This window comes from Choristoneura fumiferana, chromosome 17 (assembly GCF_025370935.1).
Source record: "Choristoneura fumiferana chromosome 17, NRCan_CFum_1, whole genome shotgun sequence".
Taxonomy (NCBI): Eukaryota; Metazoa; Arthropoda; class Insecta; order Lepidoptera; family Tortricidae; genus Choristoneura; species Choristoneura fumiferana.
The window spans coordinates 1,809,922-1,882,010 of record NC_133488.1 but is presented as its reverse complement, the minus strand read 5'-3'; the positions used below and the strand labels follow the sequence as shown (position 1 = coordinate 1,882,010).

General features: G+C 38.6%; 3 protein-coding genes across 5 annotated transcripts in view; all 3 read left to right on the top strand.

The window, feature by feature from the left end:
• LOC141437473 (unconventional myosin ID-like) overlaps positions 1–16,310 on the top strand; it is a 64,556-nt gene extending 48,246 nt beyond the window's left edge. The window contains exons 11-17 of the mRNA XM_074100875.1: positions 181–327; positions 1,836–2,062; positions 3,941–4,090; positions 5,120–5,415; positions 6,185–6,378; positions 8,339–8,484; positions 10,003–16,310. Of these exons, the coding sequence (XP_073956976.1) occupies positions 181–327; positions 1,836–2,062; positions 3,941–4,090; positions 5,120–5,415; positions 6,185–6,378; positions 8,339–8,484; positions 10,003–10,198 (1,356 nt within the window). The 3' untranslated portion in view covers positions 10,199–16,310. The remainder of the gene's footprint in view (positions 1–180; positions 328–1,835; positions 2,063–3,940; positions 4,091–5,119; positions 5,416–6,184; positions 6,379–8,338; positions 8,485–10,002) is intronic.
• A 2,529-nt stretch (positions 16,311–18,839) lies between these two features.
• Positions 18,840–26,996, top strand: LOC141436839 (uncharacterized). Of its 3 annotated transcripts, none has more exons than XM_074099916.1 (5): positions 18,840–19,845; positions 21,961–22,124; positions 23,374–23,552; positions 24,700–24,812; positions 26,129–26,996. In XM_074099916.1, the coding sequence occupies exons 1-5, from the start codon at positions 19,481–19,483 to the stop codon at positions 26,292–26,294; spliced, it is 987 nt and encodes a 328-aa protein (XP_073956017.1). In that variant the 5' UTR covers positions 18,840–19,480; the 3' UTR covers positions 26,295–26,996. The 3 variants fall into 3 exon arrangements, with proteins under 3 accessions (XP_073956017.1, XP_073956019.1, XP_073956018.1); XM_074099918.1 differs by having other exon boundaries at positions 19,732–19,849; XM_074099917.1 differs by lacking the exon at positions 18,840–19,845 and adding an exon at positions 20,735–21,187.
• An 11,544-nt stretch (positions 26,997–38,540) lies between these two features.
• LOC141436693 (uncharacterized) lies at positions 38,541–71,729 on the top strand. Its single transcript, XM_074099704.1, has 5 exons — positions 38,541–38,585; positions 55,158–55,272; positions 65,601–65,728; positions 66,949–67,070; positions 69,646–71,729. Exons 2-5 carry the CDS (start codon positions 55,159–55,161, stop codon positions 69,696–69,698), a joined length of 417 nt encoding a protein of 138 aa, XP_073955805.1. The 5' UTR covers positions 38,541–38,585; position 55,158; the 3' UTR covers positions 69,699–71,729.
• Positions 71,730–72,089: the final 360 nt, after the last annotated feature.

Below are 72,089 nucleotides of genomic sequence, written 5' to 3'. Positions count from 1 at the left end.
CTAATCTAACGGACTAAGGGGCTGTTTCGGTGTGATGCCGTCTCTATTTGTTTTGTTCGAATAGACGGAGACGGCATCACATTTAACCGTCGGTTAACACTAATCAGTGGATGGTGAAACAGCCCCTTATTGTTATACCTCCACTTACATGATATATTATGAATGTATGTTGTGTGGCAGACATCGAAGCGCCCCCCGTCGGCGGCGACGCTGTTCCGCAACTCGATGGCGGCGCTGGTGGCGGGGCTGCAGACCAAAGAGCCTTTCTACGTGCGCTGCGTCAAGCCCAACCCGCTGCAGGCGCCCAACACCTGGGACGACCAGCTGGTGAGACCACACCTTTAAACTGTCTTATTTAGAAGCAGTGGTGGCCTGTAGTGATGTAACGAATATTCGCATTCGCATATTTTTGCATATTCGCATTCGCATTCGCAAAATTTCTGCGAATGTTTTGCGAATATGAATATCAGAAAAGAATACATTTATTAGATAATAGATAGGTTAATAAAATCAAAATACATTTATATCTTATGTTTTTTTATAAAAAAAAAAACTTAATCTCGTAATCACATTATCAGTCTTCACTTAATCATTTGGTATAATTTATTTATTTACTTTGCGATGCGTTCGTATAAACTGGGTAATTCTCGGAACAAAGTACAACCGGAACGCACTTCGTTCGAACGAGACTGCCATAGACAATTTGGCGCAAAAACGAAAAACTGAATATTCGCATTCGAATTCTTATTCGCGAATGTTCAAATAATGACATTCGTTACATCACTAGTGGCCTGGTTTCACCTATCGCCTCTCACGCAGAGGACCGCGGGTTCAAACCCCAGCTCGCACCTCTGAGGTCGTCCACTGCTGGACTATCAATGGCTATATAATACGAAAAATATAACTTTATATAAGCTTCGGTCCCATGAATGCTTCTCAAGTTATCGGGTACCCGTGGCTCCCCTAAGATCCGTTCTTTATGGCGTTTTTGCTTGATTTTAACAATGTTCATTGTATTGTACAGTCGAGTTCATAAACTTGTGAGCAAATTTTTGATCAAAAATAAATCTTAACACGACTCTATTGTTAACGGCGTCGCAGCGTGTTCAGATATTTTGGAAAAAATTTTTGCTCCCAAGTTTATGAACTCAACTGTACTATGGGTATAGAACTATTCGTTTGCTTGTCGCACCAGTCCAGTATTATAATTACTTCACAGTTGGCCTAGTGTTTTGACCTATCGCCTCTCAAGCAGAGGGTCTTGGGTTCAAACCCCGGCTCGCACCTCTTGAGTTGCTTGAGACTTGAGTTTTTCGAAATTCATGTGCGGAATTACATTTGAAATTTACCATGAGCTTTGCGGTGAAGAAAAACATCGTGAGGAAACCTTCACAAACCTGCGAAGCAATTCAATGGTGCGTGTGAAGTTCCCAATCCGCACTGGGCCCGCGTGGGAACTGTGGCCCAAGCCCTCTTGTTCTGAGAGGAGGCCTGTGCCGAGCAGTGGGACGAATATAGGCTGGAATGATAATAATAAATAAATAAATAATAATAAATAGATATCACGGGACAATTCACACCAATTGACCTAGTCCCAAAGTAAGCTTAGCAAAGCTTGTGTTATGGGTACTAAGCAACGGATAAATATAATTATATAGATATAGATACATACATATTAAACACCCAAGACCCGAGATCAAACATTCGTATTTTTCATACAAATATCTGCCCCGACACGGGAATCGAACCCGGGACCTCAAGCTTCGTAGTCAGGTTCTGTAACCACTAGGCCATCTGGTCGTCTAAATGAGTTAGTGTTATTTGTTTCCGTTCAGGTTCGTCACCAAGTGGCGTACCTCGGGCTGGTAGAGAACGTGCGCGTGCGCCGCGCCGGGTTCGCGTCCCGCCAGCGCTACGACCGCTTCCTCAAGCGGTACAAGATGCTGTCCCAGTACACGTGGCCCAACTTCAGGGGGAACAACGACAAGGACGCCGTCATGGTGCTGCTCAAGGATCTACAGGTCAATGACGTGCAGTATGGACACACCAAGCTGTTTATTAGGTGAGTTTGATACCGTTGTCACGGGGTGGTGTCCGGGTGAAGAAGAAGGCAGGAATAGGGCAGACAGTGATATTTATTTAAGATAATAATAAAAGGGCACGTTTCCGTGCCCAGTTCTTTATTTATATAATTCAATGGCACCGAAGTCCAGCAGTATTACATTACATAGAACAATGAACTTAAGGAGCTTCACTAATACACTGCAATTATTTGTAGCTGGATAAGGATAAAACCTTCCTTCGTATAGGAGTAGTAAATTATAAGCTTGTTATGGAGTTTTAGGAAATTCATAGGATCTAAGACAAGGATAAAAGACAAGGTATCTGTTCAGCTCGGAGGCTCTGAATAGAATGGCTACTTGACGTAAATTGAACAGGTGTGGAATTAGAAAAGGAAATTTGAATTTAAATGTTATTTTTTCGAATATGTGCTAAACCAGACAGTACAAAGAGTTAGGAAGAAACGAGCTGTATGACACCTCGTTACACCGTAACGCCATCTAGTAGCGAATAGATTAACTAAGACGAAAGCGACAGCTGGCGCCTCGAAGCGAAATGAAACAGTAGCGATCAAACCGGTCTCGCACCTTAGTAATTAATTTACATTTGAAGTTTACCACGAGCTTTACTTAAGGAAAGCATTGTGAGGAAATTATCACAAACCTGTGAAGCAAATCAATGGTGTTTGCGAAGTTCCCAATCCGCATTGGGCTCGCGTGGGAGCTACAGCTGGAGCCCTCTCATTGTGAAAGGCTTGTGTCCAGCATTGGATGTTGTAGGCTGGGATGATGGTGAAAAATAAATCCTACTTATAATATTACAACTGCAAAAGTTTGTGTGTATGTGTGTGTGTATGTAAGTTTGTGCACATGCTAAAACGGCTGGACGGATTTAGATGAAATTTGGTATGTAGATAGCTGCACGTCTGGAATAACACAGAGGCTACTTTTTATCCCGATATTCCCACAGGATAGAGATAAAATCTCGAAACAACAATTGATAGGTTTAAATTTGACATTTTGGACAGTTGTTCTTAACACAACCCCAATGAAGACCACGATATAAATTTTGGGAATTCCACGGGGAATTTTATATAATCCCCGAATTTCAATTATACCAGATCGAATAGTTTACGCGTGCGAAGCCGCGGGCAAACTCTAGTTTTACATAAATTTGATTCAGTCCCAAACTAAGCAAACCTTGCGCTATGCTACTAGGCAACGGAGAAACATACTTATATATTAATACATACTTAATAGTTATTTATGTGGCTGGTGCATAATGAGAGGCATTAAAGTACGTAAACGACCCGTAGGCGAGTTTCATAATAAGATCACACGAGTGTTTTAATGCCTAATTATGTATAGTCGCATACATAACTTTATCTACATGCATATCATAAGTTTTCTATAATATGTTCAGATATGGCCTGTATTTTGACTTTGACTTTGACTTTGACTTTGACTTTGACTTGATTTGACTTTGACTTTGACTTTGAATAATAATTATTATCTACATGCATGTCATAAGTTTTCTACAATATGTACAGATATGCATTGTTAAAAAAAGTATTACCGATACTTTAGTGTAAACATTAAGATGCACCCGCAGATACCAGGTTTCTTAATAAAGGCCATTTCATAGTCGTTTCTGAACATATAATAGGGAAGTTATGATACGCATGTAGATAAACACATATTAAACATCCAAGACCCGAGAACAAACATTCGTATTATTCTTTCAAATATCAGCCCCGGCCGGGGATCGAACCCGGGGCCTCGAGCTTCATAGGCACTGTTCTAACCAGTTGGCTGTCCGGTTGTCAATGATGATGATGCTTATAATACAACAGTTTTATGTTTACGTATCCACTTTCCAGGAGTGCCAAAACCCTGCACAGTCTGGAGGCGGCGCGCGCGGCGCTGATCCCGTCCATAGTGGTGCTGCTGCAGAAGCTGTGGCGCGGCACGCTCGCGCGCATGCGCTACAAGAAGATGAAAGCCGCCGCCCTCATATACAACGCCTGGAAGTATGTATCGCGCATAACAGGGACGGGTTCACCATTAGACATTAGATGAGTATCGTGTATGAATTAGGCGCTAGTGTACTTCTTCTTCTCTTTTAAAATAAGGCTTTTCTGTCCTAATTAATAGGACAATTTCGCCAGTTTTAAAGTATACTCTCTTTGAGAGGGACGTTGTAAGGTGATTGTAGTTTTTGCAACTTGATAGTAATATTCTAGAAACCACGTGGAGACCACTTGTGCATTAAAAAATGTTAGACACGAGAGCAATATAGGATTTTGGGATCACTGTTCACTGTTAAGGTTAATCGCCGCATAAAACACTATCAAAATTATACTTCAACTAGCCAAAGAAACAGAAATAGCAAAATTAGATATTGTCTAAATCCATCATCTTCGAATGCTACAAATCGAATCATGTTGTAGTGTTCGGCGCTAGTGTAGTGAGAGGTCTCCGAAATTTCAAATGTCACTATTTTTGAGCTTAGGGTGAGCTAAGCGGGTTTAATTATGATTAGAATTTAGGGCAATAGAGAGTATATTTATATGTAGTATAGTAGGAATTATTTGATCTGCCCGATCTCATTAACAGCCAACCTTTCGAACGAAGCCATTGTATTCTATTATGTCCTCAAGTGCATAATCCTCAGTTTAAAATGAAATTAAAGATAAAATAGCTCATTGAAATAACGACTTTATTATTTACAATTGAGAGTTCATTTTAAATAAAACTCTGTTGGCAGATATTTTTTTTCAAAAACGAATGCGTCGTAGACAAGCAACCTCATGGAAAAGTATTATCTGCGAATGTGTATTTATTTTAAAATGCACTTTCTGCTCTAGACAATAAAGTCGTTATTTCAATGAACTATTTTATTTTATACTTTCGTTCATTTTTAACTGAGTATTATGCGGTTGAGGGCACAATAGAATACAATGGCTTTCTTCGAAAAGTTGGCTGTTAACGAGATCGGGACGCTTCAAATAATTCCTACTATATCTGTGTAGATACTAAGCTACTCAATCCCCCCACAGACGCTACGTATACCGGCGCTATATCGCCGCCATCCAAGCGGAGCTGCAACGCAACCGCAACGTGATCGTCCAGTGGCCGACACCCCCCCGCCGCGTCCACGCCCCCCTCATCCAGGCAGCATACCGCCGCTGGCGAGCGTTCCTCACCCTCAAGCCCATACCGAGGAACCAGTGGCCGCAGTTGAAGATGAAGATCTGCGCGGCCAGCGCGCTCAAAGGGAGGAGGAGGGACTGGGGCGCGGGGAGACAGTGGCTTGGAGATTATTTGGCTGATGACAAGTACAATGCTAAGGCTGGTGAGTATCCTAATGAACATTGGGAGGTCCACATTTAGAAAAATCGAAACGTTAAAGTTTTTTACTTGCTATTTGTATGAAAAAAAAACAACATAGGTCATTTCGAAGTTAATATCTCAAACATAGTGAAGACAAACTCGTTTTCGCGTAAAAAAACCGCATTGAAATTGGCCCATCCTTTCATAGGCGTGCAACGTTTGTGATCAAGAACGAACTCAAAAGTCACAGACGTAACATATTCCGGTGCCAGTAACACAACGTTTGTGACCAAGAAAGAACTAAAAAGTCACAGACATAGTAACACAATTCATTGCCAGTAACACGTTTGTGATCAAGAAAGAATTAAAAAGTCACAGACGTAGACGTAACACATTCCGGTACCAGTAACAAAACGTTTGTTATCAAGAAAGAACTAAAAAGTCACAGATGTAACACATTCCAGTGCCAGTAACACAACGTTTGTGATCAAGAATTCTTACTCCTATGCGCCGGCGACACGCATGTGTGTCAACAGAATTCGTACCTCCTAAAGGCTGGCATAGCGTAAGGGCTTAGCGGAACGTTGCCGGAGCCGAATGAGACGATCCAGTAAGCTCTTACGCTATGCCAACGCATATCCCACAGCAGTCACAAATACGTGTCACTGGCATACGAGTAAGAACTAAAAGTCACAGACGTTGTGTTACTGGGGCCGAATGTGTTAATATGTATTTAAGTAGGTATGTATCTACTTGAGTATCTTTCGTTGAAGCAACTTTCTCCCCCCCAGCTCTTTACCGCGCGACGATCAGCTCCCTCCAAAAGTCGCAGCAGGTCGGGCGGCCCCTGTTCTCGTGCCGCGTGTACAAGTTCAACCGTTACAACAAGATGGCGGAGCGCTGTCTGCTCGTCACGGACTCCGCGCTGTTCAAGCTTGACGCTAACAGCTTCAAGGTTTTGAAGAAACCTACTGCCATCACTGAGGTATGTGTCGGTATAAGACAGGTGGGCTAGTGCCGTATTAAATATAATTAGTTCGTCAGATTATCAGAAAATATTGAACATGGATTTTGTTAATTAAACAAAGACTAATGACGATATAGTTAAAGGTCCCGTGTGACGTCACACCTAACCTACGTACAACTAAAGGCTGGTTCACACGTATTAAGTTATGAAGTAGTTAATAAATTTTAACTCTGTTTTAAGTGATTTAGGGGCTGTTTCACCGCCCATTGATTAATTTTAACTGTCGGATAAATGTGATGCCGTCTCTGTTTGTTTTGTTTGAATAGACGGAGACAGCATTACATTTATCCGTCAGTTGAAATTTTTCAATGGGTGGTGAAACAGCCCCTTAATTTTAAGTAAGCGTTTACAGGTTCGCATAAGATAAGTTCTCTAGTTAGCCCGAGATGGACGTCCATCAGCGCATTCAAGTCACTAATTCAACTAATTTTTAACTAAATCGTGCCTGTCCAAACGTGTCAAGTGATAATTCGCGCCGACCCACTTTACCGAAAAATAGGCGAAATTCTAATTTACTGTTTCACTTGCACGCTTAATTATAACTTACTAGCTTTTGCCCGCGGCTTCGCCCGCGTGGAATTTGGTAATCGCGCGCTGTTCCCTCGGGAACTGTGCATTTTTCTCTCCCTAAACTATCTTTATGCCAAAAATCACGACGATCCGTCGCTCCGTTTCGCCGTGAAAGACGGACAAACATACAAACACACAAACACCCAAACACACACACTTTCGTATTTATAATATTAGTAAGGATTACTAAATTAATGGTTTACACGCTTTAACTCGCTTAAATTTAAGTAAAAATTTAGTTAACTACTTGATAACTTAATACGTGTAAACCAGCCTTTAAGGAGTGGCGTCACGGGCCCCAACTTCTAAACGTTGGCGCGTTTCATCTTTGTCATTTTTAGTTTGATTGACAAATGAAAATATACTTACGTGTCGAATATTTTCTGAGGGTTTGAATTATCAAGTCGTATATATTTTTTTAGTTCGTTAGTGTCCCACTGCCGGACAAAGGCCGGTGACGCGCTGCTGCGACACAAACTACTAACTTCTTACTCAGGAGTTAACCCAATGCACGCAAATGCACGCAATGCAAGTTTTCACAGAGTTAAAAAATTATCTTTTCTCCAACTTGCTCGGAAATGTTCTCATTAATGTTGGAAAAATCAACCGGGAAGTCCATCGTTATATGCGTTGATGCGATAGTAAATTAAAAAACAAGCCAGCCATGAGCGTGTCGGACACGCCCAAAATAGGGTTCCGTAGCCATTACGAAAAAATTAAGTAATATTTTTCTAAGGATTTCGTATTTTTAACCGACTTCAAAAAAGGAGGAGGTTCTATGTTCCAATGTTTGTATTTTTTTATGTATGTTCGCCGATTACTCAGTCAATTTTATTGTGGACCTTTTTTCATTTTTTTATTGTACCATTTTGTCGGCATAGTTAACATATATATCCGTGCAAAATTACAGCTTTCTAGCATTGATAGTCCCTGAGCAAAGCCGCGGACGGACGGACAGACAGACAGACATGGCGAAACTATAAGGGTTCCGTTTTTGCCATTTTGGCTCCGGAACCCTAAACACTGTAGTAATTGTTTGTTTTTTTTTTTATTTTTTTATTCGACTGGATGGCAAACGAGCAAGTGGGTCTCCTGATGGAAGAGATCACCACCGCCCATAAACATCTGCAACACCAGGGGTATTGCAGATGCGTTGCCAACCTAGAGGCCTAAGATGGGATACCTCAAGTGCCAGTAATTTCACCGGCTGTCTTACTCTCCACGCCGAAACACAACAGTGCAAGCACTGCTGCTTCACGGCAGGATTAGCGAGCAAGATGGTGGTAGCAATCCGGGCGGACCTTGCACAAGGTCCTACCACCTGCAAAATTGCTTGTTTGTGTTCCAGGTGGGCGCGGTCCGCATAATGAGCTCGGACGCGCAGCTCGTGGTGGTGAGCGTGCCGTCCGCCAAGAACGACCTCGTGGTCGGGCTCGTCTCCGCGCAGGACATGGTCGGGGAACTGGTCGGGGTGCTCGCCAACCGGCACCACATGTGAGTACAACATGCACTCGCTCGACGCTCGTTTCCAGCTTCAAATCTGACATAAACAGACAAAGCTGAAAATGTTGAACTTTATCGTTGGAAAAAACCTTCAATTTGGAAAAAACACTTCTTTTTTTTCATTCACTCAAATTGATTTTATTTGTACCACTGCCACGACTGCCACTAAAGTAGGTTAAGAAATCAGCTTCCAAGACCAAAATCATTTCTGCAATCAGCCATCTTTACGCTGCTGTTCGACGCGGCCACTTGACGCTGCTTTTTTGAGTCGCGCGTAATTCAAAATAGGGTCGCGTGGCCATATTTATCGCTGCAAGCGAGCGTCGAGCGACTAGCATGTGGCCACAACTTAAAGGTTAGAGCCTGTCCCGATGAGGCATTCTGCGTGCGAATGTTCCCGAGACACTGGAGCTACAATATCCCGTCCAGATGCTGAGGAGTTCCTCAAGCCGGGGTTATATTAGAGCCACGCCGCGTGTCGCAACGCGTGGGAGTGCAATCGGTTACATACATTTCGTATGAACGTGGTTACATTAGCACAGCCCCGCGTGTCGCCGAGCGAGCTGGCGCCACGCAGACCGCTCGATTCCGATCGGCGTGGGCTAGGTGGTGGGGGAAGTGACGCGTTGGCTCGCTCCGCGCTAGTATAATCACCACGTGGCTACGCGCATTCATACAAATTAATCAGCACGCGCGGCGACACGATACTGTAGTATAATCACAGCCCGTTGAGTCAGGCAGCGTTGCGACACGCGGCGTGGCTCTAATATAACCCCGGCTTTATTCGCGCTTGAAACGCGTGCAATGAGCGGGACTCTCGGCTCGCTTGTTATACCTACGCGCAAGCGCCGCGCGCGTTGAGATACTCGGACGCAGAACGCCTCATCTGCAACGTTAATGAAATCTACTATTAAATTTTAAGGAATTTCCATGGAAATTTGATAACATCCCGAAATATCAATAATGCCGGATCTAATGTTGCTCCCACATTGGCTGTTATAAATGTTACATAACGTTATAAAACACGTTATCGTGTTTAACACTTTATAACTTTTGTTACAACGTCTTGTTAGATGTTTTGAACGCTCACACACTGGTATAAAAATGTTATATAACACCATATAAGATTTGCATTTCGTCGTTGCTACTGCAATATTACCGCGTAACTAGCATTTTAGCAGTTAAATTTTCATTGTCAGAACAGTACAATGTTAGTACTGTTCTGACAGTCAAAATTATACCTTATGAAAAAAGCTAGTTACGCGGTATTGCAGTAGCAACGACGATTTGCAATTTGTTGTATAACATTTTTAAAGTTATATAACATGGTAAATAACAATGTATAACATTTGTTACAATTTGTTATACAATATTATAAAACAAATGTTTTATAACTTTATAGAACACTATATAACAGCCAATGTGGGAGCACCTTATAGGGTTTGGGCGTGCTTAGCCTCGGGTAAGTCCAGTTTTTGTATTGTATTGTAATCCCTGTTTCCTTCCCAGGCTGACCGGCGCCGAGTTGTCAGTTGAGGTGGAGAGCGGCGCGACGACGCGCTGTACGCTGGGGGGCAAGACGCGCGCGCTGCAGCTGCCCGCGCCCGCTCCCGCTCCCGCGCCCGCGCCCGCCGCCGGACACACCGCGCCCTTCACGCACGCACACAACGTCATCACATACCACCCCGCCTCCGCACGCGCGTAACTACATACTTGCAATTAGTCACACCATAAAGGGGAAAACATACTTAACGCGACGCCACGCCCAAGTCCGACGCATGTTTCTGTCTGCACCTGACCTTAATAAATATATGGGACAGATTAGTATTGATAAGTGTGTCGTGGCGTCGCGTTTTAAATAGTGTGCCGGCACCTGAATCCAGGGTTTATAAAATGAAATTGTTAAACCCACATGGAGGTTGACAGGTCTATACATTTTAGTACTTAACCCTGGGTTAGCAGTTAATTTGGAGCAGTTAACTTCAGTCCGCGCGATAGCTAGTACTAAACGAGAAGACTAGAATTCTGGTAGTATTTTTGGTCATAGTGATTTGTATAAAAATATGGTGTATAGCTATATTTCAGCGTCTCGGCACCGCCCACCCGTAGTACATGTTATATATGGAAAAACATGTTAAATATGAGGTGTCATAAGTTTATCCGAAAACTTTTAAATAACGGTAGGATAAGATCAAATGAAAGCCTCTGTTTCAGTTTTAAGAATACTTAAATGAGGTTGACAATGTTTTAGTAATTCAACAGATGTTCACAAGTATTTTGCGAGGTATTTTGGCCACAAGCCGTGGTGGCCTAGTGGTTAGACCTATGGACTCTCAAGTAGAGGATCGTGAGTTCAAATTCGACCTTGGACCTGTAAATGTTTCGAAAATGATGCGCGAATTTACATTAGAAATTTACTACGAACTTAACAGTGGAGGAAAATAAAATGTGTTAAGTTCCCAATCTGCACTGGGCTAAATTGGACTTGCTTTACCGCTAGACGAAACATTCCGGATTCCATTTGTGATACCTTGTGCACATGGACTTTAATTGTTGCCTAATAAAGTACATATTTCAATGAAACGTCAACAGGACCGGGCCGCCTGCTATTAATGACATTTTATTTAAGTTTGCATTGTTTTTGAAGCGGTGTTGAGCAAAATTCTAAAATTATGAAATCTGGTATATACAGTTGAGTTCACAAACTTGTGAGCATAAATTGGATCAATAATATCTGAACACGCTTCTGCGCCGTTGACAATAGAGTCGTATTCGGATGTTATTGATAAAATTTTAAATCTCATGTTTATGAACTCGACTGTACAAGAAATATTAGAGACAGTGACGTAGCAGCAGCCATAGTAATGTGAGTTTTGTGTCTTTATGACAGATGGATGCTTAGTAATAGTTAGGTACCGCTGGGGTCCCATTATTTAGGTACGGAACCCTAAAAAAGTGATTCGTATTCTAACTTGGTAAGGCCCAATTACAGTCAATGAACAGTCCTTTTAACGCCAAATCTTTATATTGCAAGTGGAAATCGATTTTAGCACGGAAAGAAAAAATAAGGGGAAATGTCGTACTCCGTAAGTCTTGTTTTGCTCCGAATTCATTGTGGCCAGAAATGTTCATATGCGTTCATGCACACTTTGGTATCTTGCCGATTATTGGTCGTGGCATCTTATTATGATTATTATTGGTCGTGGTACAGTCGATTTCATAAACTTGAGCAAAATTTGATCAAAAATATCTGAAAACGCTTCTACACCGCTAACAATAGAGTCGTCGTTTCGTGTCTAGATTCCTGTCCAGCGGTGGTGTAGGGGTTATAGCACGCAGCACGGATTGCTGAGGACCTGGGTTCGATTCCCAGCGCTGGTCTCTTTTTCTGGTTTTTCTGTGTATCCATGTCTCAGTTTGTATTTTCGATATGGTTTCACGGGATACCCGTAAAAGTAACAAATTTGGAGTTGAAATAAAAAATACAAAAATACTCCAAAAAACCAATCATAATAGAGTCGTGTTCAAATACTTATGATCAAAATTTGGCTCACAAGTTCATGAATTCGACTGTAGCATAGTTGGAACTTTACGACACCGGTATATCTTAGTCTATTGTACCGTTTAAAAGAAAATTACATGCGATGTATTGCCACCTAGCGTGGCGGAAAAATAATTGACAACTGTTTAAAAATTGTAGCCATCAACCGTTAAGGCCACATGCAAGTCGCTCGACGCTCGATTCTAGCGATAAATCTAGTCACGTGACATATAGCGATAAAGGTGAAAATGGCGAGTTTAAATTTCCCTGGAAAAAAACCTCTTCAATTTCGGAGACTTACACCAATTTATTTTATTTGTACCACTGCCACGACTGCCACTAAAGTAGGTTAAGAAATCAGCTTCCAAGACCAAAATCATTTCTGCAAGCAGCCATCTTGACGCTGCTGCTCGTCTCGGCCACTTGACGCTGCTTTTTGGAGTCGCGGGAAATACAAAATAGGGTCACGTGACCAGATTTATCGCTGGGAACGAGCGTCGAGCGACTAGCATGTGGCCGCACCCTAAAATATTGCACCAAATGATACTCGTATTGTTAATTCAAGTTTCACAACAATTACGTGACTAGGCTCAATTGATCTTATTTATGATGAACTAAAATAATTTCCTTGCTCACCCGTGACCTTACGATAGTCACCAGCTACCAGCTACCAGCTACTGGTAGCATGGTGTACGGTTGTGTCAATCTGAAGATGAGCTCTGGTTGAGTTCGAAACGCGTCAGTGTAGTGTGGTGGTGGTGATAGATGGGTTTGTGTGATTTGTGTGTGTTCTTACAGTGTGGAGGTGGAGGAACTGCATGAACACGCATATTTTGCATAAGCTTAGCTATCGTAAGGTCGCGGGTGAGCAAGGAAATTATTTTAGTTCATTGATATGGACCTCCGCAAAGTAACGCCTGATTCAATAAACTACTTATTTATGATTGTTGACACGCCATTTCCTCCTGTCTATTCTATTCCGTACTCTATACACAACGAATGAATTAAATTTATAGGCCTTACGAGGTTAAGCCAGACATAAAATGGTACTACTTGTCGTGCCTTTAGCGCATAGAGGATAACCAATAGAGTACAGATTTCAAGTAAATTGTTTAAAATTGTCTTCACCAAACTGCGGCTCTTACTGCATTCTGATTGGCCGGTCCAAAGGCAAATAATACACTAGAGTTAGGCCGGCAGATATCGTGACGGATACCGATAGTAAATATTTTAAAACTGACTTGTTTTTTACGGAAGAAGAAAATTTTTAAATGGAATCATTCTACGTAGGAAATAAAGGCCAATTTATTGTGTATTAGTGCTAGAATGATATGTGAAAAATCACCTATGTATCACAATTGAAAAGCCCGTATTGCGACTCTATTGGTTAGTAACTCTATAATTTAGCGTCATATAGTCATAGTGATACGAATTGTAAAGTAATTTATAAGTTTTTATTTAACTTATTCAAGTGATAATTAGCTAAGACCCTGTTTACATTATGCCAGTATTGCATTGCGGACCCGTGATGTAGCGGTACTGGCACGATTTTACTGGAATAGTGTAAACCGGCCATAAGTTTAATGCAAACAGTACAGGATAGTGGCGTGACTGCAAATAGCGTTCTGAAATACGTATCTTTATTCTTGCAGATATTTGTTTGGCTCGAACAGAAGTCGTTGATGACAATATTGTTTTGCAACTTTCAAAGTGCGGGTACGAGGGGTATCACAGGTGCGTTGCCAGCCCTTTGAAAGACTTGTATATAGGCTCGTTACAATTTTAGAAGAAAAATGGGCATTGATTTGAAATGGCATTTTAGGTTTTGACCAACGACTGAGACTGGTTTGTGGCAGTTTTAATTGCACAGCTACCGTCGCGTCAATATCCTGTACAGTCAGCCGTGTATTTTAAACGTAACGTTATGTATTTCCAGGTTGTAATTTTAAACATGTTATGTGATTTTTTTGATGATTTAAACGAACAGCCGTTATATTTTTTGATGTTTTTTTTATTTAATTAACGGATAATTTAATTATTTTTACTATAAGTCGCTGGTTAATTATTATAATTTATTATGTACTATTTTAATGTAAATATAACGTGCTCGCTGTTATAGACGAATACGCACAGTTTTTGGCTATACAATAATAGAAAAACGTCTTATTTTATAATTATGATCGATTAGTCTTGTCTGGCTGAAAAAACTTGTAAAGTTTTAGCCGTATGAAATGCCTTTTTAAGCAATGTTTGAATCAGAAAAGTGTGGGTACAAATTTTATACATAATTAAAAGTACATTTGTACAAAAAACATAGATGATATGCATAACTCGCGCAGCCAAACAAACCCCTCAAACCGATCGACACGGAATCAGCTTTCATCATCATCATCATCATCCTGCCGTGTCACCAAGTAACATAGTTTTAGTCTTAGTTTTAGGTGATACTTATGGAGCCAAAATAAACCTTTCTTTCTTTCTTTCATCATCATATCAGCCATAGGACGTCCATTATTGGACATAGGCCTCCCCAATAGACCTCCAGTTGCCTCGGTTGGAACGCTTTATTAAGATTGGTTTTTTGAGTCTTTTTCTATTTTTTATTTCAACTCCAAATTTGTTACTTTTACGGTCATCGCGTGAAATCCAACAAACTTTCAAAATACAAACTGAAACATGGATTCACAGAAAAAAAAAACCGAAAAAGAGACCAACTTTGGGAATCGAAGCCAGGTCCTCAGCATTCCATGCTCCTGGACGCCTGGTGCCTACCCAGGCACCCGCGTGGACCTGGGTTCGATTTTCAGCGCTGGTCTCTTTTTCTGTGCATCCATGTTTCAGTTTGTATTTTCGTTCTAGAAGCGCTTTATGTCCGTGCAATAAGAGCGAAGAAACGTTTTCTCGACGATACACGTCGTTTCGCGTTGGCCGAGCCGATCGACGTCTTTTCCTTATTGCCTGGATACAATTCCGCATCAATAATGAGAGTGTAACCTCTTAAAGGCTGTTTCGCCATCCATTGATTAGTGTTAACTGACGGTTAAATTTAATCAATGGATGGTGAAACAGCCCCTTAGTCTACTCGTGACAATGGCCGCTTCGATATGGCAAGGTAAATGATAATGATTATTATTAAAAGTTAAAAAACTTTTTTAGGGGGTTTGTTAAAACATGTCCCGAAACATATTTACTTATTATAATAACGAATGCTATTGGTCGCACGAGCCGATTAAATTGTGACCTGAGACTCATTGTTATTCGTGTGTACTAGACATGAATGATGTCGACTCCGAGAAGTGATCAATCGACTCCGCTTATCGACTCTTCGACTCCTTTATTGAATTCGGTTCTTGAGAGCAATCATTAATTTCTGCGACTTCATTCGGCTCTGTTCGATACCGAGGTACTAAAGACTGATTCGAGATAATGACTCTTCCGAATCTGTCAGTCAATTTGGACTTACTACCGGCTTATGACAGATCGAACATATCCGATCTGATCTGATTGAATGAAAACAAAAAGTGTTGAATCGCCGATCGCGAGCCGTTCGATCCAATGGGTGGTCAGAGTTAGTTGCTCCTCGGAGTCGATACGATTTAAAAGAAGCTGAAAAAGGATTCGGATCCGCTCGAGGATCAGATTCTTTTGAATCCTCACATTCGGATTTACCCATTTCTAGTGTGTACACAACCATAAGTCTTCAAAATTTCGGGCAGAAAGTGGAATTACAGTTGAACGTATTTTGGCGGAAACTTTTCTGAATTGCCGCTTAGTACAAATGTACCTCTATTAAAGTCAATTAAAGCAATAAAAATTCATAGTGACTTTGAAGGCACTGGGCTTATACACCGTGTTTTCTTGATCTCCGTTAATTTCGACAGATGGCTATGTGCCTTGATAGAAACTGCCTAGTAATTAAGTTTTCGGCGAAATCGAAAACAACTTTTTTTTTCATACATAATAACTTCATAGTCCCTTTACAGTTGTCTTAAACTTCTCCTTCACAGTTCCCTTAAAGTAAATGGAAATCAAAAATAACACGGTGCAAGCCTTAAAGTCACGGAATGTGTTAACTTGACGTAGAATTTCGAAGCGCCTTGTTTGCTCAAATGGCGATTGACAAACGAATATGTATGTATATCAATATCGTCGCTTAATTGATGATACAGCGACCTAATGTATGTATTTGTATATATAGTTATATGTGAACAATTCGGATGTGCCTTGCATTGGTGCCATGAGGTTTGTGATGTATGGAATACAATATTTTACCTGATGTGTGGTTTTATTTCTGCCCCGAACTATTTAGGTTTGCAGCCAATTATATTACGATTACAGTATGTTATCCTTAAGGATAAAACTAACTGTGGCATAAACTGAAATACCTACATCGTGATTCATAAATACCTTCCAACAACGTTTCCTTCTAAAATTGGAGTTAAATAACAAACTTGTGAACGTTTTGTAGTGACGTAATTAAAGGTTCAGTTTTGTACAGTCAGCGTCATATAGTACGTAGCAGTCAAGATCACCAAATACTTGGAAACATCCAAATAGTCGTTAACATTGACCCAATCAAGGCGATCAAATTGCTCAGGACATCCATCGCGTACAAATAAATCGGAGCACGCACATCACCACTGGTAGCGTAGCAGCCATAATATCCAAAAGTATGGGACACACTAGAAAACTGAGCTTTATATAAAAGGTTTAAGGTTTAATCTCGTGTTGAGTGCGAATTAACACGTCAGATTCTACTTTTTGTTTTTGACAATCACCGAAAAGAGTACCAACTTGTCAGTGATCGTTCCGTCTCTTTCATTTGGAGCCTGACGGCTTTTTTCACATTTTTATTTACATTGTCAGAATTCCGGATTAACGGATTTCCTTTTAATATGGCTTGAATTGGCCAGTATAATTACATTATAAAAGAGTTTTGACAATGAAAAAGGTAATGACATGTGCATTTTGCACCAAGAGACTGAAAATGGAACACCATTCACATTATATTAAAGAGGACTAGCTAACTGGATCATTGGACCTTACACGGTATGTAATAAAGTCAAGTTTCCTGCGGTGTCCCATACTTTTGGATACTTTGGCTGCTACGGTATAATGTCGGCTTGAATGTTATAAAATATTTGGCGACGTGCGTGCTCCACTATATTTGTACACGATGGATTTCTCGAACAATTTGACCGCTTTGACTGATTCACTGGTAATGACCATTTTGTATGTTTCCAAGTATTTGGTGATCTTGACTGCTACGTACTATATGACGCTGACTGTAGCATTTAAGCTCGGCCTTTTGTTCTTCTTTGTGAAAAATACCTACAGCTGGATGGACTTGCAAAATAAATTGCTCAAAAATTTACAATCGAGTCGTCACTCCGACCTCTTGGATCGCACTACTCAACTCCTGGCGCAGCTCTTCCTTCGGAGTTCAGTCCCCAGACATAACATCTGTTTGGAGAAAGATATCTACTGTATCCTCACTGTCTCACACAATACTAGTAAATAAAGTCAAAGTCAAAGATTTATTTTTTCAAAAAGCAGGTTACATGGTTAACAGGACACGAAACTACGGAAGCTGTACCAGTTGCGTGTGTACGACCTCAATCGAAGGATAATTTTGTGTAACGAAACCATAAGTGTGAAAATGAACCCAAATAGATACAATACTAGAAAGCTCCATCCTACACCCATCTTAGCTTGTTCTAAGGTCTGCCGTAGTGGCGTGGATTCATCGGTAGCTTCTCCATATGATGGTAATGAAGAGTCTAGCGTCTGTGATGCGATAGAGAATGATGGTGAGGCGGCACAGCATCCAGATGCCCAGGCGGAGCCTGTTGGCAACAGAATCACAACCAGAGTTCGTGTTACTTATGGACTAGAGCGGTAAGTGAAACAAAGTTCTACAGTTGTATTCGCTCGTTCACTAAACGGAATGCTCTTAACTAGTCACCACACCGCATTATCAGCCGTAGGATACTGTTGGACATAGGACTCCCCCATATACCTCCAGTTGCTTTGGTTGCGGCCTGCGTCCACCGTGAACCCGCGGCTTTAACCAGGTCATCCGTCCATCTCGTTGGTGGACACTGCGCCGCGCTTGCCGATCCGCGTTCTCCGTTTGAGAAATTTCGGCCTCAACGGCTATCTGTTCTCCGTGCTATGTGGCCTGCACATTGCCACTTTAACGATTCTAATTCTAAAGCTAATTCGTTTGGCTATGTCCCGATTAGACTTAAATTAGTGGGACACTACATAGTAGGCAAAAGTAATATCGAATAACCTAATCAACAAAAAGTTCGAAAATCCCCGACTTCGTCACTTCAAAGTTTAATATCTCAAAAACGCCTAAACCAATTTTGATGAAACATATCTCAGAACCATCGCTAGAAAACTTGATTTCAAATGAAAAAACCGCATTCAAGTTTAAGAGCTACGATGCCACAGACAGACACACATAGAGGTCAAACTTATAACACCCCTCTTTTTCCGTCGGGGGTTAAAAACTCAGAGTGCGAGTCCGAATTTGATCTGACAACCCTCCGTGCCCGGGAATAACCATGATGCGTCACCCGATGATGTACTTACCGAAAATTGTATCAAATTGATAAGCTACTTTTGCCTGATAAAGATAACGTACAACTACATACGGTACGCCAATCGAATTACACAAATTAAGCACCTAATACCTAGGGTTATTGTGATTGTGTCATTTATTTTCGTGGAATTACTTTCCCAATTTGCAAATATAATTCGCTCACTCGGTATCGTGGCCGCTGCAGAGTGGCGGAAACATAGAGGTAGTTTTAGTAAAAAAAAAACATCAAGTAACAAAAGTGTCATTAAAACTAGAAAAACTCTGCTTCCTAAATATACCTGTTTTAGGATAATAGTAAAGTGATCAAGTCCCCGAGGGTACTCATTAGAAATTTACTGTGATCAGGCGTGGCGATGTAACAAGATTCCCGCCGGACCGGATGCTTAATTTTTCTACGTGACGTTAGTGATGGATGACAGTGTAGTAACTGTGAAGTGCTCCATCCAGACACTCTCTTTCTCTCATTCCCCGACTTGCCTAGTGAAAATATTTACTCCACGCTACTGTTGTTTACAGTTCTCTAATTTGCCAAAATATAAATAATAATAAAATTTTCCCAAATAATTAATTTTCCAACCGTTTCATATGGACGAACAATTTTTTTTGAACTGTAAATATTTCAGGATTGTTATATAAAACTTTTACAGGATATTCTTGAAATTTAACCTGAATACTTTCAGAAGTAAAATATTTTGGTCCATATGAAACAGATACCTACTTGGATACTTGGATAAAGAATCATTGGGAAAAATACTCTCGAAAAAAAGCGAAAAAACCAAGAAAGCCGCAAAAGCCGTTGTTAACTTACATATTATGTACCCGAAGTCAGTGCAAAAATGAAGTCTGTAAAAAAACTGTTATGTTGTTTGATACCGGCAAAGTCGAAAGGTATTATAAAAATTGAAACAAAAAAACGGTACAACTACGAGGCTCCGGGGAGCTCACTGTTCATGTACAAAGAAGACGAAGCTACTGCTTCACCGTATGAAAAAGAATGGTACATATGCGAGGCTCCGAGGAGGACCTCACTGTTCATGTTCACGTCCATAGAAGAAGCAGCTTCTCCAGCTGCTTCACCCTATGATGATCTTAGTTCGTGTAGCTCTCATGAGGTAGAAGATGGAACAGACGACGAAGCTCGCGTAGGATTCGATCCAGTCAGTGTTAGCACTCGTGCACGGTACACTTATGCACTGGATAAGTAAGTAAGTTTTTCTAAGACTACTATACTTTTATTAACTGTCTGCGTACCTACTTTTTAAAGTTTTTATCAGGTTCCCAAAGTAGTTTTTTTATATATATTAAAATGATTTTTATTTGTAATTACTTAAGTATATATTTTGTTTTGTTATGAAAATAAAAAGTGTTTTGCCAAGTTTCTTGCGGCGAATTATTCTTGGCAATGATAGTCTTTGCGAAAGCCCTGGTAGTACAAAAAAACCGGCCAAGAGCGTGTCGGACACGCCCAAAATAGGGTTCCGTAGCCATTACGAAAAAATTAAGTAATATTTTTCTAAGGATTTCGTATTTTGTACGGAATATTCCAAGTTTAGATATATTTTATACCTTAGGCTGCTCTTTACTCTTAAACTACTAATAATTCTCAAGCAAACTTAGCCGTTATAGCTCGATTTTAATGAAAATTTGCACTTTAAAGTTGAGTATTTTGCAAACAAATCACTGAATCGAAAAATCGTTTTAGCAACCCCCTAATGATTTTAAAAGACCTATCCAACGATACCCCACACTACAAGGTTGAATGAGAAAAAAAATCACCCCCACTTTACGTCTATGGGAGGTACACTAAAAAAAATTTTTTTTAATTTTTTTATTGTACCATTTTGTCGGCATAGTTTACATACATATTCGTGCAAAATTACAGCTTTCTAGCATTGACAGTCCCTGAGCAAAGCCGCGGACGGATGGACAGACAGACAGACAGACATGGCGAAACTATAAGGGTTTCGTTTTTGCCATTTTGGCTCCGGAACCCTAAAAAGTGACACGTAAAAAGCCCTTTTTGGCCCACGTGTATTTGCAGAATAAAAGTGTTGATTTTTGATTTTTATTACACAGTCTTCTAATCCCGCAAAAATGTTATCGTTTGATAAGCCAACATTAAGTGATATGATAATGAACATAATTTTATGCATAATGTGACAATCGAATTATTAACGTTATTCACATAGTTAATATCGCATTTTTTTATTTTTACAACCTAAAGTGTTAAACATACATGCCACTGCATACATTATGGCAGAAAACACTAAACAAAAATCAGTAAAATCACTTTGCTCTTGTAAGACGAAAAAACTGATTGAAAAAGAGGATTTTAAAATACAATCGTGTAGGCTTTGTGAGTGCAAAGTGTCAGAGATATCGAAAGAGGCATGGATCGCAGATGGGGCTACTGCTTCACCGTTTTGTGATCTAGATTTGTGTAGCTTTCATGAAATGGAAGATGAATCAGATGACGAAGTTCGTATAGAATTTGAGCAAGTCAGTGTTAGGACGAGGGGGCGGTACACGTATGGATTAGAAGCGTAAGTTTTAAACTATTGCTACCTGTACAGTCATTAGCCCCAATATCTGACACAACAAGCGTGCATAAATATCTGATACGACTCTATTTCTAGGGTCGGTAGGACGTGTCAGATATTTATGGTCGCTCCGCTGTGGCAGGTAGGTACTGTACATGTACATACATAAGTTACAAAACCAGCACTGGTAGATAGCAAATTATTTCCTAAGTTTAACAGACGAAATGAAAAGCAAAAACTAGTTGCTGATGAAAACAAATAATATTAATAACAGCTGTTGCACACGTCTCCGTTTGCGTTTCGATTATCGCGCGCCCGCGAAAACTATACAATGTTCCAGGATTAAACTATCCTAACTATATCCTTCTTTGGATCTCAAACTACGCCATACCTCAACACGTTCATTCAGGCGTGGTTGCAGCCTGAAATTTTGGAGGGGGTCACTAATAATACATCGCGGCTAGGGGCAAAAATTGCTTTTTATTTTGTACGTTTTAGAAGATTTTCAATTTCACGTGTACGATTTTGGGGGGTGTCATGTCCCCTGTGACAATTAGGACCGCACCTGCGTTCACTTATGATAACGTTGTAGAAATTCGACCAACGAGATTGACGGATTACCTGGTTAAAGTCGCGGGTTCACGATGGGTACCGGCCGCTTCAACCGAAGCAACTTTAGGAGGTCTATTGGGGAGGCCTATGTCCAACAATGGACGTCCTACGGCTGATTTGATGATGATGAAGTAAAAATTAAATTTTCAAAATATGACTTTCAGATTTGAAAAGAACGCCATGATCATATTCGCCCAGTCGGAGGAAAGAGAACAGCAAGTGAACGATAGGATCGCAATGCTCAAATCCCGGTTCGGGGAGTTTCGCTTTGAAACCGACGTGCACGTGGACCAGAGTGTAGAAGAGATGAAGAGCGCACTGGAGGAATGTAAGTTGTCAATGTGTAGACTTTTGATTTCCAGGCCACCATAGAACCTCGCTGCAATGAGCCATTTGACGTACGTAATACGATAAACATCATATTACCCGTAGAACGTCCTGCGAGTTGTCTTGTGAGTTGGCCTGAAAATGAACATGGACAAGACGAAAGTCATGTCTAATGTCCATGTTGTGCCAGCTCCCGTAATAGTCGGAGAATCTGCGCGCGAAGTTGTTGACGACTATTTATACCTGGGATAAACGGTCCAGTTATGTAGGTCCAACTTCAAGAGATCACTCGTCGAATCCAACTCGGCGGGGCAGCGTTCGGGAAGCTTCGCAGTGTCTTTTCGTCCAAATTAACTCAGTGATTGAATTAAAAAGTCTTAGACCGCAGTGTGTGTTGCCAGTGTGTCACTCAGAGGGCTATGGAGAGGTCTATACTCGGGGTTTCTCTGCGAGATAGAATCAGAAATGATGATATCCGCAGTAGATCTAAGGTTACCGACATAGCCCGAAGAATTGCGAAACTGAAGTGAAGTGATGTGGCAGTGGGCGGGGCACATTGCTCGCAGGACTGATGGCCGATGGTGGCAGAAGGTTCTCGAATGGCGTCCGCGGACCGGGAGACGAGCTGTCGGTAGGCCTCCAACAAGATGGAGCGACGACCTGGTTAAAAGATCACGGGATTGCTTTGGATGCGGAAAATATAAGACCGGTCTGAGTCTGAAGAGCATTGGGGGAGGCCTATGTCCAGCAGTAGCATAGGTTTCGGCTAACATGATGAGAAAGTGACATCTGTTGTGATATAATAGTATTTCATGCAACTGTATCGTAATAGGGGTCCTTAAAACACGAGTGTTTTAAGGCCTAATTACGTACAGTTGCATACAATATTTTATCTATATCCATATATTAAATCCTCTATCATGTGTTCCGCGAACCATTGAGAATGACCTGCATTAACGAGAACTAGGTAGGTATGTCTGCCCCACGAGCTGCGCCCGCGACGACCTGCTGCTGCACGTGGTCGCGGCGCCCCCCCCCCCCCCCGTGCTGTAATGATGTATGAAATCTCATAACGATACAGATTTCTGTATCGTAATGACCATTACGATACAGCCGTGTTCATAATAGAATCCAATGTCGTAATGCTGGTCATTACCTATGGTTTTTGAACGCATAATTGAGGATTTACTATATGGGTATAGATAAACAAATTAAAAGCACAGTTTAACAGGTTATAATTCGGCGGGCAGTTTTCAGTAGAGACCTCAGCGCGGTGGGCGCGGTGGCAGTGGTGGTGCTCGCGCGGGCGGGGGAGGCGGGGCTGGTGGCGGCGCGGGCGCAGCGCTGCCACGAGTCCGCGCTGCTCCGCTGGCTCACGGACGACCAGCCCGCCGCACTCAGGGGGAAACCTAAGATATATATCACTGAGGTAACAATGAAAACATGCTACTTCTTACTAATATTTGGCATGTATGTAGTCGATTCGAGGGTAGGCGAGGGTAGGTAATTTCCGCCGCAGCAGCGCGCCACCAGCACCAGCGCTGCATACCCTGAGTGCCTACTCCGAAGTTTGAAAATCGAAGTTCGTATCGTACCGTCCCTCTCGCTCTGTACTATTTAATACGAGAGCGAGAGGGACTGTACGATACGAACTTCGAGTTTCGAGTTTCGTAGTAGCCTTGCTGCTGCTGCCTTATACTAACCCATTAACGCCCAAAATAAAATTGGCAGTATTTTATTGGTGTTTGTGTTATTTATTAATTTTTGAATATTAATTTTGACAGACAAATGTGATTCCGTCTTTGTTTGTTTTTGAGCAGAGTGGCGCAGTGGAAGCGTGCTGGGCCCATAACCTATTAAAAGTCGTTGGTTGGCGGTTAGGCATAGACTAATTTATTTTTCTTAATACAAAGACAATAGACATATCTTAGACATATACATAGTTTCACCTAGTAGGATAATAGATGGCGCTACGTTGATTAAATTAACATGTATTTTGATAACTTTCCAACAGTTTTGTTCAAATAGACGGAGACGGCATCACATTTATCCGTCAGTTAAAATTAACCACTGGGTGGTGAAACAGCCATTAAAAGTAACAAAATTAAACATTTATAAAGAAAAAATTAAGGTTATTATTTTTGGAATTTTAGATTTTATGGCACGTGCAACGACGCATACGCATATACGAAGCGAAATTGTGCAAAGCAGCCGTTCGACTCTATCTATTACTTACCAATAAACGCAATTAAAACAATAAAATAACTGACAAATCGCCTTAACCGCCTTTCGAGCAGCTTTACCTTATAAATGTGAAAGTGTGTCTGTCTGTTTGTTTACCTCTTCACGCTTAAACCACTGACTAGTTTTTATCCTAAAAAAATGCGTACCTAGTTCGCGCGGGACAGCGATAAACGAATTCTTGGCAAACGAAGTCGCGGGCATAAGTATTATAAATGAGATTAGAAAGTTATTCTGTCTGTTACGTGAAGTTTACAAAAATTTATTAATTCTTCCTCTTGATTAATTTTCAAAATATTATGAGTAAATATAACATTAAACTCAAATATTTTCAGGCGAATCGGACGGGTGTGACAGCAGACACCGGCTGCTACTCCCTGCCTCTGAACAAGTACCACGACCTGGACGTGCTCGGGATCCACATTCCTGTGCTCATAGACGGAGAATCGTATGTTGTAGAGATAAACGTTCTAGTGCTAAGGTAGGCTACTCCGAAACTCGAAACTCGAAGTTCGTGCGGTCCCTCTGACACTTATACTGTTTAATATGAGAGCGAGAGGGACAGCATGACACGAACTTCGAATTTCGAGTTTCGTAGTAGCCCTGCTGTATCATGATAAGTTTCAATAGAGCAGAGACCCGCCTCAAGCAACGTTGCGCACGAGTATTAGATGACATGAAACACACGGCGCGCCAAGCCGTGCGCCCGCGAGACTTGGCGGAGGCGCTTACTGTCCCAGTACTTGGCATCTGTAATTTTATGTCATTGATGATGATGTCCTCCATGTCATGTCCGACAAAGGTGAACATTTATGCTACATTTACACCCTCGCCGAGGGGGATTCGATTTGTAGCATTCGAACATGGCGGATGTAGACAATATCTAAGTTTGCTATTTCTGTTTCTTTGGCTAGTTGAAGTATAATTTTGATAGTGTTTTATGCGGCGATTAACCTTAACAGTGAACAGTGGTCACAAAATTCTATATTGCTCTCGTGTCTGACATTTTTTAATGCGCAAGTTGTCTCAACGTGGTTTCTGGAATTTTACTATCAAGTTGCAAAAACTACAATCACCGTACAACGTCCCTCTCAAAGAGAGTTTACTTTGACACTGGCGAAATTGTCCTATTAATTAGGACAGAAAAGCCATATTTTAAAAGAGAAGAAGGACCCTTGCCGAGGCTTGCCAAGCGTCTACCAACTCCAAGCCTATAGGTACAAACGCTTGAATGCGATTTGCACGCTTGTAAGCTCGTCAGTGTATTTCGAGTTTCGTAGTAGCCCTGCTGTGTGGAAAAACCGACACCGGCCTGGATCTCGCAAGCTTATCTAAACGGGCCGTTTACACGCTTGTGCTGGTGAGTGCTTGCCGAAATGCCGAAGCTTGGCAAGGGTGTAAATGCAGCATGCTTGTTTACTTTATACCCGAACATGGCTGCCAAAGCCAAACTTTGTTTTAAAGATCCTAAGTATTACAGGGTGCGATCCTATCTTATGTCATTGTCTTGTAAAGGTGCATCTATTTCGCATTATCGCATGTTGAGTAGGTACTAGAGCCGAGCAAACTTTGTATGATTTAAGCCCAATACACACAGACGACGGGTGCGGGTCGTGCGCAAGCCCGCGACGGGCGGTATGACGGCGGTATGACGGGGTATATGGACGTACGACCCGACCCGCGCCCGACCCGCGCCAGTACAGTCAGCAAAAAAAGCTTGTATTTAAAATGTTTTTTTTACCAAAAACTTACTTTTCTCTGCAGTCATCCATTGAAAATCCTCTGCGAGCAGCTTGGCAGTGCAGACTTCCTTGATGCAGTGTACACAGCGGCGCACTCGGCCGAGATCACCTTCCCCGAGCTGAAAGACCACCCCATACAAGTCACCAGCACGCTGCAAATGCAGCTCCGACTTGAGAAGGCTTCATGAAACTAAATAAGACTTCATCATCATCATCATCAGCCGGAAGACGTCCGCTGATGAACAAAGGCCTCCCCCTTAGACCGCCACAATGAACGACAACTCGCCACTTGCATCCACCTGTTTCCCGCAACTCTCACGCCTCGTCTTCCGGTTCGTGGTCGCCACTCGAGAACTTAGACTATAAATAAGACTTGGTGGGGGCGTTTGTCACGTGAATGAAAAGTGATTACCTATTTGCAGCTCACGTGATATCATTATCATCATCTCAGCCGTAGGACGTCCACTGTTGGACATAGGCCTCCTCCATAGACCTCCAGTTGCTTTGGTTGGAAGCTGCCTGCACCCACCGTAACCCGCGGCTTTAACCAGGTCATCCATCCATCTCGTTGGTGGAAGTACTACGGTGCGCTGTGCTTTTATAAGTGATACCCATGTGATATTTACATATTATTGTATTATCCTCTTCCCAGCCTATATACGTCCCACTGCTGGGCACAGGCCTCCTCTCAGAACAAGAGGGCTTGGGCCATAGTTCCCACGCGGGCCCAGTGCAGATTGGGAACTTCGCACGCACCATTGAATCGCTTCGCAGGTTAGTGCAGGTTTCCTCACGATGTTTTCCTTCACCGCAAAGCTCGTGGCAAATATCAAATGTAATTCCGCACATGAATTTCGAAAAACTCAGATTATTGTATTATAACGCCAATAAAAAAAATATGCTTTTTTTGTATGTTTTATTTATGATGTCTCCATTGTTTCTGTTTTTAGGGTTCCGTACCTCAAAAAGGAACAACCTTTATAAGATTAGTTTGTTGACCGTGAGTCTCTCCGTTGGTCTGTTAAATCTCTTCTCAGGAGCGGATAGAGGTATCAATCTGAATTTTATATTACATACTCGAGTCTGTTATCCCTTGTGACTTTTCCATTGTGACACGAAAATTAATCATACATTTGTATGGATAATTTTCGTGTCACAAATGGAAAAGGTTAATGGAAATTAAAACTACCTGCTAATGCAACTTTAACGGTGTGCAGCTTTTTGGTCTTCACCCATAACGGTAACTATACCTATTCAAAATAAGATTTAGGTACTTATATCGTTAATTATTTATATAATTGTTATATATTTTTCTTATTTTTTTTTCATTATTGTTTTTAATACTTAAGTTAATTTACACAATAAAAATTTAATAATAATAATTAAAAACTAATATAAATCTAAGAAAGAGTTCCTTGGCACCAGGGCCCCACGGACCGAGCGTGTCGACGCTGAACGAAGGTAACGAAGTTGTGTCCGGCGTCAAGACCGCTGTATTTGCGCTTATTATTCATATTATATTGTATTAGTTGACAATTATGTTCGGTCCTGGCTCGGGTCCTGATCGCTGTAGGGTCACAGTTCTACCTAACACTCCTCCTCGCTTCGCTCATCGTCGTACCTAACGGAGTCCTTCCTTAAATACATCATTTTGCACCATCGAAAATTTTCCAAGTCCCTGCTCGTCAATAATGCGGGTAAATAACACTTATGATTAAGAAATATATGAAAACAAATATATACACGATACAGGGCGGAAATGTAGTCAACCTTATGGGCACTCTTCCGCAGGGACAAGATTTGGGGGAATTGTATATATAGTTAAGTTATTTTTAGAATAGTTTAGTATAAGTACAGTCACCAGCACCAATATCTGACAAAACAAGCGTGCATAAATATCTGATACGACTCTATTTCTAGGGCTGGAAGGACGTGTCAGATATTTTTGCACGCTCCGCTGTGGCAGATATTAATGCTGGTGACTGTACTTCAATTGTACCTTTTCTATAATGCGTTTGTTTAAATAATATTAAAGATATTAACAAAGTTATGAATATTGGCGTTATGAATTAGAATGATTAGGAGTTTCGATCGTTAGTATAAGAAAATATATGAAAACCAATATTAGTATGAACAAGGTGTATGATTAGTGATATTATGAATTCTGATGAGTATGAGTTTCGATCGTTATTATTAAAAAAATATGAAGAGTGATCGTTATAGTGTAAAATGGTATGAGAAACATATTCGGACTTCCTATAATAGGATTTAAAAAGTTATGTGAAAAAAATGCGCACCCATTAAATACTATAAGCGTGAGCGGGACGGCACGTTACAAAAGTCGAATTTCGAACTTCCTAGTATAAGGCTAGATAGAAGGATTTTTTGGATGAGAGCGCCGAGGGTTAATAATTAGTACCCATTACATAATAATATCCAGTCAAAAATAAACAATACAAACGTTTAAATGTAACTAATTGATAACCTAATACAACAAAAAATAATCTATCTATCTAACCTGCTCCATTTTTGAAGTCGGTTAAAAAAATACTAATTACCAGATTCCATACAAGCTATTTTTTTTACTGACTGTGCTGACTGACCGTGCTCTAAAAAATAATCAAAATAATAATAATAATAATAATAATGTAAATGGTAATTTTATCTAAATTTAACTCTATTTATTATTAAACAAAATATTTACTATATACTTATAATATAAGCTAACACCTCGACACTAATATTAAATGGGGCTTCTTAAATACAAATAACACGAACGAGACAAATAGCGGTTGATAATTGAAAGTTGATCAAGAAATTTATAACAGGAGCACTTCAATAACAGCGCTCGCATCTCAGAAACAAGAACCTCTTGTCAAAGTTTTTGACACAAATTGCTACAATTGGCTCTCATATCTCTCCTAGGACGCAAAATGAAAATTATTGTACGGGGTCTAAGCCAATTTTACATTATTATTTTTTCTCGATGCGATACGATTCTATGCGCTATACGATGCGATGCGTCGCGATGCGATGCGATGCTATGCGATGCGATGCGATTCTATGCGATGCGATGCTATGCGATGCGATGCGATGCGATGCTATGCGATGCGATGCGATGCGATGCGATGCGATGCGATGCGATGCGATGGATGGATGGATGGATGGATGAAATATTTCCTCACATTGTTTGAGAAAAGCACTATACAAGCCTCGGCCAGAACAGGGATTGCTGGACTCGTTTTATCCCGTCCCGTCTACCCCGAACTCGTCCATCAATCCCTTACTTCATGGCCTCTGCAGTAATGTACTATAATTTTAATTACCCGATTGGCCGAAGGAGGATTATGTTTTTTTAGCGTGTGTATGTGGCGTATGTGTGTATAGCCGCATATCTAATAGAGGCAGCCTCCGGTCGAGCGGCTGCCTCGCTCCGAGGCCGCGCAAGTAGACGCTGCTTCAACCTGAGGCGCGCCGCGACACGAGGCAAATTCGTCGCCGCGAGCCGAGCTATACCCATATTAGTCGTTTTTTATTGCCGTGCTCAAAGGAGCCTCAGCCCGAGCCGTGCATTTGATGGAGACGGGCGTGTCTGGCTAGGCCTCATCTTGATCCGCAACGTGCCTCGAGCCAATGCCTCAGAGCGAGCAGCCTCAAACTAAGGCTGTTTGCTTCAAGTCGAGGCAGCTCGGCCTGAGGCTGCACTAATGGTTACGCGGCTTATGTGTGTTGTATGTGGGTATGTCGTAGAAAACAGACCAACTAGGTCTCCAGCTCAAAGAGCCACTAGTATAAAAATGGCATTATCTTAACTATGTGGGCAATAAAAATGGTAACGGAACAATCTTAGTATTACTAAAGCCTTGACAAGTTTGACCTAGTGGATAGCTGGAAAAAACAATGGGCTGTGGACACAGCAGGAAGAAATGCTCGCAACATTGATCCGACCGCCAAACCAACGGGATTCGACCTTCCCCGAAATCTTTGGTGCCGCCTTAACAGGCTGAGAACTGGGCACGGCCGCTGCTACTATCACCTGCACAAGTGGGGGTGGAGGGAGTCTCCACTCTGTGAGTGCGGGGAAGACGAACAGACAATGGAACACATCATCATGCGCTGCCCCTTACACTCCTATCCTGGACCCGCCGAAGACTTGGATGCACTAACACCTGATGCAGTTGCGTGGCTTAGTAGTTTAAGTATTTTGCTCTAATGCCTATATTTATAAAATGCCATACGATTAAATAAATAAATAGTATTACTAAAGTGCTAAGTTTTATGACAGCGGACGGAAGAAGTTAAACGACCTATACTCCGTTCAATTTAAGGTTTGAAGTAACTTAATTAAATTGTAACACAGTTTCATGGTGTTTCGAACACAAATGGAGTAAAAATACCAGCATGTACATTTAATAGTGGTATTTATTATTGAAGTTAACATAATTATAAATAGTTTCATTGTTTCATTTAAAAACGTGTGCAAATTTTACCGTTAAGTTTCAAATGTTAAAATAAATAGAGTATACTTGTTTATTAATCTTTCTTCTATAAACTATTAACATTTTTGTTTTAAATTAGTAGCTTGTATAAAACTTATTCATCTCTTCCAAACCAGCCGCGTTCATTTTATAGCTCCTAGTTATACCGCTTCAGTAAACACTGAAGTGAATTAATTGCTCTCTTTAGATATTTAAACTAATCGATATCAGTATAATTACACCTGCAAGGAGCCTAGAAAGTTCTAGCACCGACATTTACTTCCCGATCAATGAACTTTACTACGCCGTTCTACATTTTTTCGCAATTTATTTTTCAAATTCACTCTTTGTGGCGTTGCGTTTTTTACACTTACCTCGTGTTATTTCTAGTAGCTATGGGTCAGATTGCACTAAAGTACGTTTCCGGGGCAGGCAAATAAATGGACGATGACTGAAATCATTGTTAGCGTCGAAACAAAACAATACATATTTATCGGTATGCACTTCTGGTGGGGTAGCACGAAATTCGAAAATCGAAGTTTGTACCGTACCTACTCTCACTCTCGTATCGTACTTAAGTTCAAAAATCATAACCTTACTGCAGTAAGTCGGGTAAAATCAGCTAGATAGAGGGCCGCATGTAGACGTGCTACGACATGTTGTAGCACCTCTACGCCGTAGCCCTATACTCCAGCCGAAGCATCCGAAAAACTTCGTTTTTTTAGCATTAGAAAGAAGGTAAGTGTGATCTTGATGTGTCTTTTTATTGAAAAACACTTGAAAAATAATTCACAGCAAATATGTAACAATTAGCAAGGGCATTATGATCATTTACATTCTTTTGTTATCATAAATAATAGTTACTGTTTTTTTTTAAAAACGTTTTTTAATAAAAAGACTCGTCAAGATAATTTACCCTTTTTCTAACGCTAAAAAAACGAAGTATAAAAATTGGATGACAAATACAGTACAACCAGATTGTTATTGCCGCTCGGGACTCGTCGCTATTATTCGTTTACCTACCTGGAGATTCATCTGGGAAAGAAAAAGAAAACCGATCATTGGTTTCCTTTTTTGAACGACATTAGTAAACTATGGTTTATATCAATACAATTTGTATAAAGTGTAAACAAACCGATTTTATCAAATTGCTTGTATAAACAAACACCCAGTGGATCGCATCAATAAGAAATTCATCTATAATTGGTGTCTTTTCATTACACGTATAATCAAGATTGGTTTTTTGGAATCTTTTTGTATTTTTTATTTCAATTCCAAATTTTTACTTTTACGGTCATCCCGTTTCCCTTTTACGTATAATCACTTTTTTCACCAAAATTCACTTGATTTCAATATTTAATTTTCATTTGAAAAATCTTCGTTATATCTTGAATGAAACATGGGTATAATCTTCAGTAGCATAGACTAGCGTAGAGATGGTGGAAAATTTGACATTTCAAAAATCGATTACAGCTCGATTTAATAAGCAATTTTTACTAACGTTAAAATTAAAAAATAGTTACTGCTTTTATAATTGAATAAATACTTTAGTCTTTCGAATTAAATCAAGTATTGTAAATAATAAAATAGACAAAAATACTTTGATTAATGATTTTGCACCAGGTTCTACACAGGTATTCACATCACTAAATTATCTATGGACGGGTAAATGAAATGAAATGAAATGAAATGAAATGAAATGAAAAGTTTTTATTGATTAGAAACAGTGTAACTTAAAATACAGTGTCAGCGGGCCCCAAACTAGGCAGTGCCTGTATCTTGGGCGCCCTGATGAGTTGGTATTCCAAACAAAAAACGAATTACAGTGTTCTTAATAGGTACAGAAGTAGTTCAGAAGAAACAGAATTAAACCTTCCTAATAAGATACTACCAATGCCACAATATACATAACATACAAAAAAATAAATGGCGTCTTTGTTTACACTCTTGATAAATTGGGTTGATATAAACCATAGTTTAACTGTAGTACAGCCAGTTAACAAAATTGAATATTAAATACAAATATTAAGGTCGATTGTTAGGTGATCCTGTATATTAGTAGTGTATGAGGATCAATATTGGACTTGATGTTTCTCTTAACAATAAACAACACAAGTTTTACAGGCTTTTAGAGGCTATCACCATAAAAAGGATCGTTCAGCTATGACCTTGAGCTTGACTTTTAAACCCTTAAGTACCAGAGGAGCGTAGTTCAGTAATCAATAGTATTAATAAAGATTAATTAAATTATGATCTATTTATGGAAGAGTATCTATCTCGAGATTAGAATTCTCAAGCCGTTCTAACTTTGGGCCTCTCAATGCTAACCCATAATCATTGCATTCGCTAAAAGTACCTTAATCTGTGAGTTTAAACTACCTTGATACGCAGACCCGTGTAATACGGTATTTGAATATTTTTTTCACTTCTCACGGCAACATAACCCTTTTACACTACAGCAGTGCACATAATAGTAGATTGTTCAACAAGGGACTAAAACAAGCCATAATGACGCGAGATGTAGCCACCCAAGCAGAGCGAGGGTGGCTGTAGTTCGAGTGGCATTATGCTTGCATAATATTTAGCCAACAGTTTTAAAATTGAAAACTATTTTAAAACTATTTAGACTATGCATAATAAATTTTTAATATTTTTACACAGTTGTCATTTTGAGGTTATTTTACGCCTAATTTACGCCTAAAAATCCTCCATTCACAAAAACCGTGTTAGCTGTTTAGGGGTTTCCAACGTAAATTAAAAAAAAAATACTTTGATCCCTAGAGCTTTAGTTCCGATATGCAGAGACATTCTCAAAAAATCTGGTTGTAAATAAAATAAAATTAAACTTAAAAAAAAAACTGTTGTGTCGGGCAACCGGCTCCCGGACTCTGCTAGGTGTCGTATTTCAATTAATAAATAAAAACCGTTAGAACTATATCTGGCTTCTCATTTTTGCAAAATGCAATGCCGGAAGCCGGTCGCCCCGATACTCGAAGGGCTAAGTAACATTTTATGAGCATGAGAAGTGAAAACAATATAAAACGTTTAATTTTAAGTTTAGATAACTTGTTAGCATCTCTGTAACCTTGACTGCGCGTGTTTGCAGTAACAAATAAACGTTTTATCTACATCTATTAGTCTTAACAAATTTCCTAATTAGGCACTTCGGTTTCGTTTTCTCTTCGCTTCACATCGATACATTTTCTAATCTCATTTATCGTGTACTTTGTAAGTAAAAGTGCAAAATCTCGTAAAGTTAGGAGTAAGCCCGTTACCCGAGGGTTCCATTACGGCTGTAATTTTATTTTCCTGTACTCTTAGGTAAACAAATTAGGTATCGACAAAGTGAAGATAGTGCCCTAGGAGTAGAAGAACTTAGGATTGGCATCCATTAGTAACGGAATATATAATCGACGAGCATTCGTTGTGTTGTTATTTCTTTTTTCATGAAGTTGCCAAATTTTTTTAATGGCGTTTTTTAAATATACTTACGGAAAATTTACAAGTAATATCATTAGGTACTTGTAATGTATATGAAACGTCACTGACATGATCCTAAAAGTCGATAGATAGTGACTAAGCTAAAATTACGAGCAGCTGCAACTCGATCAACAATCCCTGTTGTGACTGTACATTTTATGGTTGATAAATTATAATGGGTTAGTATCAATCTCCTCTAAGAAAGCAGCTGGTCTAAGTAGCAACTAGTGTAAGAAGCAACTAGTCTAAAAAGCAGCTGGTCTAATAAGCAGATGGTTTAAGTAGCAACTGATCTAAAAAGCAGCTGGTCTAAGTAGCAACTGGTCTAAAAAGCACCTGGTCTAAGTACAACTGGTCTAAAGCGCAGATGGTCTAATTAGCAACTGGTCTAAAATGCAGCTGGTCTAAGTACAAACTGATTTATTAAATCAATGAACTTTAAAGAATTTCTTTGCTCAACCGCGATCTTATGATAGCTAAGTTTATGCAAGATATGCGTGTTCATTCAGTTCCTTCACCTCCACACTGTAAGAACACACACAAACCCATCTATCACCACCAGCACACTACGCTGACGCGTTTCGAATTCAACCAGAGCTCATCTTCAGAGCGACACAACCATACTCCATGCTACCAGATGTTAGACTAACAAACCACAACAAACGTTTTAATTTGTCACTGTAACTCCCTAAGTACCCACCTATATTTTTTCCTAAACAAAACTACCCTTAAAGTTTGAGGTAGTATCAAAAATACACGCAAGCAATAACAAGGAGAAAAGTTATTTTCGTTCACGCGTAGTTCTTGATTTATCGGATCATCGTAAGTAACTTCATAAGTTCTTTTCACACAAAGAAATATTCCACACTCCCTCGCTTTTATGGTTCTAATAAGTATTTAATACAGCTTTAGTAGTTATTCCATGAATGCTAACATAATTGGCAGCCTAAGGTATAAAATATACCTAAACTTGGAAGATTCCGTACAAATGCAAAATCCTTAGAAAAATATTACTTGATTTTTCCGTAACGGCTACGGACCCCTATCTTGGACGTGTCCGATACGCTCTTGGCCGGTTTTCTTCTTATACTTACGTATCAAGTCGGGTGTTATGATGTACCAGTGCGTATAAACGCCTACGCATCTCACGTAACACGGTTCCGCGGAATACAAGCTCGTTTCCCGGAATACAACCAAATCAAATTACGCTGGTTGTGATTTAAAAGCCGCGTAAATAGCTAATGGAGGCTATCTTGTACTGGCGTCAAGGTTTACATTATTAGGAGCAACACTCCTGGTTCTGACCGAGAATCGTACACAGTGAAAACACTTCTTTCTTTGTAAAGGGGGGTCAAAATTTTTTTCGTTGCCTTGTTTCTGACCACTGTCACGAATATTAAATGATATTGTAACGGATAACTCACGTCTTAAACCGAGTTTAGCTTGACATGTATCGGGCTATTTCGTAGCCCTTCTTCTCAGGAGCACGCGACTCGGCGGCTGCCGCAACACGCACACTACGCGCCACCGCTCTGCTCGCGCGACTGCCCGACGAAACTAACACCGGCGCACAACTACCCGCATTTTTATCGTAATTTTTATTGTCAATGTCTAATGTAGGGTAGCACACAACACTAACAACATCGCTCCGTAAAGGCACGTTCGCACCAACCGATGACGCAGCACGAGTATTTAAAACTGTTTTCCAACTTGGGGGTACCGACCAACCGCAATCCCGGTTAAAATCCCGAAACATGTCGAGCTGAACTTGGTTTAAGACGTGAGTTATCCGTATGAGTGAGTGTCACGGTAGTTTGATGTTTAAAAACACTGTCACGAAATTATTAATTCTATTCTAACTACTCAATGTGTTAAAAAAAAATTGTGCCATGGTTTGTCTTTTTCGGTTTAACCCTTTAGTGGGTAACGGCAACATATTTGCCGTCATACGACTCAGATATTTTATTTTTTTCTCAATGAACGTGTTGTTAGTTAATATAACTTTTGGGTCGCATAAGAGAACATAGGTACTCGTACCAATTTACGAAAAAAAGAATAGCAGATAAACGTTATTCCAACCCATGTTAAATGATGATTCTTAGGCCTGAACTTAGATTTTTAACTATTCCTTACAATTGAACAAAAATGTTTGTAAATAAAATTTTGTTTGCTGGATTTATCCGATAGTCACAATTCTCTACTTTCAGAGACAAGATTGGCGATATAAAGTTTAAAGAAAAAAAATCTGTTATTTGATAATTTTAAAAAATGAAGACGGCAATATATTTGCCACTATCCGTTAAGTGTCTGGTGTTTATTAAAGGAAAGGGTGGGTTAGGCTACAATTGTTATTGATTTATATATGGAGCAATAGCTTAATTCAATACTTCCGGTTATTTATTTGAAAGAATTCAGTTTTAAGTTAAAGAAAGGTTTTAATTATTTCTTATCATCTATTGGTTTTTAATTTATTTATTTTGGATACGTCGTGTCACCCGTAGTTCCCCCGGCAAACTGACATGACGGTCTTGTCACTTAATGCCCTTGGCTGATAGCGGCAAACATATTGCCGTCTCATAATTCGGAAACCCTGCAATAATATATACATTTCTCTTTCTCAAAAATCATAAAAAAAAACATTCATGCTGTGCGTATCGTAAAAGTTCTCCATTCATTGCTTTAAAAAAATAATGGTCAAAGGGTTAACAAATATTTAATTAGAGAAAAAAATTAAAAAGCTCCATACAAAAAACTTTACTTCGTCCCTTTTTTTTCGGGGACAAAAACAAGACTTTAAAAAAATCTTGTACTATTCAATACCTACATCGAATACCTACGTCTACAAAATTGACCCTTGAAAAAAGTTCGTAAAGATTACTCAGAAAAATAATCAATATAGTCAAATTTGATTCCTTGGCCACCATGGAACCCTGTCAGACTTCTAAAATTAAAAAGAATACTATAATAATAACAAAAATAGACAAAATTACAGAAAATTAAAATTAATTACAATTAAAATTATAAAGAATACAGTCGATGGATCACTGAAATCTACCTATCCTATCCCACTAACATGCCGGCTACAACAGTGCCTAATGTAGGGGCAGTCCGGTTTGTCGGTTATCATCATTGCACCAGGACGGTGTTGGAGCTGTCGCGCACCCGGCGGCGGCGCACCAGGGCCGCAGCGCGCACGCGCATGCTCGCGTGGAAGCACGCTGTGCGCGCCTCCGCGAACATGCCCGACGCACTACACCAGCGCGGCAGCCCCATCAACGCCCTGAACGCGTTGTTGTATTGGACACGAAGAGCGTTGTACGCCTTCTATGTGTAGTTAGCCCACAGGCTACAAGTGCGACGTGCAGTACGCTTTGAACAGCGTTATCTTCACGTCCCTGGAACATCGCGAAACCTGCAAGCTAGCATATTTGCCCTGACGCACAACGCTCTCCGCTCCCGTTCTAAGTCAGCATCGTCCCTGAGGTCGGTAACAATGTGGCCCAAGTACTTAAACCGGTCCACTCTTTCGAGTGGAGATTCGTTCAAAATTACCGGTGGAACATTAGATGGACGGTTACAACCCGCCTCAAAGACCATGAACTGACTTTTGGCTACATTATATTTTAACCCATGGCTCTTAAGCCATGCCAGGAATACGCCTTAGCGTATTCCTCACAAAAACGTAGCAACCTCTCAAGACCGCAGACTGACGCGCTCAACAGCACCATGTCGTCCGCATAGCTCAAGTTATTAGCGCAGACCCCGTCCACATAGCAACCGACATGCCTGCTGCTGAGCGAGACAATTACCTCGTTGAGTTTCTTGCCGGATTCTTCTCAGCAGAGGTTATTCCGAACCGGTGGTAGATTTTTTTTTGACATTCATAAGTGCTTGTTATAGCCTAAATTGAATAAAGATATTTTGACTTTGACTTTGACTTTGACTTTGAATTAGAGCATCCATGTAGAGACTGAACAGTTATTGTTATAGTAATATTGAATAGTTATTGGTGAGAAGTCAGAAATATGATTTACACCTATACTTATTTGCTGCAAGGGAAAATCTGATAATTCACGAAAAGACGCGCCAGGAGAGCAAATTACGTATACACGGTTTTTAGCATATTTTTTTTAATTTGACGAAAAAGTTAATTATCATGTAGTTCATATCAATTAACTGAGCCGTCTGCTGAAGTCTTGCTGAAGTTAACGGAAATAAAAAAAACATGGCGTAAAAAAACAAACCTAAACTAACCTAGAGTTCTACAGGATGACCATTTGAAAATTTTGAATAATTGTACAGTCTCGGCGAGAAAAAAAATCTGACAAACATTACATTTTGACTTTCAAAAAAATTATGCGACTACGCATCAATGTATTTTCTTTCTTCTTTATTTTCGACATAGGGTACGGTTACCCCACGCGTTTTCCCCGTATATAAGCGGCGTGGAAGCCGGTTGCCGGCAGTCTGCACGGCACGGTGGGATCTGCCGGACGGGCGAACGGCACGGCATTTTGACGGGTAAGTTTGCGAGCTTACTTTCGTGCCAATAAACGTAGTTTGAGCGGCAATAACAATTTATGGATAAATAAGTAGGAAAGGTTAGAATCATCTCGGTCTTTTTACGTCCCACTGTAAGGCAGGTCTCCTCTCAGAATAAGAGGGATTGGGCCGTAGTTCTCACGCGGGCCCAGTGCGGATTGGGAAATTCACACATCATTAAATTTCTTCGCAGATTTCTGTAGGTTTCTATCACCGTAAAGCTTGTGGTAAATTCAAATGTTATTTCGCACATATGTTCGAAAAAACAAAAAGTCTAAAGAAGTAAAAGAAAAAAGTTTTAGTAAAAAATTTAGACTTACTATTTTCCTTACAAAATTAATTAGCACGCAATGTATCACTACGTGATACTGCTTTGTTTTTATTAAAAACGTCGCACTTGTTGACGTGACAGCTGTCACAGAACGCTTCTCTCTCGTATCAAATTATTGTACGCATTACATTGCTACTCGAAAATGTTTAAAAAATTAATTACGCTCTGATTGTTAATTTTAAATTACTTAACAATTTGTTTTGATATCGGTTCACAGCACTTAAATCTTCGTCTGGTTACAGTTTGAGGCAGTATCAAAAATAAACGAATAAATACAGAGCGATTTTTTTAAAGATTTCTAACTAAGTACTATCCTATTCAATTGTCTGTACACATACACTACCATTTCCTTTTGCAACCCGTTAATTTATTTTAATAATCACGTCGCACACATCAAAGAATATTAATTAATTAACGTTTGTAAATTCTTAATTATACTTAATTAAGTGGCTAACCAGTTACCCCGGGGCAGCGTGAACGTAGCTTTCGATGCTGAAACATTTTGTTTTAAGTAAAACATAGTATTTTATGTAAAATGTCATGTGGGTGTACTGTACAGTATAAATGGCGCTAACAATATAACAAAACGTTATCAAGTGAAGGGAAAATGAAATACGGAATATTTTTTACTGACAATGTTTTTCTATTGGATCTTTATAAAGTCTTGTAATTTTAAGCTAGCTCGTGTTTATAAAAATAAAAAGTCAAGCCCGTAAACCCTGATTTTAACCTAAACTTCGGTTTAAAAAGTGTTGATCGTTTCATAGTCCTGTCGCATGTCACATTGAAGACCTGTGACGTAATTTTGAAGTTAATTAGTCCATCGAACCATCTGGCTGATAAGGTAAGAAATTAATATTATCACAAGATGCCAGATATTAATTTAATTTCTTACCTATTAAGTAGATACAGGCCGGACGGTGCAATAGAAGACTACGATGGCAAGGTTCTACATAATTGTTTTTTTTTTTATATCAAAGAGTAAATGATTATTAGTGAAATTTTACTGTCAAGAATAATCCCATCGATTAGTGTAATAAATTGCGAGTCATTATTTTTTTAATTTTTAGCTTATTCGATTCCCTGGTGAGTCAAGCGAATTTCAGAAATTCTTTGAATGCAGTATTTTTTATGCCTTTAGTGAAATAAGTTAACTAAAGATAAAGACAGTTTTTCCTCCAAGGCCCATAAAATTTTCCATTCTGTATATTATACAGTGTGAGAGGCCAAAATTCATGAATTTTTAAGTAGATCGCAGTTCTTTTATAAGAATACTCGCACTTTCTTGTATTATTATGTGAGGTCGTAATACGTTTCATATTGAATATAAAATATGGATAATAATTTTATTCATAGGGGTGAGATGAGAGTTTAACCTTTTGCTTTGTTACCAGCTTTTATACGCGTAAGAGAGCTACGTCTGCGCGCCTAACATGTGCATTCATGCAGAGCCCGTCCTTCTCTTCCACATAGTTCTGTAGATTTTGATGTCGTTTTCGATCATTTGTTAGAGTTCCTGTACTACCTATCGCTACTAAGTAAAATTTATTTAATTTATATTCCTAAATTTACAATTCTGAATGTACAAATCTGAAATAATAATAATAATAATGAATAATAATTATAATAAATCGACTAACACTAGATTCTAAGACTAATACCTACTATCAAAAAATATGGATTGTTGTGTTCTGTTTTTTTTTTAAACTTCTGTGTTTTCATAAATTTGATCAAAAATATGTGATCATGACTATTGTTAACGGCGTAAGCGTGGTCAGATATTTTTGATCGAACTTTTGCTCAGGAGTTTAAGGCGATCCCATTCCCCAATGACCTTCGATCTGAATTCCTTAGTTTTCTAATGATTTTTGTAGCTTAATATATTAACAACAACGGCTTTAAGCAATAAAGTATCCCATATTTACTTCAAAGTTCATTGTTTTCGAGATATTTGGCATCAAAGTTGAACAATTTTAGGCCAAAAAACTGGTTTTCTGGCCATAACTTTTGTGTTAATTAGTTTCAAATGAAAACCCCAGACCAGTTTTTAGAGACGTCAAAGACGAACCCAAATATGTAGATTTCGTATATGTTTGATCTCTCACGTCAATAGAGATACGAAATAAGTGTTTTTTCAGACAACGTTTAAAAAAATCATACAAAATTAAGTATTCATTTTTTTCAAAATCCGGTAGACAGAAATGGAGATAAAAGATTGGAAAACCGATACCCGTTTGACTTATAATTCAATCTGTAGTGCAAAAGTAGGAGATACGATTTAAAACTTGTCAAAAATGATGAAAAGCCATTTTTACAGAAAAGTGTTCACAAAAACGAGACGGCCGAAATGTAATAATGACCCAGTTATGGAGTGAGTAAAACATTATGTGCATACAGAAATAGACATTTTGAACATGAAACTACCGTGAGACTCATTCATATTAAATATAATAACCCGGATAACTCACGTCTTAAATCGAGTTTAGCTCGACATTTTTCGGGCTAATCCGTAGCCCTTCGTCTTCGGAGCAACGCGACTCAGCGGCTGGTGCGCGTGTTGCACCAGAGCTAAACTCGACTTAAGACGTGAGTTATCCGGGTCATTATATTTAATAGACATAGACATTGTAATTTATTTAACGCTTCTAAAAGCTATTATGTGGCTCGTTGGATCAGGATTGGACAATGATCGGTCCTGGAGGTGAGCGACGCATGTTTGTACCGATAATTTTGCATATCGTCACTACTTTAAAAAAAACTCGTAGCTCAAAATAGATAATTTTTCTGAATGAACTTTATAGACGTTACATCAAGGTTCAATTTTGTTGACATATTGATTATAGATACGAGATTTTTTCAAAGTAGTGACGATATACTCGTACTGTAGCCAACTCACACTTGCACATACCGGCCTAGTAGTACTCAACTGGTTTTCCACTTGCTAATGAGCCAATCTATTGTAAGGCTTATAATAAGCAGCTTAAATTTGAACTTGCTTTGAATTATAATTAGTTTTAATTTAATAACGGAGCCACAACGCAGTGTATACCTAGTCTAATCGCGGTGAACGACGAGCGACGAATGTATAGTCTTATCTTATACCTTAAAATAAATAGGAGATGTGTTTCACGTTAATTAACAACAACAAGGAAAATAACTGGCATTACTCGATTCTCTCAAAATACGAATCTCTTTGTAGTTTTCCAGCAGTGTTGCCAACTCATAGGAACTCGAATTGCTAAACTCAAACTCAAAAGTTGCTAGAAAGTCGCTAAAATTAAATCCACCATGAGCGAGTGGATTCAGGACTTTGTCTGGGAGAGACACAAGAGGCCACTGGTGGTCTGAAAGGTTGGGATACGAAAAAAACAACAACTTAAATTAGAAGACTTCCGAATTCACTGAAATTGATTTGAATATTTTTTTAAATAGCTAAAGGTAGAGCATAAACGAATAGAGCTTTAATTAACTAAAGCTTGAATTTGGTGCGCAAGCGCGTTTGTCGCTTTCCGTATAGATCTCTTGGCACTGTATAATACTTGTCGTCGTCGAGTTGACAAAAAATGTATCCATTATTATTTGTAACTTATTCCAAAAGTCGCCAGATAAGTCGCTTAACCATTTCTGTCGTCAAAACTTTTTTTGGTCGTAAAACAGCTTTGTATGAATAAATCATAATTATCTCCATCATATTAACCGTAGGACGTCCACTGTTGGACATAGGCCTCCCCCATAAACCCCCAGTTACTTAGGTTGGACAGGCCTGCATCCACCGTGAACCCGCGGCGCGGCTTTCACCAGGTCATTCGTCCAACTCGTCGCGTCCTCTGTGTACTGACGCATTAATTAAAATTATTATGTGTATTAATTTAATGTATCTAATCTAATGTAAATTCACCACTTGTTACAATGTATTCCTTACTTCTGTCCATTGTAAAGGTTGCCTGGAAGAGATTTCTCGGAAGCGATAAGGCCTATTGCTTACCTTAAAAAATCTCTGTGCATATACCTTTGTTTGCAATAGAGTTATTGTATTGTATTGTATTATATTGTACAGTCAAGGGCAAAGATATCGACACAGCCAAAGGTGCGAAAATATGTATACACAGCCTTAATGTTAAGTGCATAAAGTCGTGTATACATATTTTTGTAACTTTGGCCGTGTCGATATCTTTTCCCTTGACTGTACCTATGTGTAAGAATTTAGTCCGAATTCAAACAATTTGACAAACTATAAAACTATATAAAACCTTAAAGTTAGCCCGTAGCCCGAAAAAACGAAAAAACTGAGTCGAAAAATTTTCAGAATTGCAATGCGCTGACCGGAAATGTGGTAAACAAAGATTTAACGGATAAATAAAACTTCAAACAACAAAAACTTCGTAGACTTGCGAAATACTTCTCGTAATTTTTCGTTGTTTCAAAATTGTAAGTTGCAATGTTGCATTGCAATTCACCTCGAACATAAAACACGCAGAAGGGCTAAAAAAATAATCCGGCCGGCCAGTCGAGGCTAAGTGTGAATCGGATTGGGGAACAACAGAACAATTCAAAAGTCAACCAAAAAATGGTTTTTTATTTTAAAAAATACATTAAAAAATGTAAAAATACTTCTATTAAAAATAGTAAATTGTATTGTGTGTGTGTTTGTATGTCTGTCCGTCTTTCACGTCCAAACGGAGCGACGCATCGACGTGATTTTGGCATAGAGATAGTTTATGGGCCGGAGAGTGACATAAGCTACTAAAAAAATGTACAGTTCCCGAGGGAACAGCGCTCGATAACCAAATTCCTCGCAGACGAAGCCGCGGGCAAAAGCTAGTCAATTTTATTAGAACTTAAGTAATTTCCTCCAAGTCTTCAAATATTAATAAAACTTAGATTGTTATACACATCGTTACTAGAAATAACGAAAATGAAAACTTGAGAAAATGTAAACCTGAGTATATGATATCGCCCGAAGCAGTTACTACGGGACTTGACTTTAAAAATAGAAAGAAAGAAAATAAGCAAAAGAAGTGCAAAAGCCAAAAAAACGAGACCAAAGGGTTGGCAGCTATCTCTGATCGACCTGATTTTTTGACATACAGATAGTTTATGGGCCCGAGAGTGACATAGGCTACTTTTTTTCCCGGAAAAATGCAAAGCTCCCGAGGAAACAGCGCGCGATAACCGAATTTCACGCGGGCGAAGCCGCGTGCAAAAGCTAGTACACAATAACTAAAATTTCAAATAGTTATTATGATAATCATGCACTCACTGAATGTTGGTACTCATTAATTAATTGACATGACCTGCAATGTACACGGTAAGCGGTTTTGGAAAATAATAATAAGAGAGCTTAAAGTTAGACTTGCAGTGATGCCTAGCCACCTGTTCTCTTAAGTTGATTTACCATTTTATTTGATGCTTTCAACCATTGCAACCATTTTTTTCTGTTTTAAAAAAAGTATGATGCTGATATATTTTTGATAGTAACAAAAATATACTAGCAACAGCAATGCCGCCTTACCCGGCTCTAGAGTTAAATTTTACGCTGTGGAACGGCCGCAGGGTGAAAATCAGCGCTGCAAGTTTTTTTTTTGCTCGCAGCTTACACTGATTCTGAGCCCATTGCTACATGCTTATGTATAGTTGGTTTTTATTTGTGTAGTCCTGTGTTATATCTGTGGCAATAAATGATTTCATTATCTTTATTAAGGAAAATTAAATTACACATTAAATTATATATATAAAAACCATCAATAACAATTAATTAGAAGTCAAATTAAATTATGAATAAAATTAATGAAATAATAATAAACAACACTAAAAAAACAGTTATACAATATAAAAAACCCAAATGTCAAAAAACCAAAAAAAAGGAAAGAATATTATTATCATACTAAACTATCATGCTATAATTTTTATTATTATTATTATTATACTAAATTGGCGCTTTTATGAAGAAAATTTGTCAAATAATGCCACGTTTTTAATTTCCGTGACTTTCACTTAGTCCAAATACCACAAACAGGACTTATATCATGGTAAAACACACGAATAATATTTACCTCGATGTTTCGACCACATTACAGTGGCCGTGGTCACGAGTAGATTCCACCACTACTCGTCTACTCGTGACCCCGGCTACTGTAATGTGGTCGAACGAAACGTTGTTTGTGGTATTTTGACTATACTTAAATAATGCCAATGAACTAACACTAAATCAAAATTATTTCGGACATTGTCTCAAATAAACAGATTTCAGCAATTATTTTTTATTAAAACCTTATTTCACTAAAATATGATGCATAAATGATACACTGGAGGGAACATTCGCACAATGCACAAACTAAAATGATTTCATTGACACATTAATACACAAATAGCCGTTTAAAGTCGTGATAATACATAAACACCTTCAAATCAGTTTTTATAATAAAATTCCAAAAAATATTATAAATGAAACGGATACAAAATTCAGATCTATTGTCAAGAAGACATTAATATCAAAGGCGTATTTATAAAATTAATGATTATATCATGGACAGGGATATTTGGAAATAATTCCGATCCGCATTAGCGATCTCTTCAAATAGCGAACCTACTGTGTTAAAAATAAAGTTGTGTTAAATACTTGTGATGTATACATATCATTTAATAATATTGTAAATCTGTTTAAAAAAAAATATATATACATATATATATATATACCTCGTTGAGTTTCTTGCCGGATTCTTCTCAGCAGAGGTTTTTCCGAACCGGTGGTAGATTTTTTTTTGACATTCATAAGTGCTTGTTATAGCCTAAATTGAATAAAGATATTTTGACTTTGACTGACTTTGAAATTACTTTTCGAATGTGTGGCAGTAGCATGACGTTTCTTATAACCACCTCATGTGTACTTTGGAATGGTTGCCTTCTCCTGTAGCAAGTGCTATGTGCACTTGCAAAGTATACACGTAAGCAAACAAATAGGTATCTACTTAGGACTTGCGGCATTTTGTATTATTACTTGTCAACGGGAATATATTTTGTGTTATTTTCATGTTTAATCATCATCCCAGCCTATATTTTGTGAACAAAAACACTCAACTGAAGAATCAACTGGGTGAATTTGACATACAGTACCATGACACCTATGAGCAGCTGGTGCAAATGCAAGCAAAAATGGATTCGTTTGAGGACTGCTCAGTCCATTATGAGCAAGCATTGAGGCGCATTGATGACTTAGAAAGTGAGCTAACGGAAGCTCACAGAGACATACATGAGCTTCAAATAGAATGTGAGCGTCACCAAGCTGCCGAAACTGATAGTCTGTATGATGAATTAATGGGCAAAAGTTTATATGAAGGCATGATCTGCTCCAACAGTAGTTCACCCGCAGCGTCCCACTCTCAGTCAGTTATATCAACAATTGATTTGACAAAAGATGATTCAACCACATCATGCTATTTGGTAAGTAATAAAACTCTAAAAAAATATATTAAAGTTAAGAAATTTATTAGACGCACACAGAAATATATAAATGCTAAACATGGTTTACAAAAAATGTACATTTAATTAAAGAGCGCAGTGTGATAATAAATAAACTTAAATCAACTCAGAGTGAATTAGAAGCACGAGACTCTTTACATGACAGTATGACAAAGACCTTACTGTCAAAAATCAGTAGGTTAGAAGAATCACTTAGAGATATAAGCGCTAAATATGAAAGCAGCAAGCGTGAAATTAGTGCGCATGTCAGTGCTGCTACACAGTTAGTTAACATGTGTCGCTATAATGAAGAACGCTTTGACTCTTTTATTAATAATCATATGTGTGTTTGTTCGCATGAAACTTCGCCTGCTCAAAGCCACCTCATCGGGCCCGAGCGCCGGTGTGGCGGTCCCCGTCGCCCGCCAGCCCCGTGCCCCCAGAGCGGCCCCCGCCGCTCGCCAGCCTTGCGTCGCCCGCGCGGCCCCCGTCGCCTGCGAGCCCCGCGCCGCCGGAGCGGCCCCCGCCGCCCTCGAGCCCGCGCCGCCCGTGAGCCCCGCGCCGCCACAGCGCTCCCCGCCGCCCGCGAGCCCCCCGCCACCCGCGCACTCCCCCCCGGCTGTCGGAGCGCCGCCGCCTGCGAGCAACCCGCCGCCCGCGCGCCCCGAGCCACCGGCAAGCCCGCCGCCCGCTGCACGAAGCACTCCTCCGGTTGCAATGGCAAACTCAGGCACGCTACCTACCGTCAATACTGTCATGTACTCTGACGAGATTGGCGTGGGTTTTGGACCCATACTCAACCAGCTCCTGGAGCAAAGGGTCGTAAACTACTGCCTACGCGGTGCTAGTCTCCAGCAGTTTGCCGATCGATTGTTTAAAGACAAATTTGACACTTCAACCACGTTGATCATCATGCTGGGTAACAGTCTACGCATAAAGAAATCTGGCTTTGAAGATTTGCTTCGTGCACTGTCTGCTGTGGAGCAGCGCGGCATCTATAAGATTATTTTATGTGCTTTCCCATATTCTAGTTATTTGTCTTATGAGCGCAATGTTACAATATCTAAGTGGAATGCTATGTTGTATAATGTAACTTGTTATAATAATAAATATCAATTCTTTGACATTAATAATTTGTAAAAAAATTAAATTAAATGAATTGAAATTGTTTTTGTCGAAAAAGTGTAAAGTAGCCACAGCAAAGTTATTAGCATTTAATATCGAACCTAGGTACGTAGCGGACGACGGCAGCGGGGCCGGACACGCCGCGCGCGCGCCGCCCGCGGGCCGCCAGTCTTTAAACTAACGCGTGAGACAGCGGAGGAGCAACGTAGTTTTATTTTGATTCATCAAAATATACAAGGCTTCTCCAGCAAAATAACTGAAATCGGTTTATTCCTAGATGCGTTAAATGTAGGAGTAATGTGTATTACTGAGCACTGGTTAAAACAACATGAACTATTATTGAATATTTGTAATTATAGAATCGCCAGCTCCTTTACTAGAAAATCGGCTATACATGGAGGCTCTATGATTATTGTTAAGGACGATTACAAGAGCAAAGAACTAAAAAATGTAGTTCAGCTGTCCATTGAACGAGTTATTGAAATTTCGTGTGTTGAATTAGAGAATCACATCATATTATGTGTATATAGGCCGCCGTCCTCAGACTTTTGTCAGTTCGAACCCGTGATGGAAGATGCTTTGAAACAAGTTTTTGCTAGTAGTAAATCTGTCATCGTATGTGGAGATTTTAATGTGAATTTACTAGACTCGGCAAATAGATATTCTGGAAGACTTTGAATTTATTTAAATCATTTAACTTGTTTCATCTTTTTGAGGAACCAACGAGAGTGACGGCTAACACAGCTACATGTTTAGATAATATTTTCTGCAAGTGTGATGCTATGGACAAGGAAATAATAAACTGTTTTAATTCCGATCACAGCGGCCAAAAAGCCTGTTTTACAATACTTAAACAGACAAATGATCGAGTAATAACCCACAGACCCGTTACAGAAGCCCGTGTAGAAAAATTCAAGGAAAATATTATCAACAGCGTTCCTGAGCCTTACATGGAGGGAAGTGATCCTAACGTCCTATATAAGAACCTGTCTACAGTAATTAATCGAGAGTTCGAAAAAGTTTTCACATTAAGAACTAAAATGCAAAGTTTAGTGACTGGGCCACGGTGGGAATACATAAGAGTAGAACGAGGCTTTACGAACTTTATGAAATGAAAAGTCACAGTCAAGACCCCTCCTTTATAGACTACGTTAGAAAATATTCCAAATTATTTAAAAAAGTATGTATTGCTGCCAAGGCTGATTATCTTAGTAATAAAGTTAAATCCGCTGAAAATAAAGTAAAAGCTGTATGGAATGTAATAAATTCAGAAACAGGTAAATCTAAGCCCCGTAATTGTCAATTCCAATTAAAAGTGGATGATAGAATATTGACTTCAGATTTAGAAGTGGCGGGTGCTTTTGAAATTTTTTTCTCAGATATTGCTGTAAATACGACTCGCGATCTAAAGTCTTCCACTGTGCTGGCTAGTTCTTATCTAAATGAAATTGCGAAGGATAAACGTCTGAATTTGATTTTCAACATACTAACTCTGAAGAAATTATAAAGACTTTTAAATCTTTAAAACTGAAGAATACGGAGGATCTTTGGGGTATTTCTGTTCGAGTTATGCAATCTGTCATCCATATTGTGGCACCGTACCTAGCCGTCATATTTAATAAGTGCATTGATGATGGTGTGTTTCCGGACTTAATGAAATATAGCAAAGTGATTCCATTGTTTAAAGCTGGGAGCTCATCTGATCCTGGCAACTTTCGTCCGATATCTGTGCTGCCTGTGCTGAGTAAAGTGTTTGAAAAGATCATGCTTAACCAGCTGCTTCGTCACTTCAATGTAAACAACCTACTACACAGTCAGCAATTCGGTTTCACAAAAGGCCGTTCGACAACAGATGCAGCCGCAAGTCTCATGAAGTACATTTATGATGCATGGGAAAATTCGCAAGATGCAATAGGAATATTTTGCGACCTCTCCAAGGCCTTCGATTGCGTGGAGCATGAGACGCTTATCCGCAAACTTCAACACTATGGACTTTCAGCTAAAGCACTTAACCTGGTTAAGTCTTATCTCAGCCAAAGAATTCAAAAAGTGGACATAAATAGAACGCAGTCAGCTGGCTCAGCGGTGAAGCTTGGAGTTCCACAAGGCTCCATTTTGGGTCCATTTCTCTTTCTAGTATATATAAATGACCTGCCCCACTTGCTAGAACAGAAATGTAACATAGTATTGTTTGCAGATGATACTTCTTTGATATTCAAAGTAAACAGGCAACAAGAAGATCCAACCCACATCAATGAGACTTTAGCAGAGGCGCTAAACTGGTTCACCGCTAACAATTTATTACTAAATGCAGCTAAAACTAAGTGTATAAAATTTTCGTTGCCTAATGTGAGACAGTTTGAAACAACTATTTCCTTAAACGGAGAGAATCTGAAACTTGTGCATGAGACTGTTTTCTTGGTCTTACGTTGGATCGTAATTTACAATGGAGCCCGCATATTTCTGGTCTTGCTGGTAGATTGAGCTCTGCCGCCTATGCTGTACGAAGAATCAGACAATTTACCAACGTTGAAACTGCCCGGCTAGTTTATTTCAGTTATTTTCACAGCATAATGTCCTATGGTATGCTGATTTGGGGCAAGGCAGCCGACATAGAAACTATCTTCATTCTACAGAAGAGGGCAGTCCGGTCTATCTACAACCTTGGCTCCCGAGATTCACTAAGAGAACGCTTCAAGGAGATAAACATCCTCACAGTAGCTTCACAGTATATACATGATGTGATATTGTATACACACAAGAATATCGAGTCCTTTAAAAAAGTGTCAGACGTACATGATATCAATACTCGTAATAAGCACAAGCTTGCCGTTCCAAAATTCCGTTTACGGAAAGTAAGCAAATCTTTTGTGGGAAACTGTGTGAGATTTTACAATAAAGTTCCTGTAGAAGCATGGAAATTGCCACACAACTCTTTTAAAGAATACATAAAGAGTGCACTTCTGAAGAAAGCTTACTATAAAGTTGAGGAGTACTTATGTGATGATGCGACATGGCCTAAACTGAAAGCCGATGAAAATTAGGATGTTGATGTGTGATGTGATGTATTCGTGTTTGTGTATGTGTGTTTTTATGTCGGTGTATAAATAAGTGTTGTGAAGTGTGACTTGGCAGTGTCCCGGCGCATTTCGTGTCTAGTTTCTGGTTCTGTTGCCGTTGTCCACGTTGCAGAATTTAATTTAAAAATATTTATTGGTTTGACATTTGGAGACCTTATACATCTCCATTTCTTTATTTTAATAATTATTTTAAGTTTTGACATTGGAGGCTTTTACACCTCTGAAGATTGTATAATTTGGTTAATTAAATTAGTTTACTTTGACATTCAGAGACTATATACATCTCTGAATTATTTAGATTAGGAATTTTATTTATTGTTAACTCAGGGACTTTCTACATCCCCTTGCTATATAGTAATTTTATTATTAACTCAGGGACTTTATACATCCCCTTGCTATATTTAAGGCTGTATATTGTTAAGCTTATGGATTTTAAACGTGTATATTTTTAGTTTAATTTCTAGTCACAGGCCCGCGACGTCGAAGCTCCCAAGACGATCCCATAGAGCTTATGGGAACGGAAGCAATACCATGCACTCGGTACCGCTCTGCTCTCAGAGCATGACATGAGTTCGTGTGAGCTAACTTTGGGGGCGGCAGACGTGAGCTTGCCTTCGGAATCCAAAAGTTTAATGGTTACTTGACCTGAAATGTAAATTTCAGAATTAAATTATTATTATTATATATTATTATTTTTAATTTATGACGGTGGAAGCAGTCTACACTTCCACTGAACGTAGATTATAGTTAGAGTTTAGTTTTGTAACTAAGGGACCCCATACATCCCTGTATTATTATTATTATTAAACTGTATTTCTTTTACGTTCAGTGTAACTGTAGACTGCTTTTAAGTATAAATTATTTGTAATTATTTTATAATAAAAAATTACTTTCTGCCAAGTTTCATTGCGGCGCATTCTTTTGGCAAGGCAAGGTCGTCTGCCGCCCCCAAAGTTAGCTCACACGAAAAATGTCATGTCTGAGAGCATTGCGGCCTATTTACTGAATATTGCTTTTGATTTGCTCTTGGGATCGTTTTGGGAGCGTCGACGTCGCGGGCCACTAGAAATTAAACTAAAAATATACACGTTTAAAATCCATAAGCTTAACAATATACAGCCTTAAATATAGCGGATGTATAAAGTCCCTGAGTTAATATTAAATTACTATATAGCAAGGGGATGTAGAAAGTCCCTGAGTTAACAATAAATAAAATTCCTAATCTAAATAATTCAGAGATGTATATAGTCTCTAAATGTCAAAGTAAACTAATTAAATTAATTAAATTATACAATCTTCAGAGGTGTAAGCCGGGGTTTGAACCCACGACCTCTGCTTGAGAGGCGATGGGTCAAACCACTAGGCCACCACGGCTTATAACGCTCACGGCTCATGTTTAATATTTGATTGAAAATAACATTCACTCAGCTCGCTGAGAACAAAATCTTTTTAAAACTGTTGCGTTTCTATACAAGTTGGAAAAAGGGTCCTGGAGGTGTATTAAAACCTTTAGTTAATTTTACTTTGAGGAAACGTGATTTCATCAAAAAAACTGCATTCAAAGGTTTTCTAAACTTCGCTTGTCTCACCCGGGACTCGAACCAGCTAAAATAAAAAAAAAATAGACTTACTATTTTAATACCGTTATCGAAAGGACAATTTTAATTAATTTCAGAATATCTTTGAATGCAAGTTCTCTTTTTAAAAACAAAAGAAGGGTTCCTTTAAATAAAATTAAGTTAGCTCATTTTAAATCATCAAAGGATTTAAATCATTTTTTCTTCAGGGCCCATCAATTTTTTCCACCCTGTGTAAGTAGTACTTCTTTATTCATAAGCCTTCTTTAACCTCTGTTAACTTTACATTCGTTTTTCTTTAGACGCTTTAACGTTTGCTTTCTTTTAACAGATTTGTAACTTTTTATGAAAAAGGTGTCTCAATAAGGATAAGCCTTTAGATATACACACATAATATTAGGTATTGTTAAATAAGAAGACCGAACGTACGCAGTCTTATAGTAGATTGTTCAACAAGGGACTAAAACAAGCTATAATGATACGAGATGGTTTGCCAGCTGAGCTGAGCGAGGGTGGCTATAGTTAGAGTGTCATTATGGTTGTTTATTCTTGAGTCAAACACTCTACTTTCCACTTAGAATGCGAAGAAGTACGCTCACTCAATACGAGTAATGAACATCTGTTTAAAATTAAAATAGCAAAAAAAAAATCCGTGGTTTTTCTTTTCTTTTATTTTTTTGTTTTTTATGTTTTTTTTTTCGACTGGATGGCAAACGAGCAAGTGGGTCTCTTGATGGTAAGAGATCCGGATCAATATATTTAATATAAATGTGTACTTAATACACACGCGTGACACACGCACACAAACATAAAAACACAGCAATCGCAAATTCGTTGTTTTTTAATATTCGTTGTTTTCTAATTTTGTTAAACACGCTCGCCTAGTTTGGAGTCTGATAGATAAATCGCATGAACTGTGGACAAGTGTCCTTTGCTAAATAAACAATCTTTTTTTTAATACACGACATGAAACGATAAAGTCTACACATATTTTTGTAATTTTAGCCGTATCGATTTGTTTGTATTGGACTCTACCTACATACAAATTGTAGCAAAGAGCGACAGGATTCTCATTTCCATTATTTATGAATGGCCCTTCAGATGTTTAATCCTACGAATCGATTTAGTTCTACCTTTAATTTGCCTGATTGATTTTTGCTCAATTTCTAGGAAATTTTTATTTTGACATTCATATGACAAGCCGAGCACGTGCTGAAATTATTGGCATTTTGTTCATCATTTAGCGTCTGTCTGTGTTTGTTTGTTATTAAGCTCAACGCCATAACACATGGACGGATATCATCATCATTATATCAGCCGTAGGACGGTCCACTGTTGGACATGGACCTCCCCCTTAGACCTCCAGTAACTTCGGTTGGAAGCGGCATCCACCGTGAACCCGCGGCTTTAACCAGAGACCGTATTGTCTCCCGCGGACGCTATCGCATTCATTATCTCTTTCTGTGTAACGGTGTACGATGGTGTCAGAAAGAGACGGTGAAAGCGATGGCAAGAGCCCGCGCAAGGCCCCTGAGAAGCTACTAGGAAATTCGAAAATCGAAGTTCGTGTCGTACCGTCCCTCTCACTCTCGTATTTTAATGTAAGCAAAAGCGGGACGGCAAGTAACGAAGTTCGAATTTTGCACTTCATAGTATAGGCTCAGCTCATTCCGTACATTATTTGGTGGGCGTTTTACTCTGCGCTTGCCGATCCGCGGTCTCCATTCAATAACCTTTAAACCCCAATGGCCATCTGTTCTCTGTGCTTGCTCCTCTGCTTAAGAGGTCGTAGGTCCAACCCACAGAACAAAGAACAATTTATTGTTCTGTGGTCTAACCACTAGGCTCCCACGGCATAGTCTTCGTTAACGTTTTAAGCAAATTAAAAGCAATAGGTAACGGAAAGCAAAGTAAAAAGATATTATCAGATGCTGCTCGTTAAGCAGGTAAAGTCATATTAAATTATTATACCGGATAACTCACGTCTTCACGTCACGCTGTTGTAATACGCGCACCGGAAAACTCATTGCCCGTGTGCCAGCAGCTGCCGAGTCGCGTTGCTCCTAAGAGGAAGAGCTACGTAGTACTACTACGGGTTACTAAGAGGAATGGGTGCGAATTAGCCCGAAACATGTCGAGCTAAACTAGATTTAAGATGTGATTTATCCCGTACAATATCATTAATATGAGCGAGTCACGGTAGTTTCATGTTCGGCTAAAGTCATGTTCAGTTTCATCACATCAGCAGAATTCTTTTGAGGGTTGTAAAATTAAAATAAATCCTATGTCACGTATTTTCTCAGTGGGTCTCGCTGCGTGCCAATAACGCTGTCCCAAAGGCTGTCACGTCGCGTCCCCCAATTTGCATGCAACATGCCACTGGGGGACATACCTAGATTAATCTTAAAGTATAGTCTTACAATTACACCCACAGTAGGTGTACACCCACTTGAAGTTTCGCGCCATATTCGACACAACAGTAAAAAACATAAACAATATAACAGTATATATAATAGTACAGATTCTATTAGAAAGCTCTCGTTCGTAATTCCTTATTTACCGCCCTTAAGACACAATGTAGTATACCAATTTCATCCATCTTTTTTTTTGTTTTCTAACACTTTGTCGAAGGTTCTTACGATAAAGAAAAATCGAGAAAGTATCGCAGAAAATGTGAAATTTTCAGTAGGTAAACTTAACGACTAAGTACATAAACTTCGTTTCACAACCGCTGTAAGGGGATAGAAATAACATACTGCGCATATACTAATAAATACGTACCAAATTTCATTAAAATCTTAGCGTGCATTGTAACAAAGGCACAGGCGTCATCGGAGAATAAGAAGACTTGGGCTGTATAATTGCAGTGCGGATTGGGAACTGCTTCATATCTTAAAGTCATATCTTAAAGTCATAACTTTAGCAATCTACTTATCAACTGTGCTTGTTAGTTTCACTGAATGACACTCGCTTCTTCCAGAATGGTGTACCACAAGCTCCTGAGTGCGGCGTGGCTGCTGCTGGCTGCTGCAGTGGCAGTCGAGCTGTATGACGAAGTGCCGCCCGCAGACGTGGACAATGACACCTTGTACCAGGTACTGTTGAACACGGTGTCGGTCACGGGGGACACCCATCCCTTAAAAACCTTAAATCATATTCACTCGTAAAACCTCTAAGCACAAATCAAAAAACCTTCTGAAAAATAGCGATTTTTTTACAAGCTTTTATTTAGCTTGCCCTGATTGTTTTATTTTTTGTTTGGCCAAAAATGTGATGTTCTAACAGTTTGGAAGTGGGAATCAGCATTATCCTGAGTCCTGCGTGTGATAGCGGACAGACTTGACTGTGACTACATGTCACACTGTGAGGGACTGCATTCCCCTACCAGTGTGATACTGTGGTAGAATGAGTAAAGTTTTATTAATTTGTAAGTACCTACTAATCTTTAGAAACTAAGCAACAACTACTAACATAATATGTGTCCCAGTTACATGATATAAATGATATTATTATTATTATTATTATACACGAGGGTCGAGGGTCGAGGGTCGTGGGTTCGAACCCCGGCTCGCACCTCTGAGTTTTTCGAAATTCATGTGCGGAATTACATTTGAAATTTACCACGAGCTTTGCGGTGAAGGAAAACATCGTGAGGAAACCTGCACAAACCTGCGACGCGATTCAATGGTGCGTGCGAAGTTCCCAATCCGCACTGGGCCCGCGTGGGAACTATGGCCCAAGCCCTCTTGATCTGAGAGGAGGCCTGTGCCCAGCAGTGGGACGTATATAGGCTGGGATGATTAGGATGATTATTATACACACATTTGCTACATACTTACCTAGCTATCGTACTCATCGTGGATGTGGACAAAGTAATTGCTTATCATTGATACGAAAGGACCTCGCGAAGTAACGCATGACGAAGATTTAAAAATACGTTTTGTCGGGTAGTCGCGCGAGAGAGCGGTGGCGGGTGGTTGCTCCTAGGAAGAAGGGCTACGAATTAGCCCGAAACATGTCGAGGTAAACTCGATTTAAGACGTGAGTTATCCGTTACAATATTATTTAGGTAATACGAAGATTTTACTTCATGCGTTAGAGCGAAAAACAGCGAAAACTTATTTATTTCCTGATTTGTACGGACTCAGCGGTCCAGTCCGTAGCTTTTTATACCGTTATTCGTTAATTTTTCCATTTTTCCATTTTTCCGTCGCTGTTCTGGCGTTGTGAACTGTTAGGTAACATGTGTGGTCTACGTTTGCGTATTTTTTGCAAGCTCCTGATTTTGTTCGTTAACTTTTAATTGGTTTACGATGACGTTACCCTTCGTACACAGAATATTAATTGTGTTAATTAGCTAGCGCTGCATTTAAACAATTCACGTAAATTGCTTTTAGGTTCCCTGCAAGAGGTTCGGACGCACGACTTGTGTTTTGCTGTGTTTTTTATTTCATACGCCCGAATCATTAAAAATAACCTTTATATGTGTGTATGTCTGTTCATATCTTTTACCCTGAATCTATCGAACCGGTTTAGTTTACACAATATTTTAGACTATTGCGGTCATTACTAATTTTATGAATTAAATTCGGGTTTTGTTCCACGTACCTTGATCACAATATACGTAACAAGTTATGTGTTGAAATGAAATGAAATTACATAATTTATTGCCAAACATGTGTTACATATTATCAGGTCTTACGAAATAAACTTGGTGCATCATGTTCTGCCATTTCCGGCTTGCAAAAACATAGTTACTTACTAACTAAACGTATACTAAAAACTATCATCACTCAAAAATTCATTGACCGAATAAAACAGTTTTTTTTATAACCATTGGTGGATCATTTTCTTAAAATTATTTATGTTCATGTCACAAAAATCTCTGGGCAATTTATTAAATAGTCTAACAGCAATGCAATACACTCTTCCTAAAAATACTTATTCTTGTCGTTGGTTGACATAAATACCCCTTGGGGCCCTTCCTTGTATTTCGCTTATTCCCAGTTCCATACAGTTGGAACAAGTGCTCATGCTCCCTAACAAACACGCACATCTCTGGTGTACATACATATATGGGAGTGGCAGGATGTCTAACTCCTTAAAAATTGGTTTACAGGATTGGTCATAAGTATTTGTTATGCTGGCACTTCACTTGGCATATTCGCAGAAATATTTGCGTGTGTGAAAGAGATGCACTATATTGTTGCTAGCGTGAGTGACGGAGATGTCATTAACGCAACGCGAATACGCAATACCAAGTGAAGTGCCAACCATTATGTGTATTGTGCCTTGATGTTAACGAAGCTCGATATTTCTGAATGACAGTTATACCAGCATACCCGCAATTTTCCAGTCGTCTCGTGATCATGGCGCGTTAAAATCAAGGTACGCGGAACATAACCCGAATTCAATTCATAAAATCGGTTAAGTCAAAGTCTAAAAGAACATTTTCTTACACCGTGGTTTAGTTGGTTTAGTTTAAATTTCGAGCACTGTCTGTGTTTCTTGACACACACATTCTTAATACACGTAATAATGATTACGAAGGGAACCTTTCGACTGCCATAATTTTATATAAGTCATAATGTAATGTTTGTCATAATATTGTTAGTCATAATTTATTTTCCCGCTGAAACCGTAAATTTTTCATAAATTTTTAAATGGTCATCCTGTAGAACTCTATAGTAGGGTGGAGCGTTTTTTTTTTGGGATTTTGAATGCTGAATAGTGCTAAATAATAAAATAATAATAATAATAATAAATAATAGTGATATGCTGAGCCGGGACCTTTTTATAGCGGCAACACTTCTTTTTGTTATATTTACTAATTTATGTTTCATTGCTGTTATAAATAAATTATTTTCTTTCTTTCTTTCTTTCTTTCTTTCTAAAAAGTTGCGATTTGTTCAAAGGTTTGAATAAAAATAAAAATAAAAATATTCAAGCCTAGGTATATACTTTGAGCCCTCTACTGTATTCAAAGATTAAAAAAAAATGTTTTTAGTAAAACGCCTTTGTACTGCACTAAATGTACCAAAATTACAAATTAAATAGACTGCCAAAACTACCAATACCACCAATTTTCATTTAAGTGTGACTTGTAACACGAAACTGTATGTATTGATAAAATTTTTGATTGAAGCTGATGTCCCAGCATAAAACATATTTAATATTTATTATAAATTACGAAGTTTTCATACAAGAATTAAAATCTTCGAAGTAAGGTAGAGGGCTAAAACTTATGTCGAAAAAATAACAAAAATATTTAAGTATTTAAGAAACTAGTCCATATGCAAGTTTTTAGAGGTATTCGAAACTGATTAAACAATTATTTTTTTCTCCATACATAGACGCTCCACCCTACTCTATAGCCTCCTAACGCCCAAGCCAGATTTTTGATTTACGAACATCAAACTTTGTCTTTTAAATTATGATATAACTAGCTTTTGCCCGCGGCTTCGCTCGCGTTAAATTTGGGGTACCATACATTTACTTTCTACCATAATTTTTTCGTGTTTTGGTTGATTTTTCGGAGGATTGCATGGAAATACAAATACAGACAGACGTTGTTTTAGACAAAGGGTGCAAATTTTAGAATTCAAAAATCAACCTACATACGTAATTAATCATAACCAACTTTGAAACCCTGTTTCGCTGATTCGGGGGTGGAATTTTAGAAAACGTTAAAGTACTACGCATTTCTTTTGCCCGCGACTTTATAGGTACACGATATAGGATTATATCCCTAGAAATTGTAAAGTTCCCGCGGGACATGAATAACTGTTATGATATATTTGAATATTCTTAATTGTAGCTTTCTATTATTGAATGAATTTTGTAAATCTGGCCCGAAATTGAATTCACTTATATAGGTATTGTAAAATTTCGTATCTGTGCTATCACCCTTGAGGAGTTCCGTCATCAGCAGACGACCCTGGCTGCAGCCTCATGTGGTGTATTCATATAAACGCATTGTTATTGAAATTTAACAATCATGTAGTCTTTTGTGTGTGCCATCAACTTTTGAGGAGTTCCCTTCTACGGAGACGATCCTGGCCAGGATGAGCAGGATGTCACTGCTAAATTATTGTATTGTAACCAGATTTACATCAGTTTGCCAAATCTCCAGTCCCTAGTTTTATTAGTTTAGCTTGTGCGTTTTCTGATTCAGTTGGTATATAAAATCCTCTTCATTCGTTTTATCCCGTGGGAATTTCGAAAAACCCTGAAAACTGTTTTTAGCTGTTAGTATTACCTACTTGCATGCTGAATTTGGAGTTAGGGCCACTTTTAAGCGAAAATATAAATCCTATTTATTCCCTATCCCGTGGGAATTTTGACAAAGCCTGAAATATTTTTTTAGCTGTTAGTATTTCCAACTTGCATGCCAAATGTAAAGTCTCTAATAAATATGATGACGGAAAGAGGGTCATTTATTGGAAGTGAAAATAAAAACCCCATTTATTCACTATCCCGTGGGAATTTCGAAAAACCCTGAAAACTGTAAGATTGGTTTTTGGAATCTTTTTGTATTTTTTATTTCAATTCCAAATTTTTACTCTTACGGTCATCCCGTAAAACCTAAATTGAAAATACAAACTGAAATATAGATGCACAGAAAAACCAGAAAAATAAGACCATCACTGGAAATCGAACCCAATTTCCAATTTTTGGGGTTTTTAGCTGTTAGTATTACCTACTTGCATGCCGAATTTGGAGTCTCTAATATTTATAATAACGGAGCTAGGGCCACTTTTAAGCGAAAATAGAAATCCCATTTATTCCCTATCCCGTGGGAATTTTGACAAAACCTGAAATATTTTTTTAGCTGTTAGTATTACCTACTTGCATGCCAAATGTAAAGTCTCTAATAAATATAGTGACGGAAAAAGGGTCATTTATTGGAAGTGAAAATACAAATCCCATTTATTCACTATCCCGTGGGAATTTCGAAAAATCCTGAAAACTGTTTTTAGCTGTTAGTATTACCTACTCGCATGCCAAATTTGAAGTCTCTAATAATTATAGTTACGGAAATAGGGTTATTAATTGGAATTAAAAATATAAATCCTGGTTTATTCACTATCCCGTGGGAATTTCGAAAAATCCTGAAAACCGTTTTTAGCTGTTAGTATTACCTACTTGCATGCCAAATGTGCAGTTTCTAATAATTATATTTACAGAAATAGGGCCATTTTGAAGTGAAAATATAAATCCCATTTATTTCCTATCCCGTGGGAATTTCGAAAAATCCTTTCTTAGTGGGCGTCTACATCTACTAAGAAATATATATTCCAAATTTCAAGTTTCTAGGCCCAGCGGTTTGGGCTGTGCGTTGATCTATAAGTCAGTCAGTCAGTCAGTCAGTCAGTCAGTCAGTCAGTCAGTCAGTTTCTTCTTTTATATATATATATAGATAGAGTTTGATGTTCAAATTACAATAAGTCCTTTATAAAGGACTCCGGGCGTCAGGACGATATCGAAAAGACATGGATGCACAGAAAAACCAGAAAAAGAGACCAGCACTGGGAATCGAACCCAGGTCCTCAGCAATCCGTGCTGCGTACACCACTTCTGGACAGGAATCTAGACACGAATTTTTCCTATGCATACATATCTCAGGTTGGTTATTTTTACTATGCTACTTAAGCAGCAAAAGTAACTGGAGTTGAAATAAAAAATACAAAAATACTCCAAAAAACCAATCATAGTCAGGACGATAGGTTAGGTTAGGTTTGTTTTATAACAATTCTGAAAAATAAATGGTTTTAGAGAAAAAAGAGTTATGACAAACATTATTATACTATCTAATTTGGCTCAGGGACCCAAAAAGGGTCTTGGCCTCCGAAACGAGAGCATGCCATCTGTCCCGATCGTGCGCAGCCTCTTGCCAGTCGTCGACTTGAAACATTATTATGATTAACAATCTTCGATCAGTCGATATAGACCGGATTATCTTACGAAGCTGCGGATAAACATTAGTGATACATAAATAGCCGGAGCATCAAAAGTTTCCCAGTTTCCCTGTTTGCTACAGGATAAAACTATGAGTTATTACTCTTAGTATGAACGTGACGTTACACGTTTATTAGTATAAGTACTTATACTGTACATTAGGAAAAATACAGAGCTGTGTGCTATGTAATAATGTCGAGTGGCTTATTATCTTAGGAGCAATGTGAATGCCTATCGAGAGACGGGAAAATTAGACTACATGAGGAACATAGTCTATTATACCTATACCTAATAGCTGACAGTTGATATTGTCAATTCAATACTAGGTATCCCAAGAGACTAGTACTACCTAAAACTGTTTCGAAATTACGCTCAAGGAATTGTTACAATATGGCAGTAAGGATCTTTAACAATATTCCACGAGATATTGCTGACTTGAAATATAACCAATTTGTTAGAGCACTTTTTAAATGGTTACTCATAAAAAGATTCTATTGTATAAAGGATTTCCTATCCAAAAGAAATTGATCGAATTAAATAATATATGCATCCTAATGCATTAAGAGGGACATGTCTAAATAATAATAATAATAATGATAATAATAATAGCTTATTTTCAGATGATTATCCATAAAATTGTTAGTGTATGGCCTTAAAATATGTTAGTAATAAATAAATGTGTCTGCTAATAATTCTTATCTCCATAAATTATTTAATGTTATAAGTTGCTTGGCCTACTTGGTTCTTAGTCGTTAATTATTGCATGAAATTAAATTTCAACTTTTATATTCACATGCTGGTGATGCCGGCGAGAGTGGTGAACATTCTACTCATTTTTATGTGTACCAACCGAACATCTCTGTAACCGCTGTTCAAGTGAATAAATATTATTTCTATTTCTATTTCTATTTCTGAATTTTGCTTTATAGCGACCAGATAGCTCAACAAACACAAGCACAAGTAGACAAAGAACGCAAGTCACCGACGTTGCTCAGAGAATCAGTTCGCTGAAGTGGCGTTGGGCTGGCCACGTCTGTCGCAGGACCGATGAACGGTGGAGCAGACGAGTCCTTGAATGGAGACCACGGAACCGTAGTGTAGGGTGTCCTGAGGCACGGTGGACGGACGACCTTAAGGGGGTCGCTGGCGGCGGATGGATGCGAGGGGCTGAAGACAGAGTGTTGTGGCGCGCCATGGAAGAGGCCTATGTCCAGCAGTGGACTGCTGTAGGCTGATGATGAGGATGATCAGATAGCTCAGTGGTAGAGAACCTAACTATGAAGCTTTAGGTCCAGGGTGGTTCATCGGGCAAATAAATGAGACGGGAAAAGTTTTCTACAAACGATACTTTTTTCGGACAAATTAAATTCGGTCAATGATTTCTAGTGTTTGAGGTAGGGGAGGTAGGATACCGTCTAGTGTCTGGTGGCTGTATTAAGGCGACTGAGGATTCTGATGTGAGAGAGGGCAGCAGCGCTCTCTATTGCGAACTAGGAACTCCCACATTATTTTCCCAAGAAACACTTAAAGGTTAAGTCTATCAAGGAGGTAGCCACGTAGAAGAGAAGAGAAAAAATTACAGCTTTCTAGCATTGATAGTCCCTGAGCAAAGCCGCGGACGGACAGACAGATAGACAGACAGACATGGCGAAACTATTAGGGTTCTATTTTGGCTCCGGAACCCTAAAAATGCTTTAGCTTGAAATTTCACCCATTTCAATGAGGAATTTATATACCTTTACACTCGCTACGAGTACATACCATTTTAGAACATAAGGACATCATCAAAGGTGTTTTTGTTTAACGGAACCTTTTAATTACATTGTTCCTGAATATTTTACCGACGCTAAATAAAAATAACGGTACATGACGTTTGAAGATTGTAAAATTGGCTTTTGTCCTTCGCCAGAAGGTGGGGTTGTAAAACTTGTACCACCCCTTATTTGCGCCGGTGTTTATCAGTTCTTATAGATTATTAGAAAACCTATGAGAAGACTATGGTGATTTTTATGTAATTTTTTTACGTCTGTATGCGTAATTTCCACTGAAAGATGTGTAGTTGTAGTGTGAGTTGCGCCTCACACACACACTCCCAACATATATAACTTAGACTATAAGTTAGACCAAAGGCTTTAGAACAGTGTTTTTCAAACTTTTTCAGGACGTGTCTGGTTTGAAAAATATTTGTTGACCCCTCCTTACCTACCTCCATTTGCAATTATTTGTATTATCTTAGGTTGATAATAGAAACATTGAATAATCATCCTACTAATATTAAATGCAAAAATTTGTGAGTGAGTATGTTTGTTACTCCTTCACGCTGAAACGGCTGGATGGATTTGAATGCAATTTGGTATGTAGATAGCTGGATATCTGGAATAAAACATAGGCTACTTTTTTTCCGATATTCCCGCGGGATAGGGATAAAATCTCGAAATAACAACCGCTGGGCTTAGAGTCATGAAATTTGACATCATTGTTTTTAATGTAACGTCAATGAAAATCACGATCTAATTTGCGGGAATTCCCACGGGAATTTTTAAAAATCTCTAAATTTCTATTCAGCTACTGGATCTAATGATTTACGTGGGCGAAGCCGCGGGTAAACACTAGTACACAATTACTGTGAGAGTATTTTAAGATAGGCGACCCTCTTCAGGGGCATCCGACCTACAGATTGAAAAACACTGCTTTAGAATATAGACAGTATTTACGCATCATTCGTGAGTTTCATTTGTCCCCTCGTATCGCCTCCTTACATATGACGCCATCGGTGCTGCGTAATCTATCTCGCTTTTAGGAGAATAGATCTGCTAACACTGGATAGGAACTCATAAATACCTAAAAAAATATACGGAACTCGATGCGCGACTCCGACTCGCCCTTGGCTTGTTTATCGGTACAGTCGACAACCACACATATTCTAAATATTGAACTTCGTTCCCATTTTCGCATAATATGTTTTTGATGGGATTATATCCGAATCATATTTTATTTAAGTTACGAGATCTATGTTTTTTTGATATCCTAATCTTTGTAATGGCTTCCTCTCATCTCTAATTAAGCTAATACCTTTATCTCGTCGTTTTTCTTTACATGAAAAGAAGGAAAGGTAACGTTCAATCAAACTTTATACCTTATGTTATGTGAACATAATTTGACTATTTTTACGGCTCCGTAATAAGCCTCAGTCTGTAGAATCCTTATAGCTTATAGGATTACATACTTTCAAGAAAGACCCTTTTTAGGGTTCCGGAGCCAAAATGGTAAAAACGGAACCCTTATAGTTTCGCCATGTCAGTCTGTCTGTTGTTCTGTCCGTCCGCGGCTTTGCTCATGGACTATCAATGCTAGAAAACTGTAATTTTGCACGGATATATACATAATTCTCAAGCAAACTTAGCCGTTATAGTTTTCCTTGAAAGTTTGATATACTTACTACCATCCTGATTTTTTTCAAATTTTTCCACCCACCGGTTTAGATTTTACAGGGGGCGGGACGCTCGATTTTAATGAAAATTTGCACTTTAAAGTTGAATATTTCGCAAACAAATCACTGAATCGAAAAATCGTTTTAGCAACCCCCTAATGGTTTTACCTATTCAACGATACCCCACACTATAGGGTTGGATAAAAAAAAACCCCACTTTATGTCTATGGGAGGTACCACAAATTTTTTTTTTTTTTGGATTTTTAATTAAACCACTTTGTCGGCATAGTTTATATATACATATACATATATATTAGTAGTTTAAGGGCTGCTTCACCATCCATTGATTAGTGTTAACTGCCGGTTAAATGTGATGCCGTCTTTATTTGTTTTGTTCGAATGGACAGAGACGGCATCACATTTAACCGTCAGTTAACACTAATCAATGGATGGTGAAACAGCCCCTAAGAGTAAATAGCAGCCTAAGGTATAAAATATACCTAAACTTGGAAGATTCCGTATAAAATACGAAATCCTTAGAAAAATATTACTTAATTTTTTTGTAATGGCTACGGAACCCTATTTTGGGCGTGTCCGATACGCTCTTGGCCGGTTTTATTATTATATTTTTTTAAGAGCCGTGGTGACTTAGTGGTTTGACCTATAGCCTCTCAAGCAGAGGATCGTGGGTTCAAACCCAGGCTCGCACGTATAAGTTTTTACATGTTGAAATTTACCACGAGCTTTAGGTTAAGGAATACAATACATCGTGAGGAAACCTGTACGAATTTTGCGAAGCCATTTAATGGTGAGTTTCCAATCCGCACTGGGCCCGCGTGGTAACTATGGCCAGACCTCTCATTCTGATAGGAGGCCTGTGCCCAGCTGTGGGCTGGAATGATGATGACGATGATGTCCTCATTTTGTAGAAACGAAAGTCTTATAGGATAATTTTTGTCCGTACCGTCCTCCTCCCTCGTCCTTCTTTTCTGTGTCACCTAAACCAGAACTATAAGTATTTTGTTCTTCACGCAGGACATGAACGCTGTACCGAGCGTCCAGCACGAAGAGGGGGAGCGGGGGGGCCGTCTCCAAGACCTGCTGATGATCTACCGGCTCATCAAATCACAGCTTCGCGAGGAAATACAGGCGACGGAGCGCAGGTGGGCGCACATAATTTATCATGCTTTAAACTTTGGTGATTTTAACTCGGAACTATTACCACACCAGGGACGTATTAATTATCATTTATCACGTTAAAAACGAGTAGTAATTTACCTCGAAGTTTCGGCCACATTGACGTATAACCGTGGTCACGAGGAGACTGAAGTGCGGGGTGTTTGGAGAGACAGTATAATCGTCGGAGATACTTACTGCAATCCGTGTAATGAGGGCTATCGTTTTTTGTCTTAATAGATGGCACCACTGTTGCGTGAGGTTTTTAAGTGTGGCTTTCAAAGTCTGTTATTACGGGCGTGAAAACAAAGTTTAGATTAAAATCATATTTAATACCTACTTCTTAAAACCGTACCATAAAAATACCGAGCAACCACAGTCTTGCGTAGTCCCGTTTTGTTCGGAAAAAAAGGGAGGACAAAAGTTTTCGATAGACTAAACTGTCTAAGGTATAAAATATACCTAAACTTGGAATATTCCGTACAAAATACGAAATCCTTAGAAAAAGTTACTTAATTTTTTCGTAATACTACGGAACCCTATTTCGGGCGTGTCCGAAACGCTCTTGGCCGGTTTTGTAAATTGACGTTACGGTCTTGCTTCTGATTCGGTAATAACTAAATGAGCCAATGAGGGCTATCGTTTTTTGTCTCACTAGATGGCGCACTGTTGCGTGAGGTTTTTAAGTATGGCTTTCAAAGTCTGTTATTACGGGCGTGAAAACATAGTTTAGATTAAAATCATATTTAATACACCTTAAAACCGTACCATAAAAATATCGAGCATGCCACAGTGTTCCATAGTCCCCGTTTTGTTCGGAAAAAAGGGAGGACAAAGGTTTCCGAAAGACAAAACTGTCTCAAAACACAGACATTCATTGCCCCGGAACGCATATTTGCCATAATTAATTTCAGATATTGCAAAATATTCACAAAATTATTCTAATTATAAATAAACCCGCGTAGCTCACCCAAAAACTATGAGATTTGACATTTCGGAGACCTCACGCTACACTAGCGCCTCTAGCGGCGAATTCATACGCGATAGCCGTCATTGCAAGCAAGACCGTAAAGTCAAAAACCTCACGATACTAACGCCATCTAGCGATACTTTGCCTGTCTTTTAGCCCTCATTGATGTATAGCGAACGTGGGAATAACCACTTGTACTATTTGTCTATTCTGTGGAATAACGCCAAGCCTTTTCAGAGCAAGTCACGATTTTCGAGAGATGGACTTCCTTGACGCGAACAGCCTCGCGAAGAGGATCCCTCCGGCGAACAGGCCACGGCCGCAGCAGCGCTGGAAGACCAAGAAGGGCCGAGGCATGGGTACGTAGCAACCTAATCTATATTTAAATCCACTCAAAGGTTGACTGGTAGAGACCCCTTAAAGAGGCAAGTTCGCCTTTGTACGTATATCTCTATGTTTGCGAATTGTGTTTGTTTACTTATTTTGTAAGAAAAAAACCGGGTTTTTTCAGATAGTGCAAAGGGTTTTTTTATTAGGTTTTTTTTCAACTTTATGTTTTTGACACGTTTACCTTGACAAGTATATTTATTTTATCATCATCATCATCATCATCCCAGCCTATATACGTCCCACTGCTGGTCACAGGCCTCCTCTCAGAACAAGAGGGCTTGGGCCATTTATTTTATCTACGTCTGTAAATGTAAACTTTATGTCTTTACATAAACATCTCTTGTCTCACAAAAAGGGTCAGCATATTCGGAGACTAACTAAAATTGAGACAGGCCAAGATAATCAGCATTCACCAGTCAAGAAGAAAATTGACATGGATAAAAATAGAACTTGATTTTACTCGTATCTCGTCAATAAGAATATGTGGAGTTCAGTTACTATAGCATTTTTCTTTTTATCTGAAAATGTTAAACGCAATTATAATATCGTCTTTCATCTCACTTTCTCAGAAGCCATGTCGTACTATGCAGGCTTTTGGTTGCAATGCAAAACCCTAAATAAATAAAACCCCGGGACCATTTTTCGCGTATTGACTAAGGGAGTAATGACTGTTTTTAATTTGTACTTACCTGTGTACAGTCAAGTTCATAAACTTGTGAACAACAATTTGATCAAAAATATCTGAACACGCTTCTATGCCGTTAAAAATAGAGTCGTTCAGATATTTTAGATAAAATTTTTGCTCACTAGTTTGTGAAATCGACTGTGTACATACACCTAACAATAGGTTCCTTATGAGCCAGTGCAAGGAGGCTTTAATAATACCGGGTGGGCCCTGTAACAGAAGCAAGAAATTAAAACACGGTTCTGCTACTCAAATGGAACTACATGAGTTCTGAAATTTTCAAAAATTAAGTAATTTGATCATTATGTTTATTCCAAACAAATTAAATGGTATTTTAAATGGACGGCATCCAATAGCCTAAATGACATCGCCTGTCACGTAACAAAATGAATCGCATCGCAGTACATTACTTGTCCAATTAGACTTTAAACTATAATAAAAAACACTACAAGTTATTTTCAAAAGTTGTAGAACTAAATTGGCTCAAGATGAAGAGTGGAAGCTGTGGTTTAATTTTTTGCTCTTGTTACCTACCATTATATCAACATAATCATTATCAACGCTTTAACCTGAAATAAAAACTTGGAATTTTTACATACAAAATTGGTTTTAATTTAACTACAATTGAAGATAGTTGTTAATTAATACAACATTATGTAGTATTAGGTTTAATAGTTGTAACAAAAAAATATTGCGATTTATTTTCAATCTATTTTGGCTGTACATATTGTACGTTTTTAAACAAATACATTTTTTACTGTTTATTTATTTGTTTATAGTCAAAATACCACAAACGGGACTTATCACGCTATTATTGCACAAGTAATATTTACCTCGACGTTTCGGCAACGTTACAGTTGCCGTGGTCACGAGTAGACTGAAGTGTGGGGTGTCAAGTCTGCCTAGCAGCGCGAGTTCTTCGAACTACCCGCACTTGATCACTAATAGTGCCGGCACTCGTATCACGAACTACCCGCACTTGTTCACTTTTATTAGTCACCCTATCACACCGACACACAACACTAACAACGTCCGATCGTCTCTCCGAACATTCATCCCGACGCTGACACTCATTAATAACAGGATTCCACGAAGATGAAAGCTTATACCCATCGTCCCGGTTGAAATTCTTATGCTTTTTTTATTTCAACCGCTTCACGTACCATTCTTGAGTAAAAATGACGTTCCGTGGACAGAATTTTGGGATTGTGAACCACTGGATTGAGCTTCAGGTAAGGCTACCTTGTTACTCATACCTTGTTACTTATGGGTGACAGTTTTGTTTCACAGAGTAAAAAATATCAGTGTACATTATTTTGCCAAAAGCTAATTGACGGGAATAATTAAAAAATAAATATTTTTAATCCGTGGCTTTTCTCTAATAAAAAATTAAAAGTTGGCCGATTTTGATTTCCAAATAGTAATTTGATGTTTTTAATAAATTTAATACAAGATCATGACGTATAACACATTATACTATAAAGTTTTTATTTAAGTACGTACAAATAGATTTTTTGAAACACAATTACTAAAATTAGGCTGACTACATAAATAAAATTAAAACAAACAAACTAATTATAGAATTAATAGTAGGTATGTATGTATGCTGTACTCGTAAGTAAACTCTTTATTGTACAAAATAAAAAACAGAAAACACAATTGACTAACTTTGAGATCGGACTTATCTCTACCAGTAATAACCAGACACCAGCATAGTACATGTACCTACTATATTAAATAATATGTATCTCTAATAGTTAGGGCCCGGCTACACACAACATATCGCACATCGCTGGTGCAAACGCAGCCGTATACTTATATCTTGCTGTTATAATTTTTATAATTTTCTTTCCCAACAGGTCCTCAAATGGTTTGCTACTTCAAGTTATGCGCGTTCCGAAATCCTGCATAAGTCGTTCTACACCTGGAGTACATCCGAGATATTATTAAGCGATATGATTTTAATTTCAAATATGAGGGAACTTCAATAAAATACCGGAAATGACTACTTATTTCCTTAAAATTAGAATCAAAACGTTTGCTCTGCAAGTTAGCTGCAAGTTCTTTTATATACATGTCTATTTTACCTGCTTTTAATAACAATTCAATTTTTAATTTAAAAAGGCAAGCTTTTTTCCGGTATACTGCCGTTTCGGCAAAATATTTTTCGCCAAATTTCACTTCCCAAAAAACTTATCGCAGTAGTTTCATTTCCCAAACGAATCTTTAGCATATTAATATTTCGCATTTTATTCATTTGGTCAAATTATCATTTGGTATAATTTTACATTGTCAAGTTTTATTATGACAAACGTTTATTATATTATTATGTATATTTCAATTTTTTTTTGTTCAAAATGACACCGCACATGAACCAACCACAGAAACCAACTGCTACCAGAAAAGTAGGTTAGGTTATGTTAGAACTGCGTCCCCCACAGAAACGAACTGCTATCAGAAAAGTCAATTGGTGTCAAGTGTCCCATGATATTTATTTATTTATTTATTTACTAGCTTTTACCCGCGGCTTCGCACGCGTAAACTATTCGGTCTGGTAGTTGCAATTGAAATTTTCGGGATTTTACAAAATTCCCCTGGAAATTTCCAAAATTTATATCGTGGTCTTCATTGAGGTTGTGTTGTGAATAACTGTACAAAATTCAAGACTCTAAACCCAGTGCTAAAATTTCAAAAAATTTCCTATTCAAATTCAAATAATTTATTCAGTAAATAGGCCGCAATGGGCACTTTTACATGTCATATTTAAAATACCAGCGCTTTCGGAAAGACCATCATTGCCAAGAAGAATGCGCCGCAAGAAGCTTGGCAGAAAGTCATTTTTTCAAAATAAAATAATTACAAATAAAATACTTAAAAACTACAGTAAGTATACAATTAAAGAAAAAAATACAAAATAATAATAATAATACACATAGAAGCTAGAAGTTCAGATATTTATGATTGAAATCATAAACTTACGAACTGGACTGTATGCGATTCAATTTCTTCTATAGTACCTACCATTGACTTATATTCTACGTTAGTACATAAATATATCGATGTATAGTACAGTCAAGGGCAAAGATATCGATACGGCCAAAGTTGCAAAAATATGTATGCACGGCCTTAATGTTAAGTGCATAAAGTCTGTGTCGATATCTTTGCCCTTGACTGTACCTACTAGACTAGTGTAAGATTGTTTTTTCGGAACCTTTTTGTATTTTTTATTTCAATTCCAAATCAGTGGAGTCCAGTGGTGGTGTAGTGGTATAGCACGTGGCACGGAATACCGAGGACCTGGGTTCGATTCCTAGCGCTGGTCTTATTTTTCTAATTTTTCTATGCATCTATATTTCAGTTTGTATTTTCGATAGACTAGTGTATTTCAATACAGAAATGTTAAATGTTTAGATGGTTCAATGGGGGAAATTCAATATTTAAGACATCAATTGACGTTGTTTTGTTTACATTTTGTTAAATACCAATCCAAACCAAGTATATGCTTAGTTTTGTCAATTTTATATTTAAGTAAAGACCTAGTTTTAATAAATTAGACCACTTTGAGACTACTTTGAATAGCATCGGCTCGGAAACTTTAAAGTTTGAAAGGTTTGACATTAAATATGTATAAAATGGTTAATCCAAATTATTAGAGCTCTCCTTTAAGTTATTATTAATGTATAGCTTATTAAAATTAAACCGGAAACGTTTACATTTGTTGTGTATAATTAGATATTAAATTATAGATCCAATAAGTATATGAATTATAAATCAAACAGACAACTTTTTCCCGTTGAGAGATTTAGTTAATAATACACTGAGGGCCAGACCCACCCACTCGATTTGTTTTTTTTTTTGTAATATTTTGACGAAGAAATTTATATTTAGAATGACATAGAAGAAGACTGGCAGCTTCTACTTACCTAATAAAATTACTTAGTATAAAATAAAAATAATTTATTTACATATAATACAATTTATACATTAGAAGTAAAAACGGCTTGCTTACGAATTATGATAGTAGACGAATAAATAAAGTTTTATTATATATGTCATTCGAATTAATTTGTAAAGTCTCGTGAAGATTAAAGTTTGTTCAAATGAGATATACTCAGCGGCACTAAATGTAGTCCACTACATACCAAATTGCCTATTACTGCATATATTTCAGAGCCAGATTTTTTGGGCACGTATTTGAATATTGAAATTTAAAATATCCAAAGTTAAAACGTCGACGGTCAAAATATCGAAAATCAAAATATAGAATAATCTAAATATCTACTACCATTATATCGACGTCGGG

Excerpts from the sequence above, each read along its gene's own strand:
- LOC141436693 (XM_074099704.1), top strand. The coding sequence starts at position 55,159 with ATGGTGTACCACAAGCTCCTGAGTGCGGCGTGGCTGCTGCTGGCTGCT. Across the intron at positions 65,729-66,948 it reads ATACAGGCGACGGAGCGCAG|AGCAAGTCACGATTTTCGAG; the intron begins GTGGGCGCACAT and ends AAGCCTTTTCAG. Across the intron at positions 67,071-69,645 it reads CAAGAAGGGCCGAGGCATGG|GTCCTCAAATGGTTTGCTAC; the intron begins GTACGTAGCAAC and ends CTTTCCCAACAG.
- LOC141436839 (XM_074099916.1), top strand. The coding sequence starts at position 19,481 with ATGAAGTCTGTAAAAAAACTGTTATGTTGTTTGATACCGGCAAAGTCG. Across the intron at positions 19,846-21,960 it reads TACACTTATGCACTGGATAA|ATTTGAAAAGAACGCCATGA; the intron begins GTAAGTAAGTTT and ends TATGACTTTCAG. Across the intron at positions 23,553-24,699 it reads CTAAGATATATATCACTGAG|GCGAATCGGACGGGTGTGAC; the intron begins GTAACAATGAAA and ends AAATATTTTCAG.